General features: G+C 46.8%; 1 long non-coding RNA gene across 2 annotated transcripts; it reads left to right on the plus strand.

Annotated features, from left to right (window-relative positions):
• The first annotated feature begins 14,348 nt into the window (after positions 1–14,348).
• LOC123370436 lies at positions 14,349–41,541 on the plus strand. Of its 2 annotated transcripts, none has more exons than XR_006579409.1 (5): positions 14,349–14,581; positions 14,859–15,097; positions 35,153–35,239; positions 41,181–41,261; positions 41,339–41,541. It is a non-coding gene; the product is annotated as an uncharacterized LOC123370436 (long non-coding RNA). The 2 variants fall into 2 exon arrangements; XR_006579408.1 differs by having other exon boundaries at positions 41,385–41,541.
• The last annotated feature ends 30,548 nt before the right edge of the window (positions 41,542–72,089 follow it).

Raw genomic sequence — 72,089 nt, forward strand, 5'->3', positions numbered from 1 at the left:
GTTGAAGGCTGCTATCGAATCCCCCCCTCACTCTTCTCTGCCGCAGACTAAACAATCCCAGTTCCCTCAGCCTCTCCTCATAAGTCATGTGTTCCAGCCCCCTAATCATTTTCGCTGCTCTCTGCTGGACTCTCTCCAATTTGTCCACATCCCTTCTGTAGTAAAACTATTTCCCCATGCTATTCCCCTCCCCACACACAGTTATTCACACCTTCTTGTCAACTGTTGGAAATGGGCCATCCTGATTATCACTACAAAAGTTTTTTTTCCCTCCTGCTGATAATAGCCCACCTTAATTGATTTGTCTCATTACAATTGGTATGGGAACACCCATTTTCTCATGTTATCTGTGTGTATATATATATATATATATATATATATATATATATATATATATATATATATATATATATATATATCCTCCTACTGTATTTTCCACTCCATGCATCTGATGAAGTGGGTTTTAGCCCACAAAAGCTTATGCCCAAATAAATTTGTTAGTCTCTAAGGTGCCACAAGCACTCCTGTTCTTTTTGCTGATACAGACTGACATGGCTACCACTCTGAAACCTGTCTGTATAATAGAGTTTCTCACTAAAATGTCTTATCTAAAGAAACGGAACAAGGAGACTTGGCGTCTCGCTTGGTGGTCTCGCTTCTTTTTCCAAAGGATGATTATAGTTGGTCAGAGCAGACTTGGTACTCGTGGGTGAATTTATGACTGTCATGTCTGTTAACAGTCAAGGGATGAACAATCCAGTGGAAAGGAAACGGTATTCTGCTCACTGAAACTGACTATTCCCGCATTAATCTATTTGCAGGATACACACTTAAAGGAAAATATTAAATACCTAAATACTTCTTTGACACAGGTACCTATGTCTGTCCAGGGCAATCTAATAGAAGAGGGGTGGCAATACTTTTTGCCAAACACTTCCCTTTTCTTATTTCAGCCCAACTCATAGATACAACTATATTTTAATTAAGGGGTCATTGAAAGATAAATATCTCACCTTAGACAAGGTCTATGCTCCCAGTCAAGGGAAAGCTGCTCTTTTTGATCAGGTTTTTAGGGATTTAGGAAGTTTCAGGGAAGCAGGGGCAGCTCCAGGGCCCAGCACGCCAAGTGCGTGCTTGGGATGGCAAGCCGTGGGGGGCGCTCTGCCGGTTGCTGCAGGGGCGGCAGGCAGGCTGCCTCCGGCAGTTTGCCTGCGGAGGGTCCGCTGATCCTGCAGCTTCGGTGGACCTCCCGCAGGCGTGCCTGTGGCAGGTCCACCGAAGCCATGGGACCAGCGGACCCAGGGCCGGCTCCAGACCCCAGCGCGCCAAGCGCGCGCTTGGGGCGGCATTTTGCCGGCAGGGCAGCAGGCGGCTCCGGTGGACCTTCCGCAGTCATGCCTGCGGGAGGTCCACCGGAGCCGCGGTACCAGTGACTGCGGAGGGTCCACTGGTACCGCGGCTTCGGTGGACCTCCCGCAGGCATGACTGCGGAGGGTTCGCTGGTCCCACGGCTCCGGTGGACCTCCCGCAGCCGTGCCAGCGGATGCTCCACCGGAGCCGCGGGACCAGCGGAACCTCCACAGGCACGTCTGCAAGAGGTCCCCTGGAGCCACGGGACCGGCGACTGCCAGAGCGCGCCCCACGGCGCTCTGCCCTGCTTGGGGCGGCGGGATTCCTAGAGCCGCCCCTGCAGGGAAGGAGATAATATTCTAGGGGGGATTTTAACAAAGTGTTTAATCCCAGATTGGATCAGTTGAATATACACACAGGGCATCTGGGAGGAGCCAGTGCAAATTTGTTGCATCATTTAGAAACTGAGGTGCTAATGGTGTCTGGCAGAAAATGAATCCAGATGTCGTCAGGCAATATACATATTAATTTGCTACTCATGGATCTTATTCACGTCAGGATTAATATGATTTCCGTCTAGGACCTTGGCTAATTTAGTCACAAAAACTAAACTGGGAGTTCTAACTTGGTCTGATCATGCTCCTGCCTGAACTAAATGAAAAGATTGGAAAACAAAGTAGGAAAACAAAGGCCATTGCAGTTGAATAGAGCTTTGTTAGAATTCAAGAGCTGGGAGAAAAAATTCAGAAATATATAGAAGAAAAGGTGTTGGGCCCTATTTTAACTGAATTGTTCACTGGTATATTGCAGGGCAATGAGATTCCACATTCATAGAAAGAGGCAAAAATGGTGATAATTCCAAAAGAAGAAAAGTAATTTACCAATTGTGCATCATACGCACCCAATTCTTTTATTAATATGGATGCTAAAATTTATGCCAAGGTGTAGCAAACAGACTGTGTGCCACCTTGCCCAAATGTTTTCAGCTGACTGATCTGAGTTTGTGGCTGGCAGTCATCTGGTATTATCAGAAGAACTCTGAATTTGCTCTGTAATGTTAATTCTGTGCTGTTTTCTATGGCTGCTGAGAAAGTGTTCAACTGGCTACAGTGGGAGTATCTTAGACTGATTTTAGTAAGGTTTGGCTTCAGAAATGAGTTCTCTATGGGCATATTGGCCCACTAAATTCATTAGTAAGCATCTATTTTGGTTAATGGTCATCAGTCTTCTCCTTGTCATTTGTCCAGGGGTACCAGACAGTGCTAGCCCATATCCTCCTCTTGTTTGCTCTGCAAAAAGCCATTTGCAATACATATGAGAAAACAGCCCCTTGGGGAAGGGCCTCAAAATGTCTTCAGGATTAGGCCATAAAATAGCTTTGGATGTTGACATTGTCTTGTTATATTTGCAGGACCCAGATGCTTCATTAAAAAATGGAGTAATTGACTTTGGAATTTGGGCAGGTATCAAAATTCTAATTAAACTATGATAAATCTGAAATTTTAGGAATTAGTATTCCCTAAAGGGTCAAAAAAATGTTGCCAGCCACATAAATGTAAGTGGGCGAAGGACTCTAAAATATTTAGGAATAAATGTTTTGGAGAGACATAAAATCTTTCTAAGGCAAATTACCCTCCACTGTGGAATAAAATAATAGAAGACTTGGCAGACCTATTTTTGGCTAGGTAGGGTAGCCCCAGTAAGGGTGAATGTCTTCCCAACATTATTTTTGTTTCTGTATATCCCTATTGGTATCTCTGATGAAAACATGGGAGGATGCACTATTAAAATTCATATGGAAACATACAAGACAACATAGGGGGAGGGATAGCTCAGTGGTTTGAGCATTGGCCTGCTAAACCCAGGGTTGTGAGTTCAATCCTTGAGGGGGCCACTTAGGGATCTGGGGCAAAAATTGGTCCTGCTAGTGAAGGCAGGGGGCTGGACTCAATGACCTTTCAAGATCCCTTCCAGCTCTAGGAGATTGGTATATCTCCAATTATTACCTTTTTATTACAATGCAAAGTTCTAAAATTCTGTAATTCTAAAAAGTGGGGAGGACATATCTTATTAATATGCATTGCAATTAAAAGATGTGATCAGCTGGGTTAACCATAGACCATCCAAACACTGGGTAAAACTTGAACAGGACTGGATCCCAAATATAGCTATTTTTAGTAACTGTTGGGTTAAAAAGAAATGTAGGTCACCACCAATAAGAGTACTTATTCACTCAGACCACCTTAGCAGATTTGAACAATTTTCTGTATATTCCTGCTGCCAAGCCTTCTCCCTGAACTGCTTTCATTAATAATCAGGAATGTATCCCTCGGAAGCAAAGTGACTATTCATTGTAGGTAAGAGCTGAGATTACTCAATTTCCTGTGTCCTGATCTGAAATCATAACGAGATATGTCATAATTTTCTGTATTTATAAGTCAAATATTTTATTGTGCAATCTGGACACAAGACAGTTCTAGCTACGCCTTTCACCACATCTGAGGCGCTGACCCAGGAGCAAGCTGGCACAATAGGTTTATTTTCTAAGATGTATACAATTTTGATTTTTAAAAAAGATGTTGATAAGGAAAAGAACCCAGATGAAAAGGTCAGAATGGTATTTGGATAAAGAAATTGATTTAGATGAGTGGGTCTCTAGGTGGAAAGGGGATACATATCTTTGGCTTGTGTAGCTCACAAAGAAATATTTTATAATTTACTGTATAGATGGCATTTGACTCCATCACATTTTTGCTACTAGGAAGTGCTCTGTTGGAGGGTTTGTAGGAGGGCTCCTCAGCAAGCAAGCCAGAATCTTTAGCCAAGTTCTTTGAATATGAACCTGATCCTGAATAAGCAATATGTAATGTCTGATATAGTATATTAACATTTCATTGTAGCTTTGCCTTAATAAAAAGTTTCAGCAACAAAGAAAAAAACATGGATGAAAGTTATCCAGACCTGCTGACTTAAAAGATTTCTAGTTTTAGTGACTACTGTTTAACATCATCCTGACTTACTATTGGAAAAGAAAATGTTTCATCACAATGATCCCTACATTTTGTTTCCCAAGTAGAAAATATAAATATTTTATTAAATACTTCTTCCCTTTTCTGTATTATTACTGATGATTGCACCATTTCTATGTAGTAATGATGCAGTACAATTGTTAGTCTTCATTTTGTTCCTAATATACTTAAACTGTCCTTGTGGTCATCAAAGTTAAGGACACAGTTTGGTTTTTTTTGTTCTTTTGCTTCCCTTATCAACTATCTACAATTTCTAGTTTCTGATTTATATTCATTACTATCAACTTTCCTTTTTTCATATGCTATGTATTTTTATATGTATAGCTACCTTTACTTCCCCTCTAAATCAAGATTTTGAAACCAATGCAGCCTTTCTTTCTTAACTGTGGCTTTTTGGGATTGTGGTAAAGTGACTTAACCAGGCAGTTTTGCCTCCTTGTAGCTAGATACAGTGTTTCAGGGATTTTCTCTCTAGTCCTGATCAGGTCCACTGGTGATCTCCTTTACCCTGGTGACTTAGCTATCTGTCCAGGTGTCACCCCTGTTAAGGTAAACCAGGGTAGACACAGAACCTCACACTAGGTCAAAGACCTTGGTCCAGGCCCATTAGTCCTTCTGATCCTTTGTGTCCGGTGTTTTCCTGCTAATCTTCCCAGCGAGGCTGTAAGGAACCCAGTCCCTTTCTTTACCCTGGGTTCCAGCTCAGGGACCACTGTAACAAGTGATAAAGGTCTGTCTGGTCAGACCTAATGCTTCATCCCTTGGCTACTTCTGAAGTCAGCCCAACTTCTCTGCAGGAGGCTTGTATTGCCAGCATGGGTAGAGTGACCAGATAGCAAGTGTGAAAAATTGAGACGGGGTGGAGGGTAATGGGAGCTCATATAAACAAAAGCCTCAAATATTGGGACTGCCCCTATAAAATCGGGAGATCTGGTCACCCTAAGCATGGGGTGGGGGGAGAGGGAAAAAGAATCTGCCCCAGTGTCAAGCCCCTAGTGCTAGTTCTCACAATAACAAAGGAAAGGGAAACTAAATTAACAGAAAAAGAGCAGCACCAGCATCTGTCCTACCATGAGCTTCCAGGCATCTCTCCCACCACTCAGTGCTTGTGATAGGTAGCTGGCTCTGCGCTGAGTTCCTTCCTAGGAGTGGAGGATGAGAATCAACATAGATTCACCAAGGGCAAGTCATTCCTGACTAACCTAATTGCCTTCTGTGATGAGATAACTGGCTCTGTGGATGAGGGGAAAGCAGTGGCCATGTTATTCCTTGACTTTAGCAAAGCTTTTAATATCCACAGTATTCTTGCCAGCAAGTTAAAGAAGTCTGGGCCAGATGAATGGGCTATAAGGTGGATAGAAAGCTGGCTAGATCGTCGGGCTCAGCGGGCAGTGATCAATGGCTCCAGGTCTAGTTGGCAGCCAGTATCAAGTGGAGTGCCCCAAGGGTCGGTCCTGGGGCTGGTTTTGTTCAATATCTTCATTAACGATCTGGAGGATGGTGTGGACTGGACCCTCAGCAAGTTTGCAGATGACACTAAACTGGGAGGAGTGGTAGATATGCTGGAGGGTAGGGATAGGATACAGAGGGACCTAGACAAATTAGATTTATGAGGAGAGGCTGAGGGACCTGAGATTATTTAGTCTGAAGAAGAGAAGAATGAGGGGGGATTTGATAGTAGCCTTCAACTACCTGAAGGGGGGTTCCAAAGAGGATGGATCTAGACTGTTCTCAGTGGTGGCAGATGACAGAACAAGGAGCAATGGTCTCAATTTGTAGTGGGAGAGGTTTAGGTTAGATATTAGGAAAAAAAATTTCACTAAAAGGGTGATGAAGCACTGGAATGGGTTCCCCAGGGAGGCGGTGGAATCTCCTTCCTTAGACATTTTTAAAGTCACGATTGACAAAGCCCTGGCTGGGATGATTTAGTTGGTGTTGGTTCTGCTTTGAGCGGGGGGTTGGACTAGATGAGCTCCTGAGGTCCCTTCCAACCCTGATAGTCTATGATTCTATGTCTGTGCACGTCCCCATGCTGGGGCTTTCTGAACTGATCTTCTCCATGTTTAAGGTTCCCCCTCGAAGACTGGTATGCCTCACAGGTGGTGCGGGGCAGGGCTGCCTGAGCCCAAAGCTTCTCTTTAATCCCTCCTTCCCTGGTGCGGGATGTATACACGCCCTCTAGTAACGTATTCTTAAACAATTCCCAATTCTCATTCACATTTCTTTGTAAAATTCTTCTTTCAACTCATGGCTTCATCATTGATTTCAGCTTTGTGAAATTGGCCCTTTCAAAGCAGGTGTATGCACTACTGGTTTGGTTTTATTCTGTTTTAACATAACTGATGTGATCAAGTTATGATCTCTTGTACCTAAGCTAATACTTATTTTTGGGTCTGTGATCAATCCCTCCTTGTCTGTCAAGACAAGGTCTAATACAGAATACTTTTATGTTGGATGCAACACCTTTTGAGTTAGGAAATTGTCATCTATAATATTTAGGTATTCTGAGGATGTTTTAGTACTGGCAACATGAAACTTGCACATCTTTCTCTGGCTAAACTGGCTGTTCAGCAACCTCCCCTTGCTTATACAAACTGTTCCTTATCTTTTTTTCTTCTTTGTGAACTCAGAGATGAGCTATTCAGATGGTTTTCCCCAATGTTAGCTCTGCCTCCATCTGTAAATTTAGTGCTGGTCAGAAATGCATGGTCCCTCATTTGCTTTTCCTTCTATCTCCTAATGTTTAATGATTGCCCAGACAAGACACTACTCTGGCATTACCTGAAATAAGATGCCTCTACAAAATCATATTATGTCTTGAAAGGAACTGCTCATTACATTTCACTGTCAAAACATCATAACTGTTACTGGGGCCTTCTTCATATACAAAAATAAATATATCTCCTTTCTATACATTATAGAGGAGGAAGTTAATTAACACTTCATGCTTTGCCTGTTCATTTCAACAAAACATGGAATCAGAAGAAGTACTTTCTCTTTTGAGGCCACAGTGAAAGTTGGCTGAAGTGAACATTTTCTGCTGGACTGTAATTTAATATACTGCACATCTGACATTTGCATTAGTGGCATATGCCAAACATTCCTAAATTGGGGCCATTGGTGACATCACCTCACTTTGCTGAGATGAGACATGATGGTAACTTTCTTGTTCTGTCTAATTTGTTAACACCACACAAAACTCTCAGCTCCCCTGGCCAAACCAAGAACTGATCCCCACAGTGCATATATATGGGCCTCATTCTGTCTTTGGGGAGAGCAACAGCAACTGTAGCCAAAGCTTTCAAATTTGAGTGCTAAAATTTAGGCACCAAAATCCCAATTTTAGGTATTCAAATAAAAGGTCTGATTAATCTGAGGTGCTGAACACCTTAAGTCCCTGAGTATTTTAGGGGTACCCTACAGATCAGAATCTCTCTCTCACCACACACACACACACACACAAAAGAACCCAAACAACATAAGATCTGAAGTCTGAGGCTTTGCAAAGCTCTTTTTTACATAAGATTAGAAAATATCTCTTCTGTGCATTTCCTGTTTTCACCTGGCACCAGAAATCAAAAGAGCTAGAGCTGACATGAGATTAAACTTAGTTGTGTGTTGCTTTCCATTTTTTTTTTATATTATGTTTAGCCCCATTTGCAAATCGGAAAAATGCTTAGACTATAGAGAAATAAAATGGAGACTGAGGAGAAGGGAGATTCAGGGAGGGAGCTGGGCTGATGGCACCAGTAAGATATATCATGACAGATTTCAATCAGCAGACCTTTCTTTTTACAAAGGAAAGAAAGAAATAGCATGATCATAGTGAGGAGCTCTGAGTTCATTGGTTAAGACGAGCACTCGCTGGCGATGTCATTCTGATCATTCTAGCAGGAAGGAAGAATCTTAAAGAACTGGAATGAGGTTTACTACAAAGTGTTATGAGGGGGAACATGAGTGGCACGTGAACTGCCGACTCAGGGAGGCTAGCCCCCAACCCTGCCCCTTATGCCAGAGGCCCCGCCCCTGCTGCCCCCTTTCCCCTGCCGGAGCCCCCCCCCCATGGCCGCCGGCCCCCCACCCCTGCTCTCAGCTGCCTGAGCACCTCCAGCCCCAGAGAGCCAGGCAACACGGCCCCCTCCCCGGAGGGCCGGGCAGTATGGTCCCCAGCGCTGGAGCACTGGCCCCAACTGTCTGGAGTCCCAGGCCGCAGGCCGGCCCCCCACCCCAGCTCAGCCACAGGGGAAGCGTGAGGGGGCCTGGTGGTGAAGCGTGGGCAGGGCCACGCAGGTCTGTTTGGGGAGGCTCAGCCTCCCCTGGCTTCTGATACCTGACACGCCTGAGGGGGAAACTGTGTGCACATGCGCATACACCCACGGGTGAATCTCTTGTGCTCTCATGCACTAAAGGAACACTATATCCACTGGATCCCCCTTGCTTGTTGACTCCCTCAAAGAATTCTAGTGGATTGGGGAAGCATGACTTCTCTTCAGAAAAACCATGTTCATCTATCAGGTTTCAGAGTAGCAGCCGTGTTAGTCTGTATCCGCAAAAAAAACAGGAGTACTTGTGGCACCTTAAAGACTAACAAATTTATTTTAGCATGAGCGTTCATCTATGTCCCTGATAACTTTGTTCTTTACTATAGTTTCAGTTTGCTGGGCCTGTAACTGCTGGGGACACCTCTGGAACCTTTTTTAAAAATTGGCATCACATTAGCTATCCCCCAGTCATGTGGTACAGAAGCTGATTTAGGTGATAGGTTACAGACTACAGGTTAGTAGTTCTGCAATATCACATTTGAGTTCCTTCAGAACTCTTGGGTGATACCATCTGGTCCTGGTGATTTATTACTGTTTAGTTTATCAATTTGTTCCAAAATCTCCACTAATGACACCTCAATCTGGGACAGTTCCTCAGGATTTGTCACCTAAAAAGAATGGCTCAGGTCTAGGAATCTCCCTCACATCCTCAGCCTCGAAGAACAATGCAAATAATTCATTTAGTTTCTCCACAAGGGCCTTATCGTCCTTGAGTGCTCCTTTAGCATCTCAATCATCCAGTGGCCCCACTGGTTGTTTAGCAGATTTTCTGCTTCTGATGTACTTAATTTTTTTTTTTGCTATTACTTTTTGAATCTTTGGCTAGCTGTTCTTCAAGTTCTTTTTTGGCCTTCATAATTATATTTTTATACTTCATTTGCCAGTTTATGCTCCTTTTTATTTTCCTCACTAGGATTTAACTTCCACTTTTTAAAGGATGCCTTTTTGCCTCTCACTGCTTCTTTTATGTTGTTGTTTAGCCACGGTGGCACGGTTTTGGTTCTCTATGTTTTTAATTTGGGGTGTACATTTAAGTTGAGCCTCTTTTATGGTGTCTTTAGAAAGTTTCAAGGCAGCTTGCAGGGATTTCACTTTTGGCGCTGTACCTTTTAATTTCTGTTTCACTAACCTCCTCTTTTTTGTGTAGTTCCCCTTTCTGAAATTAAATGCTACAGTGTTGGGCTGCTGTGGAGTTTTCCCCGCACAGGGATGTTAAATTTAATTAAATTATGGTCACTGTTACCAAGCGGTCCAGCTATATTCACCTCTTGGACCAGATCCTGTGCTCCACTTACAACTAAATCAAGAATTGCCGCTCCTGTTGTTGGTTCCAGGGCTAGTTGCTCCAAGAAGCAGTCATTTAAGGTGTCGAGACTTTATCTCTGCACCCTGTCCCGAGGTGACATGTACCCAGTCAATATGGGAATAATTGAAATCCCCCATTGATATTGAATGTAAATAAACATAAATGATCTGGGAAAAGGGGTAAACAGTGAGGTGGAAAAATTTGCAGATGATACAAAACTACTCAAGATAGTTAAGTCCCAGGCAGACTGCAAAGAGCTACAAAAGGATCTCTCAAAACTGGGTGATTGGGCAACAAAGTGGCAGATGAAATTCAATGTTGCTAAAGGCAAAGTAATGCACATTGGAAAACATAATCCCAACTATACATATAAAATGATGGAGTTTAAATGAGCTGTAACCACTCAAGAAAGAGATCTTGGAGTCATTGTGGATAGTTCTCTGAAAACATCCTCCCAACGTGTAGCGGCAGTCATACAGAATGTTGGGAATTATTAGGAAGCGAATAGATAAGAAGACAGAAAATATTGTATTGCCTCTATATAAATCCATGATACACCCACATCTTGAATACTACATAAGAACATAAGAACGGCCATACCAGGTCAGACCAAAGGTCCATCTAGCCCAGTATCTGTCTACCGACAGTGGCCAATGCCAGGTGCCCCAGAGGGAGTGAACCTAACAGGCAATGATCAAGTGATACTGCATGCAGATCTAGTCACCCCATCCCCAAAAATATATTTAGCAACAAACAGCAACAAAAATTATTAGGAGTATGGAACAGTTTCCATATGAGGAGAGATTAATAAGACTGGGACTATTCAGCTTGGAAAAAAGGCGACTAAGGTGGATATAATAGAGGTCTATAAAACCATGCATGTTGTAGAGAAAGTGAATAAGGAAGTGTTATTTACTCCTCCTTGTTACACAAGAACTCGGGGTCACCAAATGAAATTAATAGGCAGCAGGTTTAAAACAAACAAAAGGGAATATTTCTTCACACAACACACCTGTGGAACTCTTTGCTAGAGGATGTTGTGAAAGTTAAGATTATAACAGGTTTCAAAAAAGAACTAGATTAGTAAATGGAAGATAGGTCCATCCATGGCTATTAGCCAGGATGGGCAGGGATGGTGTCCCTAACCTCCATTTGCTAGAAGCTTGGAATGAGCGACAGGGGATGGATCACTTGATGATTCCCTGTTCTGTTCATTCTCTCTGGGACAGCTGGCACTGGCCACTGTCGGAAGACAGGACACTGGGCTGGATGGACCATTGGTCTGACCCAGTCTGGTCGTTCTTATGTTCTTAAGGGCCTGACCCTACAAGGAGCAGGTTGTTCTCAGCTCCACACAGGGAAGGAGTGTGCCCAGCTTGAGCGTGACTCTGCCCGTTGCAGTGGTGGGCCTGAAGGTAGCACATTTCAGGCTAGGACTAGATCAGCTCAACCTTTCTTCCACCGTGGACATGGCTCTCCCACCTCCTCACGCTCAGGAAAGGGCTCTGATGCTAGTCTGGAAAATGAGGGAAATCCTGGGCCAGATCCTCAGTTGGGGTCAGTGGGTGTTGTTGCATTAGCTTCAATGACAAGTTACTCTAGCACAGGGCCTGACCCAGAGTCCTTGGGTCTGTAATGTTTTATAAGCACCTAAGATTTTACATATATAGTCTAATTATTGGGGTGAGTCTCCACCCTAAACTGACAGGGTGCCAGTAACATGCCAGGTGTGCACGTCTCAGAGACACACTGTAGGTGCTTCAGCAGCTGGGCCTTGTACTCACTAGCCCTGGTGGACCCCAATGGCCACTTGGACATGTGGCTCAGGGAAAGGGTGTTTTACTGGGGCTGGCAGGACAGGGAAAGTGTTGCAGACCCCCTAGGTACAGAGGCTGAAACAGCTGCAGTTCAAAGTGATCAATAGTAGCTCCTGTTTGGGCCCCTGGGGCAGCTCAACCGAGAGTCAGGGCTCTTCAGGTGCAGAGCCGGTCTCTATTCTAGCAAACAGGAGCTTGCAGGTTTCCGAGCCAGATTCAGTTACTGTCTCATTGCACTGGCTCCCAGCCCAGCCACTGCTGCATGATTTAGATAATGGCATAGAGAGCACACTTATAAAGTTTGTGGACGATACCAAGCTGGGAGGCGTTGCAAGTGCTTTGGAGGATAGGATTAAAATTCAAAATGATCTGGACAAACTGGAGAAATGGTCTGAGGTAAACAGGATGAAATGTAAGAAAGACAAATGCAAAGTGCTTCACTTAGGAAGGAACAATCAGTTTCACACATACAAAATGGGAAATGACTGCCTAGCAAGGAGCAGCAAAGAGTCCTGTGGCATCTTATAGACTAACAGATATTTTGGGTCATGTCATGCATCCGACGAATTGGGTATTCACCCACGGAAGCTCATGCTCCAAAACGTCTGTTAGTCTATAAGGTGCCACAGGACTCTTTGCTGCTTTTACAGATCCAGACTAACACGGCTACCCCTCTGATACTTGCCTAGGAAGGAGTACTGCGGAAAGGGATCTGGGGCTCTGTAGCAGGATGGACCCCTGCTCCTGGTTTTAAGGGGTTTATTTAGTTGGGTTTGGTCCTGCTTTGAGCAGGGGGTTGGACTAGATGACCTCCTGAGGTCCCTTCCAACCCTGAGATTCTATGAATCTATGTTTCTAGAGGGAGATGGGCCTGGCTGCAGGGAACTGAAACAAGGTACCTAGGGTGAAGCAGGGCTGGGGAAAGGCTGAGGAAGCTCCAGCCTAGAAAGCCCCAGGCTGCGGCCTAGCATAGGGTAAAAGGTACTGGGGGTTGCAGGGGGCAGCCCAGGGGTAGGCCAAGGCAGCAGGTCCAAACCCTCCTTACTGGTGATGAACAGGCTGATACTGCAGTCTGCCCCAGGATGTGGGGCTAGAGAATGACTGGCAGTGGCCAATACTGAGGCCAAGTGGGGATAGTAGGATGGGGGTTCCCCAGGGAAGGGGAAACCTGGTTAAAGGGGCACCGGGGTCCTGGGAGGGACACGGGGGCCAGGAGAAGACACGGGGATCACCGGCCTGCAGAGGGCTCTCTGAACGCTGGAAAGAGTTAATTCCCCAGAGTCACCAGCAGGGGTGAGTCCAACCCGTTACAGGCTCATAGTGGATCACAAGCTAAATGAGTCAACAGTGTACCGCTTTTGCGTGCAAAAAAAAAAACCCCATAATTCTGGGATGTATTAGCAGTGGTGTTGTAACCAAGACACAAGAAGTATTTCTTCCACTCTACTCTGCGCTGATTAGCCCTCAGCTGGAGTATTGTGTCCAATTCTGGGTGCCACATTTCAGGAAAGATGTGGACAAATTGGAGAAAGTCCAGAGAAGAGCAACAAAAATGATTAAAGGTCTAGAAAACATGACCTGTGAGGGAAGATTGAAAAAAATGGATTTGTTTAGTCTGGAGAAGAGAAGACTGAGAGGGGACATAACAGTTTTCAAGTACATAAAAGGTTGTTACAAGGAGGAGGGAGAAAAATTGTTCTGAACCTCAAAGGACAGACAAACAGCAATGGGCTTAAATTGCAGTAAGGATAGTTTAGGTTGGACATTAGGAAAAACTTCCCAACTGTCAGGGTGGTTAAGCACTGGAATAAATTGCCTAGGGAGGTTGTGGAATCTCCATCATTGGGGATTTTTAAGAGCAGGTTGGACAAACACCTGCCAGGGATGGTCTAGATAATACTTAGTCCTGCCATAAGTGCGGGGAACTGAACTCGATGACCTCTTGAGGTCCCTTCCAGTTCTATGTTTCCATGCAGGGCTCTGTCTCGAGTCCTAGGGCTTCTCTCCTACTCCATGCTGCCACGTGGTTCCCACCCCCAAACTGAGCCGGGCCACTCCTGGTTCAGGCCCTTTCCCCTCCCTGCAGTCAGCTGTGGGAGGGGTCCCAGCTCCCAGCCACACACCTCAGCACAAACACCAATCCTCCCTGCTAGGGAGCGTGGGGGTCAGAGTTAATCCCTAGGAAAAGCCCCACACTAACAAGAGAACACCACTCATCTAACCCAGGCAAAGCCAGGAGTAGACCCCAATCAGGTTTGCTAGCAAAGGTTACACAGAACCCCCTTCCTCCCGCTCTTTTCCCTGACCAGGCTACAGCCCCCAGCCCCCCCAGCTAGACACACACACCACTGCAATCCCCCCACTCAGATCAGTCCAACCTGCCCATGCACTCTGATGCTGACCTGCGGCCTGAGCTCAGAATGGTGGGTCCTGTTGCATGGTCTCAGTTGTCCAATCAGCTCCAAGCTGTGCATGTGTAACCTCCCCTCTTACAAGCATGAGTGCAGTAACTGGCTCTCCTACAAACAGCTCCTAGTTCTCACTCTGGCCCCCTAGTGTCTCTCTCTGCCTCAGCTGAGTGTGATCTTTGGGTGAGCCACAGTTTGCTTTCTGGCCCCTCCTACTGCTTCAACACAATTCGTGAGGAAAAGCACCTGGAGACCCAGAATTCAATCACTGAGGATTTGCAACAAGAATTGCACAGGGTCAGCTTCCCCTCAATCAAGTCCAAAAGAACAAGAGAAATTAACTTAATTTGTAAGTACCAACTTCATAAAATTTAATAAAGAAAAATAATAAAAGCTTAATTTCTACAACATATCAAGGCTGCTTCAGAATCCACCTACATCATCTTAATAGTTATACATTAATATAAATAAAGGAAAACAAATCTCAACAGGCCAGTCCCCCTAGAGACAGAGTGAGAAGTAACTCAGAGCTCTCAAAGCTTAGACTGAGTTCAGCTGAGTCTCAGAGTCTTTGGTCATCGATTCCACACAGTCTGCTGAGTCAAATCCCTTTCTCTTGCTTGCAGAAATCTCCAGCTGGAACACACAGACTCTCTGCTGGACTGTGGAATGGCTCAGTTAGCTAACTAATTAACAACCCAATCAGTATTAAATGTATAACTGGAAAACCCTGCTCCAAGAAAGATACAAACCTGAGAACAGCAAGCTAGAGATGACTCTTTCTTTACTACCACTTTGAGACAACAGAAGAGCTGGTGAACCAGACAGATTCAGAGAATTTGGCTAAAGTCAAACAACATTCAAGGTACACAATTAAATGTAAATAAATTAGTTTTCCCTCCCAAGCCGCCTTTGCTATGACTAGAGAAGTCCTAGCCATGTTATTGTAAAGTTAGCAATGTCACCAACCTGCTGCAAGGAAACACTTGCTTTCTGCATCTATGGCTGAGCTTCTCCAAATCCAGGCAAGTCACATGTCCTTTCATAAGCACCTGCCCTGTAACCCATAGAGCTAGCTTTAGCATTTATTTCATTTAGCTTTAATGCAAGTAATCTCCAGGCCTGGCTCCTGTAAGACACTGGCTTCAGCAGGTAGCATAAAGCTTGGGGACTATGAACCTTGCCATGGATAAACAGCCTAATGGTCACCCCTAAGTTTGGGGGTGTTGTGTATTTGGTTGTCATGGTTTTGTTGCTATGGCAACTGAGTTAGATTAGTATCAGAGGGGTAGCCGTGTTAGTCTGGTTCTGTAGAAGCAGCAAAGAATCCTGTGGCACCTTATAGACTAACAGTTAGACTGAGTTAGATTATTATGGGTTAGCTCAACCAGTTTCAACCGGCTGGGGAGCTCTCTGTATATATGTAAATAAAATGGAGGTTTTGGTTAGCTGCCTGCTCTCTGGCCTCAAGTGATTGCTTCCTACACCGGCTGCCCCAAGGATATAACAGGGGGCATGGGAACAGAGTGTGTAAGGGGTAAATGTGTCCATAAGGACACCAGCCAACCACTGGACTAACACTAGCTTTGGGACGTTTTGGGATAGGAACATCTGCAGACGTCTGACCACAAGAACGTCAGGGCAGCAGTGACGTATAGGAGACAGTAACTCCTCACTTAACATCCTCCCGCTTAACGTAGTTTCAAAGTTACTTCTCTGCTCCATTAGGGAACACGCTCGTTTAAAGTTGTGCAATGCTCCCTTATAACCTTGTTTCGCTGACTTTACAAGGGAGCATTGCACAAGTTCCTCTTCTCCGCCTCCTCCTCCTCCCCCTGCCCCTCCCTCTCCCTCCCAGCACTTCCCCCACCACCAAACAGCACTTAGGACTTTCAGGGAGGGAGGAAGAGAGCAGGGAAGCTGCCTCCTCCCCACCCCCCCCATCCCGCCCCGCCCTGCCAGGCAGGGCCACCCTGAATGCAAGGTCTTAGGGGCTGCAGGGCCCTGGGCTAAGGGGGCCCCGGGGCCCTGGCCTGCAGCTCTAAAGCCCCTTTTGGACTGCGGCCCTTCGAGCACGGGTGGAGGACTCGGGAGGAGAGGGGCAGCCGCGCAGCAGCTGGAGAGAAGCAGTGCTTTCCCCTGGTGGCCCTGCCTGCTGGGGGGAGGGGCAGCTCCCAGAATCATGGCCCTGGGGGCAAAGCCACCTGCACACCCCCCGCACCAAACAGGAGCTGCCCCAGGTAAGTGCTCTGCACCCCCTGCCTGCCCCAGCCCTGAGCCTCCTCCCGCACCCCCACCCTGAGCGCCCTCCCACACCCTAACTCCCTCTCTGACCTCCCACCCCCACCCTGAGCGCCCTCCCGCACCCTAACTCCCTCTGTGACCCCCACCCCCACCCTGAGCGCCTCCCACACCCTAACTCACTGTATGACCCCCCACCCCCACCCTGAGCGCCCTCCCCCACCCTAACTCCCTCTGTGACCCCCCACCCCCAGCGCCCTCCCACACCCTAACTCCCTCTGTGACCCCCACCCCCACCCTGAGTGCCCTCCCACACCCTAACTCCCTCTGTGACCCCCCACCCCCACCCTGAGCGCCCTCCCACACCCTAACTCCCTCTGTGACCCCCCACCCCCACCCTGAGCACCTCCCACACCCTAACTCCCTCTGTGACCCCCACCCTGAGCCCCTCCCACACCCTAACTCCCTCTGTGACCCCCCACCCCCACCCTGAGCGCCCTCCCACACCCTAACTCCCTCTGTGACCTCCCCACCCCCACCCTGAGCGCCCTCCCACACCCTAACTCCCTCTGTGACCCCCCACCCCCACCCTGAGCGCCCTCCCACACCCTAACTCCCTCTCTGACCCTGCACCCCCACCCTGATCCCCAGGGGTAAGCCGGGGCACCTCCCTACCACAGGACAGTACTGTACAGTCTCTATAATGCCTTTTGTCTGCCCCCCCCCATGTCTTTGGACCCTAACCCCCCACATTTACATTCAATCTTATGGGAAAATTGGATTTGTTTAACATCGTTTCATGTAAAGTTGCATTTTTCAGGAACATAACTACAAAGTTATGTGAGGAGTTACGGTAATAAGTTGAGATCATTTATATACTATCCTATAGGAGAAGGACACCACAATATTAATAGGGTGAAGAATTAAAAATACAGAAGAGAGGGACAAACCCCTACTAAATATGCATTAGGCAGAGTGGCATCAGCATCAAATATTACACAAGTTGTATCTCAGCTGGCGCGCAGGAGTGGGGAGAGATGTAACGCTGGGAGGTGCTGAGATGATGCCCACTGGTGATGAGGAAGATGGTGGCTGACGTTTCAGGTTGTGCTGGGAGTGGTGGTGAGAGTGTATGGATGTGCAGATGGACATTCTGTGTTATCTCTAGCTACCCCATAGGGCCAGCATGTTTGTGACTGTTCTAAATGTCTGAATCAATTATTACCAATACAGAAGGGTTCCTGAAGTGAGTCTTGTGCCTGTGCACGTCGGGGTTCCCAACTGAACAGTGATTTTAATAATTCTGGGCCTATTCTTGGGACAGGAACTTGTCAAATTTCAGCGATCACTGGGAATTCTTCAATAATCAATATCATTAATTCATAGCTCAGGCTACCCCTATCTATTTGCCCCCAGCGGAGTCTATTTCTCCAGCTAGAGAGCCAACTGCACGTGCCCAAAACTATCCCCCCATTGCAGAAACTTCCAGGCAGGGAGTGCTCAATGTGCATCTGCCTAGCAACAATGACACAGACACAAGTCCTTCCTCCCCCTCCTCTCTGGAGATCTCTGACTGACAGAGCTGTTCCCCTAGCAGGCCTGGGAGTTACATCAGCTGCTGCTTCTCAGTCCTGTTCTTTGTTCTATCTCCTAAAATTTCCCGGGTTGTTTCCCTTCCCGTCCCCATCTGCTCATTGGTGGTCGGTAGTTAATTCCATGTCCTTGTCTGGGAGTGGCCCTCCAACCTCCAGCGAAGCGGGTTTGCGCAGAGCAGTGAGGCAGGGGAAGGAGCTCTCTACCCAGCCTTACACTAGCCCGGGGAAGGGAAAATGAAATGGGGAGAGGAACAATGGGAGCTGTGGTTCCCTGCTTTGCAGATCCATCTCCCCAAGCACTGCCACACAAAGGAGAATCCTGTTTCTGCTGCACAACTTCGCTTAGCCAAAGTGTAGAAAGAAACTTTTGAAGACTTTAAAAATACAGCAAAGAATTATGTTCTAAAGGAAAGCAATGATGATAAATGGCCACTTTGAAAACGATTATTGCTGTCTTAATGGATATTTACATGGGTTTTTTTATTTGACAGTATAACAATGAAGGCTGCTGTTTTTATCTGTCTTAATTAACAGGACATTATGACACTCAGCTTGTTCCATTGTTAGAGCTCTGTTGTGTGGGAGGATCTAATCCGCTGCCTTTTTCAATAACCCCTCAAAGAAATTCTAGATGCAAAGAGCTGATGTTCAGTAATTATATTAAAAGCCCTAAAAGGGAAGATTTCTTTCCTTCTCTCAACATAAAACATATTTTACTTCATTATCCATGCTTCTTGGAATAATCTGCTACAATTGCTTGCAGCACTTTTTATTTTGTTAATAATGACTAAAAAAATCTAGAAGACTAAATATAAAAAGATAGTTTCATTTAAAGAACTACTAAGGCATTGTTTAGAAATTCAGATCATGGTGTCTCATATACCGGACTGCACAGCTGGTGCTGTTTATTCTTCAACCTGTGGCAATCAATTCAAAAGACATGTCTGAAGCACAAAACAGGAGCTCTCAGATAAACATCTTACTTCTGTTTTTATTTACTGTAAAGTTTTTCTTTTGCTCCCCATTGTTTTGTTACTTGAGAAATGTTTCTTTAGAGATTTCTCAGGGTCAGAGTCGGTGGGATTCTTGTGTGTTCTCACCAATAGGAGCAAAGTTTCCACAACCTGACCACAAGATACTTACTACACCTCTACCCCGATATAACACATATTTGGATATAACGCGGTAAAGCAGCGCTCTGGGGGGGGCGGTGTCGGGGACTCAAACCCCAACAGCGAAGTTCGTTGTCTGACCGCAGAGAGACCAGGCAACACCAGCAAGGTCCGATCAAAAGTTCTTTATTGATAAGTGCACGTATCAGTAAAGAACAGCTCGTATCCGAAAAGAACCAGCCCCCTCTTTACAGCTTAGTATTAGCTTATATAGACAGTTTTATTACGTCATAGATCATTCACTAGAGCAATCCACCCCCTTTGTCTAACAACTAGAAATTAGACACCTTTTAATATATACGCATGCCTAGTCTCTACAGCATTATATTATTAATATCTCAACAAGCGCCAAAGGTTAGGAATGTGAGGGAGTTAAAAACACACCGAACACTAAACCAGGGAGTTAGTCAGAACTGTGAGATGCTTGTGTTTCTTATCGGTCCTTCAAACACTGTGTCTTAACACAACACAGCTGGCATCAGCCCCCTCACTTATCTTGCTCTTTCCCAGGGCTTTGTGAGACAATTCTGCCTGTCAGTATTTCACTCTGGGTTTTCCCAGAAACCTCTGCTAGCCTGATTTTAGTCAGGTTGGCACAACTGGTTTTGTGCTACATCTTTATTCAGGCCTAACAATCCCCCCTTTGTCCCTAGAGGACCAACGGGACTCTTGGGACAACAAATTACTGCTTGGCAGGGCACAACCGGGTTACGGTTTCTTCAGTCGCAGACGAAGCTTCAAATCGCCTTTAGGGGTAACAGTTCATTGGTCTGGGGCACTGACTATAAATCAGGTAGGTATACCAAGGGGTCCAATGTCCCAGATGTCTCGGTAAACAATTCAGTCCCACATGCATCCTCCCCATGGACCCAGCAGGATTCGGTATGTGAAAGCTACACCCACCCTAACTGGTCCATATGCTTGGAAGGAGCACTATGAATATCCACACTTTCATCCAGAAAGTGTCCAAGTATGTTTGCATGACCACAGATCAGATGGTACTCCTGACGTGTCTGTAAGGGCAGTGGGCCTAGTCCAGTGCTGAGGATCAATTTAAACATACTAGATCCCACTGCAATGCCTTCCCAGCCTCAGTGATATTCAATACCATCCCTGTCAGTAACTTCTGGGTCATAGAACTAAGGGTGGAAATGACATGTCACTCAACAACTCCAGCCTGTACTGAAGATAGCTGAGCTGCAAAAATAAGGCTATTGGCCTTTTCTAGTCGGCCCAATTTCTTATCACGTTCTTGGCCTTTAAGAATATTCCAAATGGCTGTGTACCATTGGCCCCTAGACCACAGGGATTTGGTCAATCCTCTTTCTTTCCAGAGGAAATAACCCAGGCCCTCTGTTGTGCTAATCTAATGGCAGCCCCTTGTGAGCAATCTGGGTATGTAAAAGCGATCTGAAAACTGGATAAGGACAATGTTATTCAAAATGCAATGAGGGAGGCAATACATGCTGAAGGATTTATCCAAAACACAGGGCGCAGCCTGTAGAATAAACCCCAAAATCCAATTAATACCACAGTTCCAAATATAAGTCCCACAAATTTCTTCCTGCCAGTGTGTAATTGTTTGTTTCTTCACCAGGGTCAGTTCTTAATGTTCTTTTTAGTCAGGAATTCCTGGACTTTGGCAATGTCAGTGGAGTGAGTGTTTCTTCTTCTTTCCCAAAACAATTGTGGTTTAGCATCCTACAGGGGAGAGGTTTCCAGCACATATCACCCTGTAATAGCTGTGCTTTTTCTATAAAAGTCTAAAGGCACAGTTGGTCTGTCAGTGGACAAGGGAAAGGTTACCAGTACGTTACCTTGTCCTTCTTCCCTGCTGTCCAGAAGCACAGTAGAACTAGAAGAAAGAATAGGCGAATCATCAATAGGAAAGTTCTTCTGATGTGGAGGGGTCTTTTTGCAGTGAGAATCCTGGGTCCAAGCAGTTAGTCTTTGGCACTTCACAGCAGTGTTGGTAGACAGCAGGACTCAATACGGGCCTTTCCAGCATGGAGCCAAGGCAGTCTTTCGTTGATGGATCTTTATGTAGACCCAGTCTCCTGGTTCCAAGGAGGGGCAGGCTGCTAGGATCTTTGGGTTGTTTCTTCTTTACCTGTGAGAAAAGAAACCTAACACATTGCATTAGTGTCTTTGCAGATTTTACAAATTTTATAGCTGCATGGGCAAATTTAAGTCCCCCCCTTGTTCCTTTTGAGGGTTAGCCAAGTCTTAGCTGTGAGGAGTGTCCTTGACGTCTCATCTTTAAACCAAGCATGTTAACTATTTTTTTCTCAGTCAACTTGTCCTTTCCTTTTCCCTCCTCGGCTGTTTTTTTTTTTTTTTTTTTTTTTTAACCTACAAAAGAAACTTTTACTTTTTACTTATGTACCGTTTGTTAACAATGAACACATACACATTGCTGTTTTACAGTACATTAGTCTTATCTAATATATGCCACATATACCATTTCACTAAAATAATGTTATTACAGAACTTGAGAACAACAAACCAAGACAAGCACACCCACTTCGATGAGTTCATTTAATACAAACTGTAGTCCAATAGCTGTCCACCATCCCCAGCCCTCTGGCTAGAAGTCTGAGGTAGCCAGAAGGATCCCATGTACAATATGGGGAGTGGGTTAACTTTCCATGCCCTTGCTTTCAAAGACTGTTAATATGCAAATTTCAATAACAATTGTCAATTAAAAGTTTTGGCCAATGTAGTATCTTTCTCTTACTTAAGAAAATGTATAAGACTTTAGTATATCACATTTTGCTGATGTATCCAAACACTTTGTATTCTAAGTTGAACAAAACAAATATCTGCATTTTAATCCAACACTGCTGCTTGATTTTAAATCAGACCATCCCATAAAAATATTAAACACATCAATTTTGGCCACAAGACAACACCACAAGACAGAACATAGAACACAAAACACAATTTTTACTGTGCCAGCAAATCATGGTACGTTGAATGCTGTTCAGCCGGCATCAGTGTTCTCTGATTATCTGAAAGACAAAACAGAAGTCTACCTCTTCTGGGCAGGCAATCATTACTAAAAATATACAAATACTCTTGTTGATTTTAGGCAAAACAAGGGAATTACCCCATATTAATTAGATAATTTGCATTAATACAGATGCTTGCTGGCTCACTTTTTACTTGTAACTCCTGCTTGTAAACACTGAAAGAAAACATCAGCACTCACAGTGCTCTTAGAGCCTAATACAATTTTAATTACATAGCACGGTATACATTCTTCAGCTAATTTAACAAAATTGTTCATAGCCAAATGATTGCAATCTAATAATTTATTTGCCTGAATTTATTTACAAACATTTCAAAGACACCAAGAACTTTTTACTTTAGTACATTTACAAAATTCAACTGCTGTTCCCTCCAGCAACTATAGAGTTAACTTTTCACTGTGCCTTAAATCACTTGCTTGTCCTTTCAACAACCACTTACCAACTCAGATCACCATGCCAAATATTCTTCTGAGTATTTGAACCCCTATGTGTATACTTACTTACTCCGTTCTTGTTTTTTTTTTTTTTCACTACACCCTAAAAGTTTCCAACCTGTTCTCCAAGCTCTCTGTCTGTTGCCTGGCCGCCTGGGCCCGATCCTTTTTCCTCGCTGAACCGTCACTACCAGTGTAGCCAGGAGGGTGGGCTTTGTAACTAGCCCCCACCCTTCTGGTCTTCGCCCTAAAACATTTCTACTAACAAAACTACTCGAGTCCTCCCCTGTGAGGCTTGCCACCTGGGCAAAACACATGGCCCACTGGCGTTGAACTACTCAATTTCCTCTTGTAGCAAACACACTGCTGTTACAACATATGCTGAGCACAAAGGGTTAAATTTTAACAAGTCCCTGAAGGACTGGTACGTGCTTAGCCAGGGCTTCCTTTTCTAACTGGAAATCCTGTCTCAAGGCCTGCAACTTGCCCTGGCGCAGGTTTGAGTTGCCGCCTGGTTCATGTTCCATGCTCTTAATTGCTCAATTCTAGTTATCAAGTACACATCTCGTCCCTTTTCTCCAACTACTCTATTGCCCAGTCCTGCTACGACTGGGGGTAGATCCACCTGCCACCCTTCCGGTCAACCAGGGTGGAGAGAAAAATGCTAAACCCCTCTCCAGTTCTCAGACTTACTGCAGCTGAGAGTAGGCTCACCTTTAATCATGCAATCCTCAACATATAACACTAACAGTACCAAACAAAAGAAACACAAAATAACAAAGGTAAAACAGATAGATGGTGTAAATTCTATAGGGCTCCCCTATTCTCAATTGCTCACCAAACTGTGACAAATCTGTTACCAATTTATCTACTGCAGGACGTTGGGGGAACACACCATATAATCAAATTTTAAAGCTTAATTAAAAATAATAAAACAACAATGAAGAGTGTTGGGAACGCTCCCACATTACTCAGGAAGAACATGAATGCTTCAACCCTTAAGCCACTTTAATACTCACACATGTCCAAACTGGCCACATCTGTATAACGTTCAGAGAAGGGGAATAGGCAGACGGGAGATTATCCTGTATACAGCTTGTCCAGAATTTCCAACATGCTTCCGCTCTTGGGAGAGCTGTTTTTTACACCCTGGAATCTCCTGCAGTGTCTCTTTCAGAGAGTTCAGTTCAGATTCCAGCCCGTGGCTTCTCCAGTTTCACCAAGGCAAGCTGAATTTCAAATTAACCCGTTCCTAGACAAATTGCTCACACTGTGTCAGAGGCTTTTCTTTGGTGATTAAAAGCTCCTTTGAGATATATGATCTTATCTAGATTGAAGGTACCTTCTAATGGGCATTGTTTAGATAGATTTTCACGCGTGTAAAGATTCCAATTCTTTAAATACCTGCAGGTTTTAAGACCATAATGTACGTACATGTAACATGCTGGGGTACCCTTAGGGGGTGAGGTGGAATATTTAGACTGTCCCTCCCCCATTTTCCACACACACACACACACACACACACACCAAGGCCATTATTTCCTATTACCACGATGCATCATATCTTGCTGCACAGTCAATAAATTCAGATGGCGTGAACCCAAGAGAGACAGACGTCCCCACAGACAGTCTTCCTCCCAGTGTGGCTCTGGGGCATATGCTGGGGGATTTTTACAAGAGCTCTCCATACAGCTTTAAACATACAGCTCCAAAAGCTACCTGGTTCCAGAAATCTTCTTTCAATCTTTAAGTATTAGAGACAATGGGGCGTCCCCCAGACACTTACTGCCAAATTGTTCCATTTTGTAAGGGGACTCTAACCCCTCTTCCCCGCGTCAAGGTAAAGGGACTCTAACCCCCACCTCCCGCGTCGAGCGCTCACTTACCTCTCCAGGGGACTCGAACACCTGGACTGGGACTCAAACCCAGGCTGGGACTCTAACCCAGACTACTTGGATCCTGTGCAAACCTGGACTGGGACTCTAACCCAGACCTGGACTGGGACTCTAACCCAGACCTAAGTTGTCAGGGACTCTAACCCCGACAATCTGCACTGGGACTCTAACCCAGGCAACCTTAACCCTACTCAACGGGTAGGTGGATGTTGCTGGATTTCTACGAGCTTCAGCTGGTTCACAGAACTCGCCTTATCGCCGACGCAGAGATCAGATTACCAGGCAAGGCTCCTCTAAATCAGAGGATGCGCGCTGCGTTGCCTCAAAGTCTGATCCCCCGCCGGAGAGTCAGACAAAGTCCCGGCGGAGTCGCCAAAGATGGCGGGGACTCGAACCCCAACAGCGAAGTTCGTTGTCTGACCGCAGAGAGACCAGGCAACACCAGCAAGGTCCGATCAAAAGTTCTTTATTGATAAGTGCACGTATCAGTAAAGAACAGCTCGTATCCGAAAAGAACCAGCCCCCTCTTTACAGCTTAGTATTAGCTTATATAGACAGTTTTATTACGTCATAGATCATTCACTAGAGCAATCCACCCCCTTTGTCTAACAACTAGAAATTAGACACCTTTTAATATATACGCATGCCTAGTCTCTACAGCATTATATTATTAATATCTCAACAAGCGCCAAAGGTTAGGAATGTGAGGGAGTTAAAAACACACCGAACACTAAACCAGGGAGTTAGTCAGAACTGTGAGATGCTTGTGTTTCTTATCGGTCCTTCAAACACTGTGTCTTAACACAACACAGCTGGCATCAGCCCCCTCACTTATCTTGCTCTTTCCCAGGGCTTTGTGAGACAATTCTGCCTGTCAGTATTTCACTCTGGGTTTTCCCAGAAACCTCTGCTAGCCTGATTTTAGTCAGGTTGGCACAACTGGTTTTGTGCTACATCTTTATTCAGGCCTAACAGCGGGACCGCGCACTCCGGCGGATCAAAGCTAGTTCGATATAACGCGGTAAGATTTTTTGGCTCCCGAGGGCAGCGTTATATCGGTGTAGAGGTGTACATGGGATTAAAAAGTACAAAAGGTTTGGCAGCTGTCAGCACTTTGGTCTGGCTACCTAAAATTCAGCTTTTACCAGTGTTTGCAACTCATAAAGAGTTACAATTAGGATTCTTCTAAGGGCTGAGCAAATTGTGAGACATTTTCTGTAACTGTTCTCTCAAATTCAACACAAAAGTGAGTACCACATTTGCAATCATTTCCTGTTTGCTTTCTGGAAGCATTTCAGTGTCCTTGCTTTCCTCACAAATACTGGGGGACAAAAAGATTGCTTAAACACTCAAAATGGCTGGAAGTCCATTTTGAGTTGTATGACTGTTTGTAAAAGCCAGTTTGTGATTTACAGTTCAGGCTGAGGCTGGGTTGGATAGTTACAAAAGTGACTTGGTACGTCTCTGTATCCTGACTGGATGACCTACATTCCAAACCAACAGCACAACTCTAATTTTTGAAAATTGTACTTGAATATACAATGGGAATGGTCACAGAGTCATTATTACATAACGAGAGAGCTTCATAGTTACATCACATTCAGTTGCAATATTTGCAATTTGAATGATATATAGAGAGGAATTAGTCATAGAAGAAATCATTCAAAATAATTTGCAAACAAAAAGTTTTAAGAATTTTGTGATCTGTTCAGGCAATTCACAAAAAGAGAGAGTTCTGTTTCTTCAGTGAATGTATTCCTAATTGTGAACTAGTTCCAGAGCTCTGCTCATTACTTCTCAAGTGTTCGCTAGTCTCTGAGGGAAGAGATGGTTAAAAATCTCTACAACATCAGGTAATATAATATCAGTTGTCTTCATTTCTCTTACAAACCTGCTGATTCTTTTTGGCTGAGACTCACTGCCTTGGGAATACAAATTTTGCAAAAATAAATTTTGTCCCTTTCAGATACAACCCATCAATTGGGTTTCATGCTGGACTTTTGACACTTGCCGAATCATTCCCTGGTTTTGGCTGATTGTGTTATGAATAACATTTTGTAAGCGAGACAAGGTGGATGAGGTAATATCTTATTGAATCAATTTCTGTTGGCAAAAGAGACAAGGTTTCGAGCTACACAGAGCTCTGATTCAGTTCTTTCTCCTTCCCTCAACCTGTCACCAACATTTCCTGCCATCAGTCTCACTCTGGATCAGTCTTTGCCTTCTTGTTAAGCCATGAAAACCCATTCACGATGCAAGACAATAACACCGTCTGACCATGTCTGGGTGGACGTTGTACTCCACATCAAATAAAGAACAAGGGCTGGATTCAAAGTATCTCCAGCAACTTCAGTGGAGTTGTTCCAGATTCACACAACTGGAACTGAGATCAGAATCTGGATCCAACTATGAAAGATGAATGGTGATTTCAATACCTCTCTCCCATTCAGATCTGCCAGCTAAATCTCTTTCTGCCTTCTCCCTCCTTCACTCCAGCATGTTTCTGTTTCATTTCTATCAGTGTCTGGAATGCACTTAGACTTTGGAACGAATGTCCATTGAAAATTCTCTGAGGTTTTATAATTCCTTATCTATATCTCCACTGACAAGCCCAATGCAAACAGGCTTTGTAAACTTACAAAATAATTCAGGAGTAGCAAACCTCCAACATGAACATGCATGACTAACTATTGGTATCGTTGCCTACGGACAAAAAGTATTTTTAGTCCCTGGCAGCATATGAGTATAGAGTATATTTCCATCCTAGCACATCCCTTACATCTTTCCAAAGTGCAATCCTGACTGGCAGTATCACTGATCTCACACACACGTATAAATAAATAGACCTGATACATATCAAAAACATAATGTGAATATTATATGATTGTAGGACATTATCTAAGTTCCCTCTAAGCTGTGCAGCAGCCTATTAAGCACCGCTCAGGGCTGCAGCAGGGAGAGATGCCCCTCCTCCAGCCCCAGACATGTTGCGGCGGAGAGAGGCGCCTCTCCCACCGGCCCCAACCCAGCCCAGCCCAGCCCTGCCACAGCCGGGAGGGAACGGCACGCCGGCCCAAACCCAGCCCCAGCCCGGAGCTGAGGTGATGGGGAGAGGTGCCTCTTCCCCCCCGTCCCCAGTCCAGGTGCTGCTGCAGGGAGAGAGGGCTGGGGGGGGTCATCTCTCCCTGCTGTAGCCCCAGGCCAGCCTGCACCACAAACCTCTCATCCCCAGCCCCATCCCAGAGCCCACACCTCTGCCCCAACCCTGAGCCCTCTCCCATACGCCGAACCCCTTGGCCCTGCCCTGCCACGTGAATTTTGTTATAGGCACCAATATGGAGGTGATATGTGACACAACACCTCCATATTGGTGCCCATAACAAAATTAATTCCGCACATGCATGGGAAAAATTAGAGGGAACACTGGACATTATCCTGAATTAGGTCTTAAATATGAAGGGAATAAGCACCAAAAGCAGCACAATCTATGCACTTTAGTGGTTAATCACAGACCCTTTGCTCTGATAGTCTCCAAAAATGGAGTTGTCTCTCTGACAGGAGATATACCTCCTGTCCCTTCATACTCCATAATTGATGTATCTGTACCTATGGCTTTTCAATTGTGTAACTAATTGTAATTAAGCCTAGCTGTTGGAAGACTCTGAAACCTAAATGTTGTTCTCACTCTATCATTTAAGATACGTCTAAAAGACTTGTCATTGTGTTACCTAAACACTTTAGAAATACAAAAAATAGATATCGATTTGAAAGTCCATCAAATGCATGCGCGCGCGCACACACACACACAGTTAAACAACTCCATACAAGGAGCTGAGAGCATTTGTGTCACACACCAAAATCAGCCTGTTTAAATCCTAAGGAGATGTATGTATTTTTCCCCAAGAGGGCAGAAGTAATACCAACCCACTGAAGCTATTTCCCTTACACACTGGATCATGCAAATAACCAACCAAGATGCGTGAACATGGCAGACAATTCTCTCCCTAGCCCTGGAGACATAGTGGCAAGGATCCATTAATTCCAGAGGGAAGGTCTGGAAGCAAAGCAGATTCCGTATGAGAGAGGTGTGTCATGCCATGGGTTGGGGGGGGATGGGTGTGTGATGTGCATATTGACAGAGAGAGCTGGAGTTGTTGATGCATCATGAACAAGGTTAGGAACTTTAAGCTGGTGCAATGGAGAAAGTGGGTGGCATGGTCAGAGGGAAAGTCATTGAATTGATTGGCTTTGTACAAACTTCAGGTGTCACCTGAGAGGAGCAGATGCCACTAATCAAGATGTGGGACATTCAAGGCAGAGCAAGGGCTGGGATAGAGAGGAAGGGCTGGATCTTTGAAATGTTGCAGAGGAAGAATGGCAAGATGAGAAGGGAGAATAAGAAGAATGAGTTGAAGCTAAGACTCTAAAGCCCACCCAGACATTCACCCCACCTCTGTTTTTTTCTCTAGTATAGGGATCTAGGCTACTTCTCTTCATCTATTAAGTAAAATTCTTCATACCTTTGTATTTGACAGCATCATGAATGAGAATAAACAACGCTTGCGGTATAAACTATTCCAGGCTTGCAGTGCGACATGGTATATTGCATATATCGTATATAGTGCAGCCACAAGTTATAGGGCTTGATAGTGTTCACATAGTGTAGAGAAGAGTAATTCCCTCCATTGCAGGGATTGCTGGGTGAAGTCCTATGGCCTGTATTATAAAGGAGGTAATTTGTATCGGTAGCTCAACAGAACTGCCTCACTTCCTCCATTTGACCACCTTGCGGGGTCTGAGCTCAGCAACCACCATTTTTAAAATTCAGGTTGGGCACAATTTACTATGGTGGGCAACTCAAACCATTAAACAGTCCTAATCTCAGGTCTTCTCGGTGTATACATTCCTAGTGACTCTTTTCAGACAGCTTCAGTAAAGGCACTAAAGTATTTATCAGTTACTTCCTATTGAAGATTTACCAATGAGGTATCTGGAGAAGAAGTTTGTGTATATACATCCAACCCCACAGCTTGTGCAACACCACATCCCCTTTGGTTTGTCGCTGCCCTGAAACGCTGGCTGTTTAGTACATTCAGATACCATCAGGAGTTGTCAGTTCTGTGAAAAATGGGTGGCTTGGAAAAAGCCAAGTGCATTTCATTTGAATTCTGTGAACAGTCATTCATGTGTAAGTGTTCTCAGGGCGCCATTGATGAAATTTTGAGGTAGATGGTGGACTAATTAGGGGTGCAATCCTGCAAACACTTAGCAATGATCATTGTTCTATCAGCTTCAATAGCGATGCAGAAAGGGACAAGGATACAACAGAATAGGGTCCTCAACTGAAGCCTGAGGGTACCTACAAACATGAATCTAAGAGATTGCCTAATCAACCCAAGAGAAATGCTCCTGACAGAACAGACAATAGTTGGGATTTTACTGGTTATTTTCAGTTTTCATGAATAAAGTAGCACATGGAGGTGATATATTAAGAGTCTGAGTGTGCAACCATCACGCAGATGCTCCACAGCAGTGGTCCCGCTGAGGTCACGAAAGTGAGTAATTGTTGGACAAGCGAATATGAAATGACTAAACACAACAAGAGCTCCTGTGAGCAAGTATAGCCGTGCCACGGGGTTCACTCACCACTAGCGGTGCCTCCTTGTGGCAACATCTGGGATTAGCTCCACTCAGGTCTGATGACCCCTACCTTGCAAAATGGACCCTCTCTCTCCAGGACTCAAGGTGCTGCTGCTTCTTTATGACTCAGCCTCTGCCAGGTCACTACTGTCCTTCCCTTCTGGGGAGACAGTCGCTGCGAACCAGCTGTCCGGTTGGCATCTCCAGCGCTCCTGCTGGTGGAACCCAGTCCCACCCACTACAGTGGCTTCCAGCCCAGGGACCCTGTAACAAGGAGAGTAATTAACCACTGGAACAATTTAAGAAAGGTCACAGTGGATTCCCCATCAGCCGATGGATTCTCCATCAATTTTTTTTTAAACCAAAATTGGATGTTTTTTCTAAAAGCTCTGCCCCAGGAATTATTGAGGGGCAGGTCTGTACCCTGTTATACAGGAGATCGGACATGATGATCAGCATGGTCCATTTTGGCCTTAGAGTCGATTAAGTTATGACCTTGTGGGTCAGAAACATCCAACAGACTCTACCAAGAAAAACTATCTGCTATAAAAAGATCCAGCTGTCTCAGCTATTTTCTACCAGGCTCCCACCACCGTGCCATGCAGGGGAATACACATCTGCAGGTTATTCATGTCTACAGCAAAATCCATCTGAAAAATCAGTTTGAGCCTCTCCATGTTACTGGACACACTATTCCCCTCCGCCAGAGCCTTGGGAGCCCATGTCGTGTGTACATCCATCACCTGCTTCCAGTTCAGACAAGACCAGTGCCCAGGCTGGCTCAGGACGTGCATGATGCCTCTCCTGGCACCACCAGCGGTACAGAGCTTACATAAGAATACACACCACTTTGTATTTTTCCTGGTGCAGAGGGTGACCCTGGGCATGGCAGTGCTGGCAGGGTGGATCTGTCCCCCCATTACAGCCTGGCACATAGGACATGGCGTGTGGCTGGAATGCTGCTGTTCTCCAAGGGTGATCCCTGACTAGCTGAACCAACATAGGCAGCCGGCTGCAACTCAGAGCAGCCATGAGAAAAGGCTGGCCCCAGCAAGACCCATGTTTGGCAAGTGTCAAAGGTAATAAAGGTAATAATTGGAGATATACCAATCTCCTAGAACTGGAAGGGACCTTGAAAGGTCATCGAGTCCAACCCCCTGCCTTCACTAGCAAGACCAGTTTTTGCCCTAGATCCCTAAGTGGCCCCCTCAAGGATTGAACTCACAACCCTGGGTTTAGCAGGCCAATGCTCAAACCACTGAGCTATCCCTCATAGAAGGGTATGTAAAGGCATCATTTCCCACTGCCCTCCAGGACTGTGACTAGCGTAGGGACCAAGCCAAAGACTTTAACTCTAGTTCTCAATTTTACTGAAAAGCAGATAACGCAGTGACTGCTTTTTTCTTGGTACTGTAATGACCAACTCGTAACTGAAATACCAAAGCCCCCTTCCAACCAGGGACAAGGGGAAGGGAATCACATGACAGAACTTACTTGGACTGTCTACCAGACTGACAAGTTTCCTCAAAAGTTATACTGGACATAATAGTTCATAGATCAGGAACTGTGACTCCCTGTATCTTGTCTCTTTCAGATACATGGTCAATGTTCATCATGATGCAAGGTTAACAGTGGAGTGTCTCCAGGCTGCAAGTTAGCATCAGTGTTGTTTAATATAGATTGGAAAAGAAGGTGAATCATGAAGGAACAAAGTTGCAGACCATACATTATTTAGGTTATTCAAGACCAGAAGAGACTGAAGGCGATTGAATGGGTAACAAGACAGTAAATGAAAAGTGGTTTGATAAATTCAAAGTGATACACATGGAGGGAATAATTTGAACAGTTCAGCCTACTTACTGGGTTCAGAAATTAACCTTACCAACTCAAGAAAAGGACCTGTACATCAGTGGGCGTGCTCAAAGACTCAGTGTGCAGCGGCGATCAAAACCAAACACACACACACTCTTGGGGTGTAAGGAATGGGGTGAAACAGTTCTGAAAATGTGTTTTAACCCTCCTCCCACCTGGAATACTGTGTTCAGCTCTGGTCACTGTCTCGAAGAGCGCAGAGCAGAAATATGGGCAGGCGAGGGGGGATGAAAATGATTAGAGGCCTGGAGAGATTTCTGTAGGTGGAGGGATTGACCAGATTAGGACTGTTTACCTTGCACAGGAGATGATAAAGGTGGGGACTGACAAAGGTAAACCGAATACCAAACAGTGCCGTGAAGGGAGATTGCGGACTTGACTTGTACACATCCTGTCTCATAGACCAAAACCAAGGGAGATTCTCTGAAAATCGTATGGAGCAATTTTCAAACAGACTTGTTCATCTACAGCACAGTTAGCCTGTGGCTCTCATTACTGCAAGATATCAGTAAAGCCCAGGGCCTAGCAGGATTCACAGATAATTCAACATGTTTACGGATAATGGGAAATTCTAGGGTTACCTTAGCAAAGATTAAGAACAAAACAAGAAATTGGAAGGGGTATAAACCGTCATACTTCAAGGCATGAGGCAACCTCTGATAATAGTCATGGGACAAATGTGGAAGTGCACTTTAATAATGATTAATTCTGGATATGCCCCTACCGTGATGCATCTGTGCCACAGAAGGCAAAGGATATTTCACCCTAGGGGTTGCCAAGTTAGCAGAGACTGCTTACCTTGGGAAAGAGGGAGCAGACCCTCTTTACCTGTCATAGAATCATAGAATATTAGGGTTGGAAGGGACCTCAGGAGGTATCTAGTCCAACCCCCTGCTCAAAGCAGGACCAATCTCCAACTAAATCATGCCAGCCAGGGCTTTGTCAAGCCTGACCTTAAAAACCTCTAAGGATGGAAGATTCCACAACCTCTCTTGGTAACCCGACACCCTCCTAGTGAAATAGTGTTTCCTAATATCCAACCTAAACCTCCCCCACTGCAACTGGAGACTGTTACTCCTTGTTCTGTCACCTAACAACTGACTAGGAAGGGAAGAAGCACAGGTGTTCAGATCCCAGATGAATCGCAGGCCAGTTGGCACATGAGTCTTCATGAGAGCATGGAAGAATAGTGAGATCTATCCTGAGACCCGTGCAGGCAAGAGGCTGCACACCTGAGGGGAACAGAGGCACCACTAGCTCCAGAAACACAACAGGGTGTCTGGAGGAATTTCCCAGTTTAATTCCCTTATTTCCCACTTTAGGGTCTCTTGATGATCCCAGTGAAGGAGTAGGTAGTAACTGCTCTCACAGATGGATGCTGGGCTAGGCTGACCTCTGCTTTGAACTGGAATGACAATTCCTAGCTTAAGAACAGCCATACTGGGTCAGGCCAAAGGTCCATCTAGCCCAGTATCCTGCCTTTCGACTGTGGCCAATGCCAAGTGCCCCAAAGGGAATTAGCAGAACAGGACAATTTCAAGAGACCCATCCCATTGTCCAGTCCTAGGTTTTTGGCAGTGAGAGGTTTAGAGACACCTGGCACATGCAATTGTGTCCCTGGTCATCTTGGCTATCTTCCATGAGTTTATGTAATTCCTTTTTTCACCCAGTTATCCTGTTGGCCTTCACAACATTGCCTGGCAATGAGTTCCAGAGACAGACAGTGTGTTGTGTGAAATACTTAATCATAGAATGTCAGGGTTGGAAGGGACCTCAGGAGGTCATCTAAGTCCAACCCCCTGCTCAAAGCAGGACCAATCCCCAGGCAGACTTTTGCCCCAGATCCCTAAATGGCCCCCTCAAGGATTGAACTTACAACCTTGGGTTTAGCAGGCCAGTGCTCAAACCACTGAGCTATCCCTCTTCCTTTGGTTTGTTTTAAACCTGCTGCCTCTTAATGTCAGATGTGTTAATTTTCATCCATGTGTTGTTAACAAGATATATGAGAGTCTGTGCACTACAGCACAGGTGAGAAACACAAGGAAGCCCTTTAATATGAAAGGGTCTTTCAAGGGCCAAGGACCAAATCCACAGGAGATGTTAAGAACTGTGGGGAGATACTTCTATTAATAGGGTGGGATGCTCTGCAGACCACTTAGGGCAGTGGTGGGCAACCTGCGGCCCATCAGGATAATCCGCTGGCCGGCCACAAGACAGTGTTTACACTGACTGTCCGCAGGCATGGCTGCCCGCAGCTCCCAGTGGCCTCAGTCCGCCATTCCCGGCCACTGGGAACTGCGGGCTGCAGGAACAGTCAATGTAAACACGGCCTTCCAGCGGATTTCCCTGACAGGTCGTGTGCCGTTGCCCACCACTGACTTAGGGTAATCATCTCTGAGTGGTACATTTGTCCTCCAACCTGAATTTATCCAGTACTTGAAACATGAATTTTCTTTCTTGGCTGTAGGAGAACAGAGGATGTAAAAATATATATCTTTTAAATGGAAAAGACCAAGGCCATTACGGAAAGACATTTTAGTTTTTCAAGCCTCAGAGTACAACAAATAATGGAAATCTGAAAGCATGCTGTGAGTGCCCCTTTAGGTATAAACACTAATGATTTTTTAATTTTACTTTTTGTAAAATACAGCAATTGTCAAAATTATTCTGAAGCCCTTTACTGCATTTGAATACAATTTATTTCATGTTTTGTTCTAAGGTAATTAACTAGACTGTTGTGTATAATGAGCTGTGCAACAAGTTGTATCTATCCTTACTACACTCTAAGTAGAAACAATTGCTAATCAGTAGGAATATTGGTTTCCATTTAATTAGGGGATGAAAAAGATAGCTATCAGACTAAATGTGAACAGGGAAGACCTGTTATGAATGTTTACAGACTTTGATGCGTTCAGGGTATAAATCTGTTTGCTTTTAAATTTAAAAATATAAATGGTGCTTTGATACTCCAGTAACTTCAGAGATACATGTGAAGCCTTTGCCACAAAGAACAGTCTTGTTATTCTATTTGTGTTTTAGTCGCAGTGACTCAATCCCATCAACATGGAAATTAACAGCTCTGCTTCAGTCTACTCCAGGCTTAAGCCAAAGTTTTGATCCACATGGGTGAGTTTTATTCTAAATCATCTTTTTCATTATTAACATATATATATTTTAAAAACGCACACACTATTGTACTGTCTGACTGCAAAAGTCCTAGCTAGCGAAGTTTAAATTGAGAAAGAAAAGAAATTATTTTTATAGATTACTCCCACCTACGTTGTGCTCCCGTCAGTGGTTGGAAGTTGGCTAAAGAGACACTGTCTCTGAAAACTGTATTTGCAGTTATTTTATAACGCAACTTTTCCTTACACCATCACCACCTGCCACCCTTCATACAAGGATTAATCCAGCATCCATTGAAGTGGAGGGCAAAGCTCCCATTGACTTCAGTAGGGCAGGATCAGACACACCGAGATGGCTCTACACCCGAGTTATGCATCCCGCTGTTCTGGGTTCTCAAACCCCCCCTTGTAAAATGTGTTGGTGAAATGCCCTTAGCACCAAGGGTCTTATAGTGTATCTACCCTAAGCAAAGCAGGACTGCTGTTGTCACAGACCTCGCTGGGCACTCACCAGACTGGGATCCAAACACTGGATCCCATATTCTTTAAGACTCTGTTCAGACTCCAGAGTCCAGGCCCTACCCCTGGCTTGTTCTCAGGGTGCAGATCCTCTGCCCAGCTCCCCTTCCAATGAGCCGGGAACTTGCAGTCCAACTGCCCAGCTCCTGGCACTAGTGTGGAGCCCTCAGGCTGTCCTGTAGCTTAACCGCACCCTCTCCCAGAACCCCAGCCATGGGGCGCGCTGGGCCCACAGGGTAACTTCTCAAGGGCCCAGGACAGGTGTAACACAGAGCACACAGCCAGACACGCTTTGCACAGGAGTCTCACACACCACTGCTCTTTCCTTAATGGCACGATAAATACACAGATCTAGACAAAGATAATCAATCCTCTGTGCATTCCTCTGCCTCAGTTTCCTCATAACTCCAGAGTTTTCCTGGACCCCTGCCCAGGTATTACTCTGGGGGTAGCCAGGGTCTCTCTCCTGCGGGGCATGGCTTGGCTTCTCAACCATGGAGCATTTCTCTCTCCCCCTCACCAGATCAGCTTGCTTGGACCTTGGCTGGTCCAACAGCTAAGTGAGGCCCCTGCTGCTGTGAAAGCATGGCCATCTCCCCCCCCCTTCCAGAACATCCCGCTATCTTTCTCTTTCCCACACACCTGCTGTGGGTTTAAGGGCAAGCATGAACACCTGGGGGTTTTGGGTCTGCATTTGGGGTTTTCTAATCTCTCCCCTTCACAAGCTCCCTGCAGCAAGGTGGGGAAAAAACGGGTTCTTCCAGTTTCAGCCAAACTCCTTAGTATATCCGCTGTGTGGTGAGAGTACAGGCATGAAGGTTACCTACTCTCCATTACCCGAGTCTGGTGGCTACTCGCCCTATCAGCCCACACATAGAGGCATTCAATGATACAGCAACGTTCGTAGTAACAACTTCACAATATCAACCACAATTCATACGCAGTACAGACAGATTCTCCAAACTGTCGCACTGAAAACTCCACTGCAGGAACACCTCATCCCATGGAGGCCTGGCAGGAGCTCACACTCCAGGGAGACCCATCACATTCTGACAGCGCCAGGCCTGAGGAGCAGGGTTCCAGGGAGTGAGGCAGCTGGCATCACTATCATTTAACGTTTGCATTATAATAGCACTCCAGTGGTGCTGGAGCCCGTTTTCCTAAGCCCGGAACAGCTACATGCAAAGACACAGGCTGCTGGGAGACAAGACGAGAAGCATGAAGCCTGACGTATTTCCTGCATCACTAGCTGGGCGGGTGGAGGTGAACCACCAGCATCTCAGGAACCTGGGGAAGAGGGAGGCTCGAAGAGGAGGCTTTGAGATCAGCCTGGAAAGAAGTCATTAGAGACTTTGCAAGGGCAGCAAAGGTGATGGAAGCCAGATCGGATTGTTTTAAATGGCACATTCAGCAGGCTCAGCGGGGAGGGGAAGAGGGGAGATAGAAACTCAAACTGAGTCTAACAAGAGAATCAGTATCAACCCATGGGAACAGGCCCAGGTGTTACGCTCCTGGAAAACTCCCAGGGGATTGAATAGAGAGGAAATCTGGAGGCCCCTCTAGAAATTTCACATTATTGTAGCTATTAATTGAAGCACCCTATAGAATTCCAGAGAAGGGATATACAGTTGGTTCAAACTAAGCTACAGAAAGATTGTCATGCTGACCCAAATTCAGTCAGACTGTCCCACTAGGGTGTAAACAGCAATGTCAAATCACACACGCTTTGGAGTTATTGGTGGTATTTGTACTTTGGTGGTGCTGAAAAGCCTCGGCCAAGGTGGGGACCCATTGTGCTAGGTGCTGTACAACAGCAGCCTGTTCCTGCCCCATGGAACTTACAGTCTAAAGACTTAAGACAAGACGAGACGAGACAGACAAACAGCACAAAAAGAAACGTGCCAAACGTTCAGAAGTGGTGAGTAGTTCCACTGACTTTAATGAGACTAGTTAATGTGTAAAGTTACACATCTACATAAGTACCCTATCAGTCAGGGCCGGGGTCTTTATTCATTAACTTTACTCCTGGTATTTATTTGTTAACTTTTGGACTCCAGGGCTGGATGGATAAACTTTGGTTCCCCATCATTATGGGAGTGGTGTGTATTTGTTCCAGGTCTCTGGGTGGGGGCTCGAGCCAGTTTTGTGTTGTATTGTTGAAGAGGGACCCCTAGATACTGAACCCGGCCCTGGCTGCTGCCAACGCTGACTGGCAGAAGGGTTATACATACAAGGTACTTTCACTTGAACAATAGCACCATTAATAATAGATGGATGGATGGACATCTAGAATGGTCCGTAGGCCCGTAAAATTTAGTCTTTGGATTGTTGTATGTGAAAAAAATAGATGGGTGACACTTACACAGCAGAACTGGATTTTTTTATTCCTACAGCCTGGTTTTGTGAGTGAGCAATTGGGTTACTCAGAGCATCCAAATCACATTTCCTGCTTTGAAAAGAGCTGTGAAAATCTTCATTCCCATGGCAGGCAGGATTTAAAGATACATGCAGTAGGTGCCTACTTTCCCAGCTTGATGTGAATTCAGTTTGATTATTCATCCAAAGGGCCCTATGTTCAAAAGCCATGCATTTTTCAGCTCTTTAATTAGCATTTTTGCCGGTAGCTGGTAGGGCTATCTACCATTTTTGCAATATTTGAAATATCAGCTAGTGAGAGATTTTCCTCCTCATAGATAATCGGCCGGGCTTCAGAAGTTTTCTACCCTTCTTTTCACAGTGCTTTGTCCTTGGGCATTCCCTTTGAAGATTTCATTTATATCTGTGGGGGAGCCCTCAAACTCTCTGGCACAGAACATCAGATATATCATTTGTATTAATGCTTTCAGTCTGATTCATGGTGCAAATTGACTAATTCAGCCAGCTCCGTACAGTGTCAGGAGGGGTGTGTGTGGGTGTTCTCACGCAAACTGTGGCATGGGCTGGTTTGTTTATTCAAGAGTAAGGACAGTGACCGAGCCAGGCACCTAGAGGTACAGCAAGGTGGGGTTAGGACTCGAGCCAATATATTTTATGCCAAGAGAATCTGAGTTATATTATCATAACACCTAGGAGCCCCAGTTGTAGAGAAGGACCCAATTGTGGTGGGTGCTGTGCACACGGTACAAGAAGTTAGCTTACAATCTAAGTATACGACAAAAGACAACAGGTGGATGCAGACAGATGGACAGCGGAGTACAAGGAGACAGTACTGACCAGAATGCTAGGCAATGGTCTCAGCACCCCGGCAGCCTAACCATTGTCAAGTTTTGTGTTGGCGTCATAGCAGGGAGGAGTTTTAAGGAGGATCTGAAAGACAATGAGTTCTGCAGATGTTTACAGGAAGCGCCTCCTAAACATGAGGGACAGCCTGGGTGAAAGCATGAAGGTGCTTGTTTGTAAATGGTCATTGGGAGATGGGAACTGACCCCTTGATAGTGAATGAGAGATCATAGGTGTGTGTGGCGGGGTAGGCGATGAAGTGCCTTGAAAGTGAAGACAAGCAGCTGATGTTTGAGGTCAAGGAGAAGAGGAAACCAGTGGAGGGATGAAGGAGGGTCAAATGTCAAAGAAACAGGTTGGGAGAATGATCTTTGCATCAGCATTCTGAAAGGATATGAATGGGGAAAGGCAGCTGTCAAGGTTGATTTCCCCACTCTGGCACTTCAAGTGCAGACAGTGGGGTGGGGGGGCCCGCAAGGGTTCTAAATAATTAACATTGGCCACTCCAGGCTGGTATTAAACTCCCAAGGTTGCAGCTTCTCTCTGACCTTGGATGCGTAGATGCTGCCACCACCCAAGTGCAAAAAATCCTTTAGAGCCATGAAGGTGCATTTGGGAATTCCTCCCTGTGGGGTACCCTCAAACCCTTTCACCCCCCACCCTCTGGGGAAGAGCTGAGAAAGGGAAAATAAAAAGGAAATCAGCTGTTGCCACCAGCTAATTAAACAACATACACACCAACCTCTTAGTACACAAACCCCCCAATCCTGTTCTTTAAAAAGTTAAATTTTATTAAAAACAAAAAGAAAGAAAATACATCTGGAACTTAGGCTATTGCTAGATTAAAAAAGAGCTAATATAATAATTAAGGATCAAGAATGGTTTTCTTGAGACCCGGCTTAATGGTTACAAGCAAAACAAAAGCATTTGGGGGTTAGCGCAGAGGAGTCCACAAGCCAATACAGGGTGGGGAGGGGGGGAGAATAAATCTATCCGTGTCTTCCTAGACATTCCCTGACTTACTTATATATCTGGGGGTTTCAAATAAGTCATCTCTAGGTATGATCTGGTCACTATTCATACCTGGCTTAAAGCTTCTTACAGTATTGCTGCTCTGTGTCTCCTCTCTCCGGAGAACAACAGACAGACAGACAGACAAATTTCTAGCCCTCCCGTTGCCTCTTTTGGTCAGGTACCTACGCCCTTCCTTTTACCTATGAGTTCTTTAACCCTTTACAGGTAAAGCAAGTAGAGAACAGCTGCTAACAGGGATTTTATAGTTAACTGGCTGGCTGGGTGTCCATAAAAGGGAGCAACCCCACCCTTCATTTATGACAGAGTTTGTCAAGACCAAAGAGATGGATGTGGCAATAATGGAGATGCGAGATGATTAGATCTGGAGGAGGGTTTTAGCTGGGTGGATGGATAGCAAGGGCCATAGCTGAGATCTGGAGGAGGGTGTTAGCTGGGTGGATGGATAGCAAAGGCCATATCTGAGAACTGGGGGAGGGTGTTAGATACGGCCTTTGCTACCCATCCACCCAGCTAACACCCTCCCCCAGCTCTCAGATATGGCCTTTGCTATCCATCCACCCAGCTAAGAGCTGTTTTGCAGAAAGAATCTTTATGGTTTGGACACAGCCTGGAGGTGAGGACCTAGAGAGAGATTCTAGTTGAAGATGGTGCCCAGGTGAGGGGTCTGAATGACAGCCTAGATGTGGGGTTTCCGTGGTGTTAGAGAGGAGTTAGTGGTGAGGACTGGGGGGGGGTGAAGATTAAGCGCTATACTCTAGCCATGTTGAGTTTGTGCCTGTGGCTAGCGGAGATGTCACAGAAACAGCTGACAGTTTAGTTTGGCCAGAAGGAGACAGGTCTGAAGTAGAGAGGTAGCTCTGCATTGTCAGCATAGGGATGGTAGCTGAATTTGTGGCTGCAAATGAGATTACAGAGAGATAAGAGAAGGGGACCAGGGCAGAGCCCTGTGCAACCCCCACAGAAGGTTGGAACAAACAGCTCTGTGACTTAGCAAACAACAGCAAGGAACCTTTTTCACCTTCTCTCCATCCTCACAGTGGGAATGGACTGTATGGAGGGGTATCCCTCAGGAAAATGCATTTCAAAGAGGGACTGGATTATAAACATGAGGGGCAAACCCACCACAAGTTCTCTTTCCTGCTCATCTCTCTCTCTCTCTTTCACCCAAGGAGAGAGACGAAACATGCTCTGGACTTTGGAAGCAGATTCTGGCCTGAGAATTTGTTCAGCAGTGTTACTGGAAACATGTGGTAAGTGACTTCACCTTGGACCAAGTCTAGCTGGTTAAGATTTAGTACTAGGAAGTGTTTTATCTTTATTTCTCTAGTAACCATTTCTGACTTCAATGCCTTACACTTGTACTCACTTAAAAGATGCCCTAGCTGCCATTCCCCAGCTTCCAGTGATGCAGGACCTGGACCAAACACCAACTCACAAAGATGCAGAGGAGGCTTTCAAAGAGACTGTGCCTGGGAAAGCAGCAGGCAACCACCAGATGCCTCCAGAGCTCCTAAGGGCAGGGGGAGGAAGCCTGCCAGTGACATCTGTGCACTTCTCTGCGCCTGTTGGGGGGGTGGGGAACCACATTCGTCAGAATCTGAAAGATGCAAAGATAATTACTTTATATAAAAATAAAGGGGACACAGCAGAGTGCAACAGCTATTGAGGGACATCTCTGCTCAGTGAGATCAGCAAAGTGCTTGCAAGGGTCCTGCTGAAAAGACTCCAAGTCCTAGCTGAGAGTCTACCCTGAGGGCCAGTGTGGGTTCAGAGCGGGATACTCCATGACTGACATGCCCTACACATTGCACTGTTGCCAGAAAAAAACCATGAACAACAGGCACCTCTCTATGTAGCATTCGTTGACCTACAAAAGGCCTTGGACACAGTTATCAGGAATGACATCTGTAAGATCTGGTTGAAAACTGGAATCTTAGCTCCAAATCTTGGCCAAATGGGAACCCCTCACCACCACCACCAGCAGCTGCACCCCCTCACCAGCACCCAGACTCTCTAAATGGCATATGGGGGGCAGAGGTTCAGGTGTGCAGGGAATTTGGAGGCCTGGGGGTAAAGAGTGGAGATTGGGAGACCTGAGGTTTACTAAGGAGAGAGTTGGCAGTTGTTGGGTGGGCTAGGAAAGGAACTAGGGCTTAGAAATCAAACAGCTCCCCAAAATCACACAGCCCCTGCACACGGCTATGGATGCTTGGGTGAAGGAGCTGGTGGGGCAGACAAGGCAGTTCTGAGTACCTGGGAGTCACGATGGATGGAATGACAGAGCGGGAGCTGCCTGGCTGTGAGGGAGGAGTATGTTGAGGGGAGGCAGCAGGAGAGGGGTAAGGAACGTGATGGGTACTAAGGAAGATGGGGAGGGTACTTACTGGAGAAAGTGACACCAACCAGTTCCAGTCCCACGAGGCTGGCTGGGCTCAGCTCATTGCTCAGGGCTTTGTGACCCTGTTGTGCTGGGCAGCCCAGACCCTGCCACACTGGGCAGCCAGGAACCTGGACTCACTGCAGCCTTTAGCACATGGCTGGGATGCAACTGTGTGCTAATTGGGCTGCATACGGCCCACGGGCCTCAGATTGATATCTGCAGGAGTACGTTGTGCTGGTGGGAGAGTGGCACTATATATGAAAGAAAATATAGAGTCAAATATAGTACAAATCTTAAATGAACCAAACTATATCATAGAATCTCCATGGATAGTAAGTCCATGCTTGAATAATGAGAATATAGCAGTATAAATATACTGACGACCACCTGACCAGGATGGTGATAGTGACTGTGAAATGCTCAGGGAGATTAGAGAGGCTATACAAATAAAAAACTTAACAATAACGTGGGATTTCAAGTACCCCCATATTGACTGGGGACATGTCATCTCAGATTGGGATGCAGAAATAAAATTTCTAGACACCATTAATGACGGCTTCTTGGAGCAGCTAGTCCTGGAACCCACAAGAGAAGAGGCCGTTCTTGGCTCAGTCCTATGTGGAGAACAGGATCTGCTCCAAGTAGGGTTGCCAGGTGCCCTTTTTTCGACTGGAACACCCAGTTGAAAAGTTGATCCTGGTGGCTTGGGTTGGCACTGCCAACTGGGCTGTTAAAAGTCCTGTAGGTGGTGCAGCAGGAGCTTGGGGTTAAGGCAGGCTCCCTGCCTGTCCTAGCTCCGCTCGGCTCCGGGAAGTGGCCGCCAGGTCCCTGCAGCCCCTAGGCACGTGGACAGCCAGGAAGTCTCCACATGCTGTCCCTGCCCCGAGGGCCGGCTCTGCACTCCCACTGGCCGGGAATCACAACAAACGGGAGCTGTGGGAGCGACACCTGCAGGCGCGAGGGCAGCGCGCAGAGTCTCCCTGGACACCTATGTGTATAGGGGCTGCAGCGACCTGGCGGCCGCTTTCAGGAACCCCGCTTCCAGGAACCCCAAACCCTCTCCCGCACCCCTGCCCCAGCCCGGAGTCCCCTCCCGCATCCAAACTCTCTCCCAGAGTCTGCACCCCCACAACATCTCAACACCCTGCCCCAGGCCTCTCCTGCACCCCAAACCCCTCATCCCTGGCCCCACCCCAGAGCCTGCAACCCCAGCCAGAGTCTTCAACCCCCAACACACCCCAACCCCATTCCTCAGCCTGAAGCCCTCTTCTGCACACTCATCTCCTAATGTCTGGCCCCACCCAGAGCCCTCATCCCCTCCTGCACCCCAACCCCCTGCCCCAGCCTAGTGAAAGTGAGTGAGTGTGGGGGGGGCGAGCGATGGAGGTTGGGGGGGATAGAGTGAGTGGGAGCAGGGCCTTGGAGAAGGAATGTGACGGAGGCAAGGCCTTGAGAATGGGGTGGGGAAGGGGACGGGGCAACCCTAGGTCCAAAAGATGACTATAGCTGAACCGCTCAGTAATAGTGACTGTAATGTAATTAAAATTTAACATCCTTGGGTGGGGGGACACCAAAGACATCCATCACAGCAGCATTTACCTTCAGAAAGAGGAACTACACAAAAAGGAGAAGCTAGTTAAATTAAAAAGGTACAGTCACAAGAGTGAAATACTTGCAAGCTGCATAGAAACTTTTCAAGAACATTATAATATAGGCTCAATTTAAATGTATACTGCTCTGACCCAGTAGGGCTGTTCTTATGACTGCATGGAGCAGGAATTAAAAATGCAAGAGAGTTTCGATCTGGAGGGTGTGTGTAATGGGGGAGGCTGGTGCATGTCACAGACTCCTGAACCGTGCGTCTCCAACCACCACTCTGTTCTAAGCTGAGCTAGCTGCTGCAGGATTTTGATACCTGATGTCGTAACCTGCCGCATGACATTCTGGAGCGGGTAATACAGGAGTCCCATCACATCGCCCCAGAGATAACTAGAGTGCCAGGTATTCTCCGACAATGACAGGCAGGGGTGGGCGACATTGTAGCTGTTATTGAGACCCATCTCTAGCTCCAAGGTGTGTTGGAAGAGTTGTTTAGGAGAAGCTGCATTGCTAAGTCATTGTTTACTTCACTTGCCAAAAGTATATTGGAGTCCGTTCCTTTTTACAGGGTCCTTCCAACCTGCGTGTCAGAGCCTAGCTCCTGCTTTGGAGATCTTTGGCTTTGTTTGTGAAGGAAATAATGGTGCTGTTCTTCAGGATGGATTTGGTCTGTTAGTCAATGTTACATTTTCACCAGCCAGCTCTCACCCCCAGCTGTGTAGTGCTGCACAACTTCACATGCTGGATGTTCCTTGTTGTCTTGCATATCATTAGGCACATTTTCAGTGGCTGTTAAAAACGCAGCTTTAAATGGTGTTAGCAAAACATTGGGTAGCACATGAACCTTTGTTAGTGATGAGTTTATGAAGCAATGTTAGTCCCGCCAAGTCATTACGTTATGAGACTATTAACATGATAACAGTATGGAATTCTTTAGCTGACGGGGACTAACAGGAAGGACTAAATCAGCTCACACCTGTTTGAAACTGCATCAGTACTGTCAGTGTTTCTTGGTGATTTAGTTTCACTGTAAGAAACTGACATGTTCAGCGACTGATATCAAACAGCAGGAGTAATTTCAGCTATGGCAGAAGGTTCATTCTTTGGGCCATTTCTATAGAAACATTCCTTGAATGCTCAGAGTACCCAGGGCTGGAGTTCCCGCAGGAGCCTGCCATGCACTGAGGAATGAGTTGGGTTGGTTTTGTTTTTTACATTAAAAATTTTACATTCCTCACAGCTTGTTTTTTCTTTCTTCTCTGTCTAACCATGCAAGTGTCTAACACAGGAGAAACCAGAGCTTTTCTTTCATTTATATCAACCTTCTGAAAGTTAAGGCTTTCAATTGATTGTTATCTGATCAAGCCTCTAGGGCTTACGTCAGAAACATTATGCAGAGATCTGGACTACCTGGAATAAAGATGCTTACTGGGAGAGCTGGAATCCCAACCCCAAGCTCACCTCAACTTTTCCTTTATCTCAGAAATAATTTCCAAGGGAGAAGTTGCACAGCATCACACTCTAGAGGGACTGCTCAAGTCAGTGTGGGCTGCAGAATTGGTTCCTGGTTAATGGCACCTTGTCATGAGTGGTGCAATGACGGGGTAAGTTTAGTTCATTCTGCACAGAGCGCAACTGCAGGGAATTGGTCACGTGAGTTCTGGTCACAAGTGAACAGCCATTCATCCGCAGCCTGGCGCCTTGTTAGGGGCTCCATGTTCTCATTAGGTTTGCAGTGACCAGAGTTAGAAGGTCAAGTAGTTGAGGCTCAACATTTTGCCTGTTTAAAATGCTCTCATGTGAGTGAGAATGTCTGGCTGCTTCTCAGGGACAATTTCATAAATATCTGTTATGTGGATGCAACATCCAGCGCTGTCAGGAGCATGGACAGAAGAAAAATTTGCTGGCATGGCCATGGAGCCAAGAGAAGCCGCAGAAACATCTTTCCACTGCTCCATCTTCTGAGAGGTCCTGCAGCCCCCTCTCTGCCTCACTTCCAACGCTGAGTCCCTGGGGACAGGCTCAGTCCTTCCCCAGCTGTCTGCACGTTGGGCAGGAAAGAGACTGATTGCTGTGGCCCAGATTCTGCTCTCACTCACTAGTATCAATCAGTTCGACCCAGGCAGTCCATGGGGTTCCTCTTGTGCAAGGGCAGATCCACGATTGGTCTCCCTCCTGCCATCTCCATGGATCAGTTATTATGGGTGTTGCAGCAATGCCCCGAACCCCAGCAGGGCCAGGCCCCGACTGTGCTGGGGCGTCACACATTGGGCCTCTGGCTGCCACTGCAATACAAATAACAAACCACAACGGCAGCACATGGTGGCCCTTGACTTGTACCTCGATGGCAATAAACAGGGATTGCTGATTGCCAGCTGCTCCCCCTTGCTGGAGGCTTTCCGTTGCTTTAATACATTTTCTTACCTTTTTCATTTCTTGCTGCTTTAATTAAAATCCTTCACTGAATTCAATTTAAATCAACTCGACTCAAAAATCTGGCAAACACGTCAGGCTGTTTTTTTAAAACTGAGTTTGCTCGGAGGGGTGGGGAGTGTTCCAAGCCTCACCAAGCAAAAGTGCTGGAAACACATTAACCGCCTCTCTCACAAATGGTTCTGCAACAGTTGGTGACGTGGCATAAAAACGATTAATTTGAAAATGAAAATTGCAGAATACTTATGCTCTGAAAGTTACAAAACTCCAAGGAGATCCCAGGCAAGTGGAGATTTATTTGTAGAGCTAAAAGCTGTTTGGGCTTCAGGTTGTTTGCTACCAAGTTGCACGGGAATGTGTTGATTTAGTGCACTCAGCCTTATTACTTGGTTGGCAACATTAATGGCTCTGGGAACAATGGCTGTGGTTTGGAAAAAACTCATGTTTATACAACTATTGAAATATACAGAAAGCTGGAAGGTGCTACAGCTTTTCTGATCCAGGAGCTTAGACAGTTTCCCTAAAGATACTTTGATCATGATAGGTTTGTTCAGCTACTGGTCCTAACAAAGGATTTTGGTTTGAGAAGTGTTATGATTTTAATTCTTGTATAAACATCATCATGGCACTATTGCTTTGAACCATTATTAAGTCATTATTAAGACTTGCCTTGAACATTTCAAGGAAGGTTTTAAAAACTCTTCATCCTAAATTACTTATTAATGGGCTATCATAGAATATCAGGGTTGGAAGGGACCTCAAGAGGTCATCTAGTCCAACCCCCTGCTTAAAGCAGGACCAATTCCCAACTAAATCACCCCAGCCAGGGCTTTGTCAAGCCTGACCTTAAAAACCTCTAAGGAAGGAGATTCCATCACCTTCCTAGGTAACCCATTCCAGTGCTTCACCACCCTCCTAGCGAAATAGTGTTTCCTAATGTCCAACCTAGACGGCCCCCACTGCAACTTGAGACCATCACTCCTTGTTCTGTCAGTTGTGTGGCCAATAAACATCAGTAGCATCAATAACTAGGGAAGAGCCTGGGAGTTATGCTGTGGTAGAAAAGACTGTAGCAAAATATTCTAACATAAAATATATTTACTGTGTGTTACTCGTGCCAAAAGAACTTACACGTATGAGAGCAAAGAATATCAAAAAATGAGAAGCAAGCCCAGCATTTCATTAAATGAATCCGTAATAACCCGCTTCCAACCAGCAGCATTTACAGAGCAGGGAGAGGAAGGATGGTCTTGGGGCTCATACACTTGACTTCACAGGCTTCCTAAGTGTGAATCTTTTAACCACTCTTGGCCTCTGTTTTCCTTTTGGCACAGGTTCTTTTGAATCTTAATGGTTGTGAGTTAATGACATAAGTAAGGCCTGGTCTACACTGGGGGGGGAGGGTCGAACTAAGGTACGCAACTTCAGCTACGCGAATAGCGTAGCTGAAGTCGAACTACCTTAGTTCGAACTACTTACCCGTCCTCACGGCGCGGGATCGACGTCCACGGCTCCCCCGTCGACTCCGCCAGCGCCGTTAGCGGTGGTGGAGTTCCGGAGTCGACGGGAGCGCGTTCAGAGTTCGATATATCGCGTCTAGATGAGACGCGATATATCGAACTCCGAGAAGTCGATTGCTACCCGCCGACCCGGCGGGTAGTATGGACGTACCCTAAGAGTTGTACTCCGTGCTAGTGACCTATTCTTCTCACCTGCATGCATCAGCAAAGATGCCACTGGAAGCAGATGGGATTCAGCACACATGGCTGAACACCTTTTACCAAACTTGCCTGCAGGTCAGCAGTGCCTCCGACTGCATACTCTAGCATGTGCAATTCATGATTCGCAAATATTGTCGAAAGCTAAGGGGACCTGCAGAGCCTGGCACCTGCCCGCATCACTTCCTGGGCAGACCTTCACTCTGAGCATTCAGCTCTTTAAATTAAATGGGACAACTGTGTGTGACTCTTGTGTTAGCATAAGCAAACAACCATCTGTGCATGCAGCCAAGGTCATTGTAATGGTGAGTGGGAAGTTAGTCCAAACTGGTAACTGTGCAGCAAACAAATGCAAGGTTTGGGGAGATATACCTGTTGGAGTTAAGCCTGAAAAATTGGACCTCTAGGGTGTAGTTAAATAAATAGGTCCTGAATATAATGCATAAAGTCTAAGCAATGCCATGATAACCACAGCAAAGATGGTTATGTGCGTCCGACGATGATGATACGTGGGGAATTTGGGCATATTCATTACATATCAAACACTAATGAAGAGTTAAGCCTTCTGACTATGTGACGCATATGTTCATCCTCTTTGTTCTTCTCACCTTTCTATTAACCACAGCTTCTTTCAGATACTTTTAATATGTAATTCAATGGGGTCTTTTCTCTGATGGTTACAGATGGATTAACACTCATAACTCCCATTAATTGGAGTTACTTGTGTAAATCCTAATGCATCAGAGGGGGACTATTGTATATTCCTTTGTACGGTTTAGCTTCCTTGTGCTAGATAAGGCCATCTTGAGACAGATTAAAACTTCCTTCCTCCTTTGCTGCTGCTTCTGGTGCCATGTCCATGATGTTAACTCTTGATGCCAAGTGTACTGGGGTTCCCGTCCCCCGACAGTAACTAGGTGTTTTCCTCCCTCCAGCCGCTTCCCTGACTATTAGGACTACAGCAGCCACAGTCTGTGAGGGAACTGTAATGCCCAGAGGATGAAATGTGCACAAAGCTCATGGACCTGTATTAGCAACAGGAGAAGAGAGAAACGCTGACTAAGGAAAGGGGGCACAACGTCCATGCTGAAAGATGGATTGTTAATAACTTAGCATTAGGTCACTTCCACCTGAAGAAAACCCATGGGCTGGGGGCCAGGGAGGCGAGTTCTGAGTGGCCCCAGAGCATGCAGCGAGCTTGCAGGGCTGGCTGCTCAGTCACAGAAGGGCTGCGTTCAGAACTTTCCTCAGGCTGTATTCACTTCTGAGCAGTTTGCCTGTTAGACTGGCAAGGGGGCAATATACCTTCTCCCTAGGCTCACTTCCCTGCCGCCCACAGCCTGGCCCCCTGCTGAGAGCTCTCGCCCAGATCCACCTGTGTACAGGTGTCAACTCATCGCGGGCACCTCCTTGTGGCTGGATGCAGCCGCTCTCTCTGCTGGGGTGTCCTGCTGGCAGCTGCTGCTCCTCTGCATTGGGCTGCCTCAGTCCTCCGTCCAGGTCACTCCCATGCCTTCCCCCTGCCAGGCAGCCCTTAAACAAAGAGCTGGGAATTAATGCAAATGAACAGAGTCAGGAAGAGACAGAGGGGGATGCCTCCCGCTCAGGGCGTATCAGGGTCTAGCCCATCCCCTCCTCTGGGAAGGACTTCGGGCAGCGGTTGTCAGGGAAGCTCCTACCTTTAGGCTGCCCCTTCCTCAGGAGCCAAGAGTCTGTTCTCCTCCCTGTTTGGCCCACAAGTTAGCAACACCTTCTCCCCTTGTTGTCCAGGGTGAGGTCTGCATTCCCCAAGTCAGCATCCCCTGCTACCTCACATCCTTGTTGGTGTACCAGGAGCTTTGAAAGGGATATTACACCTTAACATAGGGTTGGCTGGTTACCTGGAGCTGCTATAGAGAGCTGACTGGGGTATAGGCCATCTGTGCCTCGGCAGTGGCTTATTTTAATCTTAATCAAAATTAACAGTTTAACATACATAGAGACAGTATTTTTGTTAGGTTTTTTAATTTTCCTTTCGTAAAAAGAGAAAAAAAGGAAATTAGAACATAAGAATGGCCATACTGGATCAGACCAAACGTCCATCTAGCCCAATATCCTGTCTTCTGACAGTGGCCAAAGCCAGGTGCCCCAGAGAGAATGAACAGAGCAGGGAATCATCAAGTGATCCATCCCCTGTCGCCCATTCCCAGCTTCTGGCAAACAGAGGCTAGGGACACCATCCCTACCCATCCTGGCTAATAGCCATTGATGGACCTATCCTCCATGAATGTATCTAGTTCTTTTTTGAACCCTGTTATAGTCTTGGCCTTCACAACATCCTCTGGCTAGGAGTTCGATAAGTTGACCAAGCGTTGTATGAAGAAATACTTCATTTTGTTTGTTTTAAACCTGCTGCCTATTAATTTCATTTGGTAGTCCCTAGTTCTTGTGTTATGAGAAGGAGTAAATAACACTTCCTTATTTACTTTTTCCACACCTGTCATGATTTTATAGACCTCTATCATATCTCCCCCCTTAGTCATCTCTTTTCCAAGCTGAAAAGTCCCAGTCTTATTAATCTCTCCTCAGATGGCAGCCATCCCATTCCCCTAATAATTTTTGTTGCCCGTTTCTGAACCTTTTCCAATTCCAATATATCTTTTTTGAGATGGGGCGAGCACATCTGCACGCTGTATTCAAGATGTGGGCGTACCATAGATGTATATAGAGGCAATATGATATTTTCTGTTTTATTATCTATCCCTTTCTTAATGATTCCCAACATTTTGGTCGCTTTTTTGAGTGCCGCTGCACACTGAGTGGATGTTTTCAGAGAACTATCCTCAATGACTCCAGGATCTCTTTCTTGAGTGGTAAGAGATAATTTAGATCCCATAATTTTATATGTATAGATGGTTTTATGTTTTCCAATGTACATTACTTTGCATTCATCAACATTGAATTTCATCTGCCATTTTGTTGCCCAATCACCCAGTTTTGTGAGGTCCTTTTGTAGCTCTTTGCAGTCTGCCTGGGACTTAACTATATTGAGTAGTTTTGTATCATGTGGAAATTTTGCCACTTCACTGTTTACCCCTTTTTCCAGATCATTTATGAATATGTTGAATAGGACTGGTCCCAGTACAGACCCCTGGGGGACACCACTATTTACCTTTCTCCATTCTGAAAACTGACCATTTATTCCTACCTTTTTTTCCTATCTTTTAACCAGTTACTAATCCATGTGAGGATCTTCCCTCTTATCCCATAACAGCTTACTTTGCTTAAGAGCCTTTGGTGAGAGACCTTGTCAAAGGCTTTCTGAAAATCTAAGTACACTATATCCACTGGATCCCCTTTGTCTGCATATATACACACACACATGTCATAGAACTGGAAAGGACCCTGAAAGGTCATTGAGTCCAGCACCCTGCCTTCACTAGCAGGACCATGTACTGGTTTTGCCCCAGTTCCCTAAATGGCCCCCTAAGGATTGAGCTCACAATCCTGGGTTTAGCAGGCCAATGCTCAAGCCACTGAGCTATCCCTCCCCTCATGCTTGTTGACCCCCTCGGAGAATTCTAGTAGATTGGTGAGGCATGATTTCCCTTTACAAAACCCATGTTGACTCTTCCCCAACAAATTATGTTCATCTATGTGTCTGACAATTTTGTTCTTTACTATAGTTTCAACCAGTTTGCCCAGTAATGAAGTCAGGCTTACCAGCCTGCAATTGCCAGGGTCACCTCTGGAGCCCTTTTTAAAAATTGGCATCACATTAGCTATCCTCCAATCATTTGGTACAGAAATGGATTTAAATGGTAGGTTACAGACTACAGTTAATATTCCCGCAATTTCACATTTGAGTTCCTTCAGAACCCTTGGGTGATACCATCTGGCCCTGGTGACTTATTACTGTTTAGTTTATCAATTTGTTCCAAAACCTCCACTAATGACACCTCAATCTGGGACAGTTCCTCAGATTTGTCACCTATAATGATGACAATTACCCCAAAAGGGAAGTGGAAAAGAGAGATTTTTAATCCAAGACAACATGAACAGTTTAAGGTAGGGCAGAATTGATGTATTTCGTAACAGCAGGGCTGCCTCAGGCTGAGAGATGAGAGTTTATTTGAAACTCAAAGGACATAGTTTCTAGCTGCATACAGAAATTGCAAGAAATGGACGTGATCAGTGTGAGCAGTCATGGCATACACCGACCAGTGGGCACTGCAGGCACTGGACAATTTGATTTTTAACTGAAACATGGACCAAGGTATCATTCATTCAACCTTACTCTTTTCCAGATCATAGACATTTAGTTGTTACCTTTAACCTGCAGTGTCATAAACAGATAGTAAGGGTTAAGGTCTCTTTTACCTGTAAAGGGTTAACAAGCTCAGTAACCTGAGGAACACCTGACCAGAGGACCAATCAAGGGACAAGATAATTTCAAATCTCTGTGGAGGGAAGGCTTTGTCTGTGTCCTTTGTTTGGATTGCCGTTCTCCCTTTGGATTTAAGAGAGGCCAGACATATTCTTCAAGTTCTCCAAGGTTTCCTGAAGTATTTTCTTCTATTCAGTATAGTGAGTATTAGAAGGCGGTTTAGTCTTATAATTGATTTCTAAATTTGCAATTGGGTGTTTGCTGAAGAAATATCTTTATTTCTGTTTGCTGTTACTTTGATTATTCTGAGAAAGGAGTGGGGGCGGGGAAAGCCTCTCCAGGTTTATAAGTTAGACCCTGTATTTTTGCATCCTGGTAATACAGAGAGAGTGTACTTTTTTTCTTTCTTTAATAAAATCTTTTCTTTTTAGAACTTGATTGATTTCTTCCCTTGTTTAGATTTTCAGGGGAAGGGGAGGGGGAAAAGTGAATCCCTCTTTGTTTTGATTCAAGGAGTTTGAATCCAGGTATCTCTCCCAAGGACAAGGGGAGGGGGAAGGAGGTGGGGGGGGGGAATGGATTATTTCCCTTTGTGTTAAAATCCAAGGAAGTTGGGATCTGTGTTCCCCAAGGAAAGTTTGGGGGAACAGGGAGTGTACTAGACACTGGAATTTCTAGTTGGTGGCAGCTTTACCAGATCTAAACTAGAATTTTAGTTTAGAGGAGCCTATGCAGGTCTCCATCTTGTGAACGCTAAAGTTCAAAGTGGGGAATAAACCTATGACATGCAGTGTAAGAGAAAGCATTTCCTTTCTTTAAGGAAAAGATTAAATTACACACTAATATTTTCACCTATGTCTCTGGTACATTATTTGTGATGCAATGTGATATCATTCTATAATGTATCGATTTAAGGCAGTTGTCATTGATTCTGGACTTGGAAGAGATGCTTTGTGTGAATTTTGTTTAAATTACTGCTTGATGAATAAAGTTCTCAGAACCGCTTATAACTCCCTTAGATGAGTAAATTCCGTTAGATGCTCAAGTGCCATTAATATATATATAGTGTATATATGGACAGATACGTGAACCTATGGGTAAAAAATATTGACTACAAGGGAAATTTTAATTTCCATTTGGGGTTTAGTAAATACAGTGGTGTACAGCACACTCACACATTAGTTTTAATTCCATTTTGGATCATAAATGAACTTCTAGCACATCTCTTGAGCCATCTGCATAATTTACATAAAGCCCTGTTTACTGAGTTATTAATAAAATATACTTAGCAAGTGCTTCATTATATGGCAAAGTGAGGTTATACTAGTTAATTTCATGCACATGGTGAGATCTCATGAAGAGTCATGATGGTAGATATTGTGGGCCCTGATTTCTGCTAGTAGTAATCACCTGGCCCATATGTTAATAGTGTCTTGTTTTATTAGGGTAATTATGCAGCATTACATGCTTGTCTCTACAGCTGTTACAGTGTGCTAGCTGAAAGAAGAACAGGAGTACTTGTAGCACCTTAGAGACTAACAAATTTATTTGAGCATAAGCTTTTGTAAATTTATGCTCAAATAAATTTGTTAGTCTCAGTGCCACAAGTACTCCTGTTCTTTTGGCAGATACAAACTAACACGGCTGCTACTCTGAAACTGTCAGTGTGCTAGCTGTGATTTGCACAGCAGCCTCGCTCTTCCTCGGGCCTGTCTCAAGACAGTGAAGTCATCTTATTAACATATTTGATTTTATTTTTAAAAATCTGAAGAGAACTATAATAGGTGAACTGGGTGAAGTCCAGCCTGTCTTTTGTTGGAGCTGGAAAGCACAGGGCTACGTTTGTTAGGTAATTTATTTTGCATGAGTAAATTCCATCAGCTCTTCAGAAGACACACAACAAGTTAGAAAGAAAGCAAGCGAGTGAGCCATTGGCGTCCACACAAACACTGAGTCACAGCCGGACCCGGGGGAAGCAGCGACTGGGCAAAGGTCTGTTAGCTCCTCAGGGCAGGGACCATCGTTTTTATTATGCATGTACAGTGCCTACTACAATGCAGCCTGGATTGGAGCCAAACTTGGTACATCATTTGCTTCCCTAGTAGGATAGACAGTGTTCCAGGAGGTGTTTACCCACCCCACTCTGACCTCTAGGGCAGAGGAATAAATCTTGGTCACTATATGAAATGAAATATTGTTTGCATACAAACATCACAAACCCAGACACTGAGCTTGAGCGACTCAGCCTAGCCCCATTGATTACACTCTGATCTACAATAGCAGAGGAACTGACCCAGTGGGACTAAGCAGTATTTCCATGGGATTCAGAGTTCTTAGTCTGTAATATTAATGCAACAATAAAACTATGGAGCCAAGGACTGTTTTAAGATACAGGCAGTATTTGTAAAATATATCCAGCAGTTTCTTCTTTCAGAAGGTCAGGAGTGTATTTAATTATTCAGTTATCAAGCATAGAATGATAGAATCATAGAAGATTAGGGTTGGAAGGGACCTCAGGAGGTCATCTAGTCTAAACCCCTACTCAAAGCAGGACCAACCCCAACTAATTCATCCCAGCCAAGCATGTCCGTGTTCAGGAGAAGTTATTTGCTGGGAATTTCTGATTAGAAAGGATTAGAATTACCTGGTTTAGCTACACGCATTTGGCCAGTTGAAGAGTGTAGCTAAGGAAACAGACATCTATAGTTTTGTTCTAAACAGAAGAAAGGTCCCATGTGAGGCCTTCAAGTTTCCCACTGCAACTTCCAGAACCCACTTTGGAAACAGTGTCTGCTCCTGAATCACCTCCTGTAGTAGATGTTGAACTGACCTCTTCTCCCTTCTCTGAAACTCCAAAACCTGAACCTCATCCCATCACCTGAGTCCCTCCAGCTCCCTAGTCTCCATCCCCAATGGTCCTCTCCACAGTCAGCCTAGCTGCTGCCCCTGTTTCCTGCTCTCAGAGATCAGAGGAGGTGTAGCAGGTTGGTTACCCACACCTGCCCTGAGGGGTTTAAAAAGCAGCTTGGGAGGGCTTGAAAGCTGCAGCTCTAAAAGCTGAGCTGATTGGGGAAGCAGCCGCAGCTGGGCCATGCTCCAATCAGGCCACAGCTGGCCTGCTGTGAGCCAGGAGCCCAAACAGTCTCCCTGTGGCTGTAGAGGGAGAAGGTCCTGGCTGCTTAGAAGCTAGAGACAAGGTACCTAGAGTGGAGCAGGGCTGGGGAAAAGCAGAGGAGCTGGGGAGCTCCAGCCTGGAAAGCCCCAGGCTGCAGCCTTGATAAAGACCTGGACAGGTACTGGGGTTATAGAGGGGTAGCCAAGGGTAGGCAAAGGCAGCAGGTCCAAGCCCCTCTTTGCCAGTGATGAATGGTGTGTACGCTGCAGTCTGCCCAAGGGAGTGGGGGCTAGATGGTGACTGGCAGTAGCCATATTCTGAGGCAAAGTGGGGGTAGTGGGTTGGGAGTTCCCCAGGGAAGGGAGACCCAGATTGATGGGGTACTGCCAGGGGGCAGCACCCCAGTTAAAAGGGTACCGGGGTCCTGGGAGGCACACGGGGGCCAGAGGACAGGCAGATCACCAGCCTGCAGAGGGTGCTCCTGGCTGGAAAGAGAGCTAATTCCTGAGGACATCCAGTAGGAGGTGCCACAGGGGTGAGTCCGCTCATCTACAGGGGGAAAGAGAGGCTCTGGCATTTTGTGCTGGTCTCCAATCTGCGCCCACCTGCCCCTCCATCCCTGGCACCTCTGTACGTGGCACGGGCCTCTGGCAAGAGCAAGGAAGTTTTGACAGCGAGGAGTCAGGAAAGGGCTGCTTGTCTCTAGAGAGAAGAGGGAGTATTTTAGCAGCTGGGAAGATGGACAGTCAGGAACTATTTGTCTCTGCTGTGAGATGGGTTTCAGTGAGAGAAGCATCACCTATAGAAACAGGAGGCTACTCTTACACAACATAACAGCAAACATTGGCTGGGTGGAGAATTTAAATCCTATTGTCTCAGCATTTCCCACAAAGCAATAGCATTTGTATGGACTGTCCTGGGTGCAAAGGCAGTCTGAACCTCGCCTAGCTCATTTCACTGGGCCTACTCTGAGGCCACAATGCCAGGATTTAGGAGCCCTGTCCCTCTGGTCTGGCAATCAGCTGATGTACATCACCCATGCAGAACTCAGCAAACAATGAGTAATCCAGAATGTAATTGGAAATGACAAGCCCTGTCAGAAATGTTCATAGTTCCAATCTGAGATCCATTCCATAGGCTTATTGTCAGGGCCCCGATTACCCACAGAATGTGATGAGAATTTACCCACCCACCCCCTCCATGTGTAAGAATAATATTCCAGAATCTCAGCTTTCATTGCGGGAGGGGGAGATTTTTATGCTTGCAGAGAGAACCATGAAAGTGTAGAATTAATATAAAGCCAGCTGCAGAAGGCTTGAAACAATAGCCAAGAGAGGTCTGAGCTGCCCTTTTCCTCCCAGGCCGGTTGGCACCGAGAATCTGGCATCTTTTCCTGATACCCAATGATTCAGCCTTTGTGTTTTGGAATTCCCCATTTTGCTGCAGCGAGGGGCCTGCCATTTTGCTTTCTGTCTCCCAGCCCTGCTGGGACCTGAACGGATGCTGGATCTTGCTCTGTCGCACGTTGATTAATTTTATGTCAATGAGTATTCTCAGGCACACACCGTTGCAGTATCTGGTAATGGTGTGATGGGAATGAAGGGAAGTTCATTGAGACAGAATCAATTAAAGTGTCTGCAGAATCCAGTCCCATTGTACCATGGGATACACAGGACCCAGCCTGTAGTAGTGGCAGCCCTGGAAAAAGGAATCGGGAAAATGCAGTCTGCTAAACGCCTTGTCATTCAGCTGTAAAATACAAATAGAGTGTGCTGGGCTTTGCCTCAATCACAACCTTGTTCAAGTAAAATCTTAAATTATAATTAAACGTAGGATGCACTTGTCCTGTGTAAATATGGTAATTGGTTCATAAATTTATAATGCTGTTAATTGGTTTGTGATCTCTTGTAATGTTGTAATGCGTGTGCCGCTCTCTCTGGAGACTCTCCTGTAGATAGAATGCTGTATCTGAAAGGGCTTGCAACATTTTTAAAGGAAATTTAAACTTTGATTGCAAGAATAAGGAAATAGAGATGTGCCTCAGCTCCACCAAAACATTTCCTTCTGGGAACCTGGGAACCATCCTGTAGAGAATGCAAAGTATTTCACTCTGCAGACTTGAAGATCTGCTTTTCTTCATGGCCCTTATCCCCAGTGAGCTCCAGAGACCAATGCTGAACAGGCGCATGATGCACAAGATCTTCTCCAGATCATAGCACCAGAACTGCCCTGTATCCTCCCCTTCTTCACAAAGAAATGATTTTAAGAGATAAATAAGGACGCACATTCGTGCAGACACCAGCACACACAAACACACCAATTAATGCTATTTCTAGTGCTTAAATGTAGATTTGATTTATATTAGGAAGCATAAGTCTGTAGACTACAAGAAAAGTGACTCCATTCAGAACGCCGGCACCATTCAGTAGAGTTTCCATAAATTATTCATTCCGTTGTTCATTTTGTTCCTGTTCAAGGCTTGTTAGAACAGTTATTTTTCACTTGAAAGGTATCCTTAGAGGCACCTGTGAACATCTGCAGATTATTAGCATTTTGCAGTGAATCAGCATGTTGGCCTAACAATGCCTGTCAGAAATATAGGATCATATTTACATAATCTAACCAGGCCATTATGTTAACCTATGTGGAATGTAAGATGTTAATTAGCCCATAATATGTTTTAAATCATGCAACATAACTGACTACATCAATGGAAACAAATCAGAGAATAGCTAAATCCTTATACAATCAGTGCCTTGCCTATTGGATCCAGCAAGAAAACAGTCCCTCAACTCAATCTGAGCTTTAATGGATAAATATTTGGCCATGACTGTAAACCTACAACATCATAGTTACGTACACAAATGTATATATTTGCATATGCAAATCAGTGCATTATGTGCAGAAGTGGGTAGTGAGAACTGTAATTATCCAATGTGTGCAGGTAAATGGGGGGGGGGTCACTGCACAATGGGGCCAACTGGCCCTCAGTTTTTTTGTTCTTTAAACTTGGTTTTTCTCTTAACCTCTCTAGGGAGGTTACATTAGCTTCGAGGCAGTGCCAGCCCTCCCAGTCTCTGAGGGAGCCAAGGCTCGACTGAACTTTGGTTTTTAAGACAGGCAGAACAGGTGGCAGTTGATAAATATTTTTGGCGCACCTCTGTGTTTCATGGTTTTATGTGGGGCTGGTGGCACCAAAACACTGCAAGAAGCATCCTGCTCACATTGTAGCTTCATGCAAGGGGAGACTAAGGAGCAAGCCTGACCTTGGGAGATGTCCAGTTCCCTTTCTAGAGTAAAGACGAGAGCATAGAACAGAACAAAGCTGTGACATTTTGTGGGAGGAGGAGCTGAGCTCTGGGGTAGCTTACCAGGGCTCAGAGAAGTGCCTGTGGGGAAAGTCCCAGAAAGAGTCTCTAGGGGTGGTTGTACTCACATGCTAGTTTCACACCTGTGTAATTCCATTGAGTCCAGTGGAGTTACTTCAGATTTACACCAGTGGGGAAGAGCAGAATGAGGCTTCTGTCCTTCATTAGCTCCAGCCGCTCTCTCATAGGCTGGTTTCTAATCAATTAGCAGTTGATGGTTTTCCAAATTGGTCTCCCAGCCCCAACCCAACCTTATGTTATGTACTAGGGCTTCGTCTTCATTGCCCAAAGAGGTGTGTTTTTACAGGGGATAACAAACCTGCAGTACCCATCCCACCGTACAATCCAACCGGAACCAAGGAACTGTAGCGTTCCTGTGAGGTAGACTAGGCAAGCTCAACAACGGATGGGGGTTCTGTGCGGCCCTTGACTCACTACTCCACAGTAACCCAACCGATGCCTGGTCTCCACTGGGATTTTACAGTGGGGTAGCTAACTGACAGTCATAGAATATCAGGGTTGGAAGGGACCTCAGGAGGTCATCTAGTCCAACCTCCTGCTCAAAGCAGAACCAATTCCCAACTAAATCATCCCAGCCAGGGCTTTGTCAGTCACTCTTCCATGGTGAAAAACTCACCTCTTCTGAAAGGAAGACAGCCTTAGTCATCTCCTTTGAAACCAGCTCCTTCCAGATTGTGCTGCTTCCACTCCAGGCCTTCAAGGAAGGGGTCTGGGCATTGTTCCCTGCTGGTTTGAAGGGTGTATATAATGATGCCATAACAACATTGTAAAATGGACTATTCTAGTGATTCTTTCTAGGTAAGGGGAAAAAATGCCCCTATTTCTCTCTCTGTTGCCACCCATACAAAAGTCCAGTTTAGTCCCAGAGTTTACAGGGACTCACAACATTGTGCAGAAGTTGCCCCAATGTGCCATACAGACTTGATCATACAGACAGAGTTATTTATTTTATTTCTTTGCTTTTGTCCAACACAACCCTAGTGCTCAGAGACCCTCTCCCACACCTTGCCAGTCACAGCACAAATGTAACCAAAGGGATGCCCAGACAAAGATCTGTTTCATGCCTCCTCAACAGCCTGAGCACAAAGAGGGAAATGAGATGGTCTTTGCAGCATGCGGGAAGAGCAACAAAACTGTGCTCTGGAGGAGCAAGGGTCGGAGAGTGAGTGAGTCCTAAAGCCAAGGAGCGCTCACTAAGAATGTCCATTGGTCAGATTGTTAATATACTCGAGTTATAGAGTTTAATGCCAAAAGGCACCATTAGTTCATCTAGTCTAGTGATTCTCAAACTGTGTGTCAGGACCTCAAAGTGGGTCACGACCCCGTTTGAATGGGATCACCAGTGCTGGCATTCGACTTGCTGGGGCCCCCAGGCCTACGGCCAAGCCCCACCACCTGGGCTCAAAGCCAAAGCATGAGGGCTTCAGCCCTGGGTGATGGGGCTCAGGGTACAGGCCCCACACCTGGGGCAGAAGCCCCTGGGCTTCACTTTTGGCCCCACCAGGCTTTAGAATTGTCCCCCGCCCAGGGCAGTGGGGCTTGGGTGGGCTCAGGCTTCAGTCCCCCCGACCTGGGGTCATATAGTAATTTTTATTGTCAGAAGGGGGTCACGGTGCAATGAAGTTTGAGATCCCCTGATCTAGTCTGAGCTCCTGTGCGTCACAAGCCCCCCGCCCGCAAAAAAAAACTTGGCTTTGACTAAAGTATGTCTTCCAGAAGGGCTTCCGGTCTTGATATGAAGACATGAAGAAATGGAGAATCCTCCATTTCCCTTGAGTTTCCAGCACTGGTACTTGTTATGCCTTTTTGCCCCAGCCCTGGCTTGAAAGCTAATGTTCAGGTGCTTGTCCACTCTGACACATAAAACCTTTTCAAAAGACTCAGTTCCGTATTTTGTAGGTCTGGCCTGCATTCCTTGTTCCTAGATGCAAGACTGCATTTTGTTTGACCTCACCAGCTTACCAAACAGCCCAGATTGCTCCATACAAGTGTCCTATCCTCATCAGTATTTACCACTTCACCAACCTTTGTGTCATCCGAAAATTTAATCAGTGGTGATTTTATATTTACTTACAGACCATTGATCAAATTGTGGAATAGTGTCTGGCCTAGTACTGATCCATGCAGAACTCCGGTAAAAACAACCCATTCAATGATTCCCCAGGGACAACTACTTTTGGAGATCTGTCAGTTCACCATTTCTTACACCACTTAACATGTGCTCTGTTGATACCATAGAGTGTGAAATTTAATCAGAATGTCGTGCCTTACAAAAGTCTGTATATATTAGATCTATGCAGTTACCTTTATCACCCAAACGTGTGATGCTCTCTAAGAATGCAATCAGATTTGTACTTGTTTAGCCAGTTCAAAGGACTCCCCTCATTGCACCTTGTCCTAGCTGAAATTCTGCACATTCCATCCTGAGCTGATGCTCTCCATGCACTTAGAAGAGCCCCAGAAGGAGAAGGGGGAGCTGAGCAAGAAAACAGTAAAAACATGAAAGAAATTGGGGTGAATGCACCCATCCCAGTCCCGTCCCGCTGGCCTGGAGCCCAACAGGGCCAGCGTTTCACCCCAGCAGAGTACAGACCTACATGCAGACAATGGCGTCTCCCTCCAATGGGTCTCTCAACACTCCAAGATGCAGGAAACAGGTTTGACTTAACTATGCTGGTGTGGCAGAGATCCCGCAAAGCAGCTCCTACAGAGATACTCAGCTTTGCAAAGGCTGTTGTTGGGGGCTTCTTTCTATGTTTCTGCTTTAAAAGCCTGCACCATTTCCTGGCACCATAGCTATTATCTGTTCCCAGCCAAAAACAATTAAGAACTACAGCATTGGCATGATTTAAGAGAACCAAATGAGCCCAAACCAAGCCCCATGAGAGCACAGGAACAGACAGAGAACAAAGCCTTTGCCAGCTGGCTGAGCAGCAGAGTGATGTGGAGTATGAGCAGCTCAGCAGTAACAACAAGCACCAGCCTGAAGTTTCAATGAAGGAGGAAAGATGGCAGGAGGAAAACTCCAAGTCACCCAAGAAATGGATTTAGGGGAATTAGGGGAAAATATACTGACGTCGTGTTGTAAATGAAGGTTTGAAGATCCTGGCAAACGTCTGTGTACATGCACAGCTCAGGAGGTGGCTTTATGTGTCTGAAGCATGAGATTTGCATGTGTGAGCGCTAAATAGAGATCAGAGGTTTGCATTTTCTCCGTAGTGAACAGACAGCAGAGCATGGTACGTGACTACCTGAGTACAGCAGAGAGCGGCAGGAGGGAACCTGTTTCGTCAGCAGCAGGTGAAGGTCAGCGCAGAGCAAAGAGAGAAAGCCTTTCCCAACAGCTGGCCTAAATGTAGTCTTTATTGCCTCAGCACCCAGTGTAAAAATAAGCTGTTGTGATGTTCTTAATCTACACCCTGATTGCTGGCATTTGTCAGCTTTACAGTTTTCATTACAAGGCTGCTTCCATTTGTGCGAAGAGAATGGATGATGAGACTGGATCATATAACAGAGAGGGATGGCTCAGTGGTTTGAGCATTGGCCTGCTAAACCCAGGGTTGTGAGTTCAATCCTTGAGGGGGCCACTTAGGGAACTGGGGCAAAAATTGGTCCTGCCTAGTGAAGGCAGGGGGCTGGACTCAATGACCTTTCCAGGTCCCTTCCAGTTCTAGGAGATAGGTATATCTCCTTTATTACCTAACAGCTAAAACAAAGAGTTGGTGCCATGAAAGGTTTTCTATAACTGGAGAAGTGGATTTGAGATGACAGATACAAAATATGACTTCTCCTGGAAAACGTCATGTACAATGAAAATAAAAGCAAAGGAAATTGCTCAAACAGTTGGAGACAGATTATGGTTTGGCCTCCCCGCTCCCCAAATGTTACTGCATCAAAGATACAGTACATTATATTCCCCAGAGTCCAAGTGGATGGGAGCAAGCCTGCTAAACACAGATCAGTCGTCTCTTGCACTCATAAGAGCAATGTCTGAGTGCACCAATCTGTCACATACAACTGTACAAAATATTTAATTGCCTCATAAGTAAAACATTAATTTTTAAAATGGAATTGCTGGTAAACGTTTGCAAAGATTTGACTTTGGCTCGGCTGCCAGGAACAGAGGAAATGGATCATAAGTGAATTGTGCTTTCCGCAGTGGATTTCACTGCATTTTAATTTAATCATGCCCCCTGGAGTCTTATTCATTTATCTCACGGATTAGTGTGCTCAATACCTCTGCTCTCAGATATCAGCGCCAGTTTACAGTATCTTCAGCCTTTTGGTCCCTTTTCACCAGGGTCACAGATTACAAAGATAGCGAATAAAACAATGTGGACTTAACAACAGTCCCTTGTCCACTTTTCATATGCAAATGAGGCATCTGCATCTTCATTTCTCCTGAAGTTTCCCTGCTTGCCACTTTGAAAATATCACAGCCCCTGAGCTGCAAAATCTGACAGTGACTGCAGGTTGCTGGAACCTGAAGCCACCTTTTGGGCTCTGTTCTAATGTGCTTAGAATTAACCACTTGTAAGTGGTCTGAGAGCAAAGGATGGTGAAAAGAGGAGTTTTTAATGCTAATGCATTACTGTACACAGTTAATGAGAAGGCCAGGGGCCAGGGCAAGCCGCCGTATTGCCGTTCGGGCACAGCTTGTGCTGAGGCCTGTACTGTATCTGCATCGGCAGTGACTGAACAGCTTTGAGCGGGTCACTCTCCTTCATTGTGTGTCCCCATTCTAGCAGCCAGCCGTTAATGCTCACACCGCATTTCCCACACTGACTAACAGACGTGCAGGGGACATTGAGAGTCTCGCTAAACCAAACGTTTCGGTTTTGTAGAAATCTGGTTTTACCCAAAATTAATATAGAGATTTGAGGTGAAAGCAACAAGGACATGGTGGGATCTCAGCTCCTCTCCTTCTGCTGAGAGAGAACGGCCCTGGCTTCTCTGGCCCTGGCCTCACTTCCCAAGACAGGAGAGTGATGTGGCAGCAGCAGGAGGAGCTGGACTGGCTGGGGGTCCCAGCTTTGCACCAGTGGGCTGAGCAATGACAGCACTTCCTGGTGAGATGACGCTGCGGCATCAGTTCTAATCCCAAGGAATGCAATCACTCTTTGGGCATTCTTGGAGAACTGTGTAAATGTAGGTCTGGTCCGTTCAGTCTCTAGCGAAGAGGCATACCCCTCCCCCACACCAAGATCATCTGCATTATAAACCCCACCACCTGCAGCATATACCCTGCCACCCCACCCACAGTTTATCCCCCTGCCCTCGGCATACACCCCCCATCCTCACCCATGGCATACAGCCTCCACCATCACCCGCATCATAAACGCTGCCACCACCACCTGCAGCATATACCCCCCACACACACTTCCTGCGGCATACACCCACCCACCAACCCCTCGTGGTATACACCCCCTACCACCATCACCCGTGGCATACAGCCCCACACCCACCACCTGTGGCATACACCCTCCCACCCATGGGATCCAGCCCCCCCACCCCTCGCGGCATACACCCACCACCACCATCACCCGTAGCATACAGCCCCCACACCCACCACCTGTGGCATACACCCTCCCACCCATGGGATACAGCCCACACCACCCCTCGTGGTATACACCCACCACCATCACCCGTAGCATACAGCCCCCACACCCACCACCTGTGGCATACACCCTCCCACCCATGGGATACAGCCCACACCACCCCTCGTGGTATACACCCACCACCACCATCACCCGTGGCATACAGCCCCCACACCCACCACCTGTGGCATACACCCTCCCACCCATGGGATACAGCCCACACCACCCCTCGTGGTATACACCCACCACCACCATCACCTATGGCATACAGCCCCCGCACCTACCACTTGCGGCATGCACTCACCCACCAACCCCTCACGGCAAACACCCACCACCACCATCACCCGTGGCAGAGCCCCCATCGCCTGTGGCATACACCCACCCCACCCGTGGGATACAGCCCCCCCACCCCTCGCGGCATACACCCACCACCACTATCACCCGTGGCATACAGCCCACCACCTGCAGCAATCACCCCTCCACCCATGGGCAGGGCCGGCTCCGGGGGTTTTGCCGCCCCAAGCAGCCAAAAAAAAAAAAAGCCGCGATCGCGCTCTGCGGCAATTCAGCGGGAGGTCCTTCGCTGGGAGCGGGAGTGAGGGACCCTCCGCCGAATTGCTGCCGAATCCCTGAAAGTGCCGCCCCACTCCCGAGTTGCCGCCCCAAGCACCTGCTTGATAAGCTGGTGCCTGGAGCCGGCCCTGCCCATGGGATAGAGTCCCCCCCCCAAGGCATACACCCTCCACCACCATCACCCGTGGCATACCCCCCACCGCCTGTGGCAGACACCCCCCCACACATCCGCACCCACATCATACCCCCATCCCATGTCAGACACAGCACCACCGGCACTAATATGCATCCTGGTGAGAAAGTCTCAGCTGAGGGGCCGAGGATTCGGTGGGGAGGGGGCAGAAGTTGCTTCCACAGGTCAGGGTGGGGTCAGATTATCAAGGCAGCTGGTAGGGAAGCTCGCCCTGCTCCTGGGCCGTGGACAGACAGGGCATTCTGCTCTCCAGAGCTGGCAGATGGCCCCTTTCACAAGGACTAGGCGTATTACAAACCTAAAGGAACAATTTTCTGCTCCCTGTAGTTTCTCAAGTCACTGGCCCTGCTGATGAACGGGAGGCTGGACTGTCCAACAGATGAGATACAGTCTGTTTACATAGGTGGCTCCCAAGAGTGAACTGCTCCTGTAGCCCAGGCCTGCTGGGTGTGGCACTGTGGCACCTCGAGATCGGAGCGCCTGCTGCAGTGTGGGCCAAGAGCCATGTGGCTCATGCATTGAGACCCCAGGTTTGATCCTGCCCACCAGCAACCAGAGCTGAGCATGGTATTGCCAGGTGTCCCCGGCCCATTATCACAGGTCTAATCACAGTGGGCTGGTGTCATGCCAATGAGCACTGTAAAGAGACAGAGCAGCAGGTGAAGTGTAAATGGTAGCCACAGATGTGCTAAAAACAATCACAGTCTGGATTTTGAAGAGAGACAAGCAAAGCAGCCCCACACCCCACAGGGGACATGCATTTGCAAAGCCATTCTTTCACACTGGTGCCAACGTATGCAAACCGAGCTCATTAGCACCGTCTCAGTGGACAAGGCTTAATGGTTCCATTTAAGAAGCAGGCCGCATTTCTCAGGAGGCTTCCACATGTACAGTGGTTGTGGGTATCTCCTTTGCATTCCAAAATCCACATTGGCATGCAGAGGTTGGCACTCACCAATGAAATCCAGGTTGTTACAGGTCCAGTGGACTCAGGTATTCATGAAGCCCAGTGAAAACAGGTGCCGTGCAATCAACTAATTCAGACATGCAAGGAAAGGCAAGATATTGGCCTTGTTTAATACTGAGTGAGCAAAATTCAAGAAGATAACCTTTTACTAAACTTTAAATCCTATCAACACGCCACACGTCAAATGGATTAAAAAAGGGGAAAGAAATTATACAAAAGCAGCTTAGAGAACTCACCCAAACAACCAATATTCTGTTAAACCTGTAAAGTATCCACAGGAATGCTTGTATTTATCCCAGAGGCTCTGCCTTTATCCAATTAAATCGGAGAGCAGTAGCTTTCGGGCGTAACTGAGTACAAGGCTCAGCGGACATGGCTTGCATCTTACACCAGGGACCAGAGTCCGTTCTTCTGGCAGAGTGGGGTAAAGCCAGGCTCGCTTCATTCCTTGCTGGAGTTGCAGGAGCCAGTCGTTCTTGGAGAGGGAAATGCACCTCACTAACAGGGTGCCTTCGGCTCATACCCAGCTTGCCCATTGCATGTCAGGATTAAACCTGAACTCAGCCTCAATCGCTGATTTCGCTGCCAAAACTAACAGGGCTCAGGGATCCATGTGATAGTCCTTGGGAAAGGTACTCCCCTCCCCCACACCATCCCAAACCTGTCATTGCCACACAAAGCCCCCCCAAACCTCTGTGGTTCCACACACACTCAGCATCCCAAACCCTCCTTGGTTGCTCAAAGAGGCCCCTCTAAGGGCTCCTCCTGTCATGCAGCTGCTCTGCACAGAAGCCGCTCTGGCAGTTCACTGGACATCCTGGGGTCTTGGCTGACCTTAAAGAGGAGCCCTTGTGGCCAGCCCTAGCCTGGCACGTGGGAAACCTGAGTTCAATCCCTGCTGTGCTATAAAGGCCAGGGGTGACCCCGGGCCTCAGTTCCCCTCTGTACAGTGGGATTAATAGCATGGCCCTGCCTCACGGGGGTTGTGAGGGTCACCAAGGCTCTGGGGGGCATAGATGCTTCAGTAATGGGGCCATCTTGGTATCTCACACAGGGAGATGGGCTGGGTGATCAGCTGGTGAAGGGCTCTCTTGTCATGCTAACGCCCTGCATTGTAAATCTGTTTTATACTTCCGTTGTATAATGGCTGCAGGATGGGAGCAGCTTGGTGGGACCTGCCTGTAGGCAGCCAAGCACACTGGGTGTGAAGCCTGTAGGTGCTGCCAAATTATAAAGAGCAAATAAATAAGGAGATAAATATTAGTTCTCTTCACTACCTCCCTAGGCAAGTTGTTTCAGAGGCTAATTACCCTCAATACTGAACAATGAGGGTGAGTGCCACTAGAAGTGAGAGGGTCGATACAAAAATCACATTGTAAGGTTCTCTGGCCTGTGTTATACAGGACGTCAGACCAGATGCTCATAAATTGTCCCTTCTGGCCTTAAAATTTGTGAATCTGCTCCCAGCTCTCTCACATATATATTGCGCACACACACGCACACATAGAGTAGCCAGAAGTTCCAAACCTAGGTGCCTATGTTTAAATAAGTCCATATTTAAGCACCAAAGAAAGAATTACCTGGTTTACAGAGGTCTGGTATCAACGAAAACTTTGATGAGAATATAAGATACTTGAACAGCTTCACATTCCCAGTATTCCCCACTGACATGTTTGCACGTTTGTGTACGATGAGAGAGAAATGACACACCATAAAGGGATTAGAAAGATTATTTTCCTTTCAATGAGACACTTATGGCCAGTGATCAGCAGAGCCGGCAGCAATGTCAGTAAATGTTGCATTACAAAATGTTTGCAATCTCCAAGTTCTTTCCAAATCCAGGGCACTGAAAAGAAGATGAGAAAGACTTTCAAGATCATTAAGTATAAAATCCCCAGAGTGATTTTTCCTTCCATGCAAGTCTGGATGTCCCCACTTTGCAGTTCTTTAGCCTGGCAGAAAGGAGAGCCCGCAGGCACACTAGAGATCAGTACTAACTTTAGTCCATTATTCTCCTTCTATTTAACTGTGACCCTTCTGCAGATCTATCTATCTCCTTCCTGTTTTCCTCACTTGCCCTACAGTCCATCTCTGAAGTGTCCAGCTACATAGTCTCCGTTGCCTTTTCAAATTGTATAGGGGTGTCTTTATGCCCCCATTCATCCCTGTGTCATTCCCCAGAGAAACCTTACTGTAACCACAGTAACTGAGTGCCACACAGGCCATCTGCACATTAACTTGATCAGATTAGGCTGTCTCATTATCTTCCTTCATCAGCTGTCATCAGACAGATCGGGTGCTATGTTACATGCCAGAGAATGGCAGCATCTTGCCCAGCAATCTGCCTGAGCACAGTATTACAACCTACAGAATCTTATTTCTGTGGAAGTGAAGGAGCTTAGGAGAATCCTGCTGGTGAGACAGAATGAAAAGGGAGAGGACACTGTATGGGAGGCTCTGAGGTGCTGGGTCTTCTGCACAGTCACTCCAAGATGCACTCCTGCAACTGTGAGATGTTTGGGTATTTTACTAATTTACCGAAGCTATTGCAATGTACGGAGAGGCGAGTTCTGCTGACTATCATAAGGGATGCAGGAGCAGTTCAGTGGCCCAAGGGTGTGCTATGAGCTCTGATTACATCTTGACTATTCTGCAACTCCTCCCCACCCCCCCACCGCCGTCCGCCAATTAACAGCAGTGCTCGTGAAGTTTTATAATCTGAGGCCAGCTATCAGTGGGTGGATGGGGGTTGCTGTTTGAAGTCGCCGGCGCTGGCCCTTGGGCGTAAAGGCATTTCTAAGTGTGTTCTGTTGCAATGCCATGTGGTGTCTGGGCACAGAGCTTCTTGTAATGGGTTGGCCACTTCTCGTGGATCCCACTTTGCAATGCGGCTAACGGAAAAGGGAAAGTAACTCTGGACTCTTTCCCATGGTTTGTGCTGAGCCTTGGGAAAAAGCCACTTTGCAATGAAGGCCCTCAGCCCGGAGCAAAGAGCCCAGCACCTGCTGCAGTGCAATGCAGGTCCTCGGCTCGGAGCAAAGAGTCCAGCACCTGCTGCAGTGCAATGCAGGCCCTGGGCCCGGGCAAAGAGCCCAGCACCTGTTGCAGTGCAATGCAGGCCCTGGGCCCGTCAAAGAGCCCAGCACCTGCTGCAGTGCAATGCAGGCCCTCGGCCCGGGGCAAAGAGCCCAGCACCTGCTGCAGTGCAATGCAGGCCCTCGGCTCGGAGCAAAGAGCCCAGCACCTGCTGCAGTGCAATGCAGGCCCTGGGCCCGGGCAAAGAGCCCAGCACCTGCTGCAGTGCAATGCAGGCCCTCGGCCTGGAGCAAAGAGTCCAGCACTTGCTGCAGTGCAATGCAGGCCCTCGGCTCGGAGCAAAGAGTCCAGCAGTTGCTGCAGTGCAATGCAGGCCCTCGGCTCGGAGCAAAGAGCCCAGCACCTGCTGCAGTGCAATGCAGGCCCTGGGCCCGGGCAAAGAGCCCAGCACCTGTTGCAGTGCAATGCAGGCCCTCGGCTCGGAGCAAAGAGTCCAGCACCTGCTTCAGTGCAATGCAGGCCCTCGGCCTGGAGCAAAGAGTCCAGCACTTGCTGCAGTGCAATGCAGGCCCTCGGCTCGGAGCAAAGAGTCCAGCAGTTGCTGCAGTGCAATGCAGGCCCTCGGCCCGGGGCAAAGAGCCCAGCACCTGCTGCAGTGCAATGCAGGCCCTCGGCTCGGAGCAAAGAGCCCAGCACCTGCTGCAGTGCAATGCAGGCCCTCGGCCCGGGGCAAAGAGTCCAGCACCTGCTGCAGTGCAATGCAGGCCCTGGGCCCGGGCAAAGAGCCCAGCACCTGCTGCAGTGCAATGCAGGCCCTCGGCCTGGAGCAAAGAGTCCAGCACTTGCTGCAGTGCAATGCAGGCCCTCGGCTCGGAGCAAAGAGTCCAGCACTTGCTGCAGTGCAATGCAGGCCCTCGGCTCGGAGCAAAGAGCCCAGCACCTGCTGCAGTGCAATGCAGGCCCTGGGCCCGGGCAAAGAGCCCAGCACCTGTTGCAGTGCAATGCAGGCCCTCGGCTCGGAGCAAAGAGTCCAGCACCTGCTGCAGTGCAATGCAGGCCCTCAGCCCGGAGAAAAGAGCCCAGCACCTGCTGCAGTGCAATGCAGGCCCTGGGCCCGTCAAAGAGCCCAGCACCTGCTGCAGTGCAATGCAGGCCCTCGGCCCGGGGCAAAGAGCCCAGCACCTGCTGCAGTGCAATGCAGGCCCTCGGCTCGGAGCAAAGAGCCCAGCACCTGCTGCAGTGCAATGCAGGCCCTCGGCCCGGGGCAAAGAGTCCAGCACCTGCTGCAGTGCAATGCAGGCCCTGGGCCCGGGCAAAGAGCCCAGCACCTGCTGCAGTGCAATGCAGGCCCTGGGCTCGGAGCAAAGAGTCCAGCACCTGCTGCAGTGCAATGCAGGCCCTCGGCTCGGAGCAAAGAGTCCAGCACCTGCTGCAGTGCAATGCAGGCCCTGGGCTCGGAGCAAAGAGCCCAGCACCTGCTGCAGTGCAATGCAGGCCCTGGGCTCGGAGCAAAGAGTCCAGCACCTGCTGCAGTGCAATGCAGGCCCTCAGCCCGGAGCAAAGAGCCCAGCACCTGCTGCAGTGCAATGCAGGCCCTCGGCTCGGAGCAAAGAGTCCAGCACCTGTTGCAGTGCAATGCAGGCCCTGGGCCTGGGCAAAGAGCCCAGCACCTGCTGCAGTGCAATGCAGGCACTCGGCTCGGAGCAAAGAGTCCAGCACCTGCTGCAGTGCAATGCAGGCCCTCGCCCGGAGCAAAGAGCCCAGCACCTGCTGCAGTGCAATGCAGGCCCTGGGCCCGGGCAAAAAGCCCAGCACCTGCTGCAGTGCAATGCAGGCCCTCGGCCCGGAGCAAAAAGCCCAGCACCTGCTGCAGTGCAATGCAGGCCCTCGGCCCGGAGCAAAGAGCCCAGCACCTGCTGCAGTGCAATGCAGGCCCTCAGCCGGGGGCAAAGAGCCCAGCACCTGCTGCAGTGCAATGCAGGCCCTGGGCCCGGGCAAAGAGCCCAGCACCTGCTGCAGTGCAATGCAGGCCCTCGGCTCGGAGCAAAGAGTCCAGCACCTGCTGCAGTGCAATGCAGGCCCTCAGCCCGGAGCAAAGAGCCCAGCACCTGCTGCAGTGCAATGCAGGCCCAGCTGGCCTCCCTGAGCTGAAAGCGCACTCCTTTTAGCAAGCTCCTGTGGCAGGTCTCCCAGGCAGCAAAGTTGAAATGTAGCCCTCTCCTGTCTCAAGAAGTTCTTTCTCACCTGCATTAGAAAGCCACGTGCATGTCAGCCTTACAGCAGAACTCTGATTTCAGGTACAGGACTGTTGCACAGCCAGCCTGTTCTTATAATAATAAATAATAATAATTTCTTACTTCCTGTACACACACTTTGCAGAGAAGCTTTGACAAGCAGCATGGCGAGTGGCACCCCAAGCTTTCGCCCTGGTTACTCCGGCTGATCGCAGAGAGAAGGTGGTGAAAGGTGAAGGAACACGAAGGACGTATTGGTATTTTTGTCACTAGAGGGAGCTCACACATCTCCGCACTGCACCGACCCTAGTGGCGGCTGAGGGTGCAGTCCTGTACATTGTGTTTCGTTGCCATTCAAAGGGACCTGGCACCGTTCTCTCAGACGCTCGTTATTGGGTGGCATTGCCTGGTAGGTGTAGAGTCTACCTCCCACGCCCCGCCATGGCTTACGTTCCCCGTCTGTTCGTTTCCAGAGAGC

Source organism: Mauremys mutica, chromosome 4, assembly GCF_020497125.1.
Source record: "Mauremys mutica isolate MM-2020 ecotype Southern chromosome 4, ASM2049712v1, whole genome shotgun sequence".
Taxonomy (NCBI): Eukaryota; Metazoa; Chordata; order Testudines; family Geoemydidae; genus Mauremys; species Mauremys mutica.